Source organism: Beta vulgaris, chromosome 4 (assembly GCF_026745355.1).
Source record: "Beta vulgaris subsp. vulgaris cultivar EL10 chromosome 4, EL10.2, whole genome shotgun sequence".
Lineage (NCBI taxonomy): Eukaryota > Viridiplantae > Streptophyta > Magnoliopsida > Caryophyllales > Amaranthaceae > Beta > Beta vulgaris.
Window position 1 is genome coordinate 19,832,825 of NC_079205.1, and position 72,089 is coordinate 19,904,913.

Below are 72,089 nucleotides of genomic sequence, written 5' to 3' on the forward strand. Positions count from 1 at the left end.
CTACTTCTTTTTAGTCCCTGCACATCATTAACTATGTGAGAACCACAACCGGTATCAAATACCCATAAAGAAGTAGAAGTCAAATTGATTTCTATAACATATATACCTGAAGTAGAAGCCCCAGACTTCTTTATTTCCTCCAAGTATATCGGGCAGTTCCTCTTCCAGTGTCCAATCTTGTGACAGTGGAAGCACTTGCTTTCCGCAGCAACCTTGGGCTTGGCGGTTGGCTTAGGTTTTTCAGCGACAGTGGCAACTTGCTTGCCTTTGTCCTTCTTTCCTGCCCATTTCTTTTTGAAACCCTTTCCCTTTTGAACCAACAGAACCTCTTTCTTTGGTTCAACCTTAGGGATGTTCCTTTCAGCATTGACCAACAATCCATGCAGCTCTTGCAAAGTCTTTTCAGACTCATTCATATTGTAGGTCATTCTGAACTGATTAAAACTTTCAGGTAGTGAGTGGAGAATGATGTCAGTAGCCAACTCGAGCCTATAAGGGAACCCAAGTCTTTCCATGTTTTGAAAAGACCCATCATTTCGAACACATGGGGGCCAACAGCTTGACCCGGCTTCAAGTGACATTCAAGGATCTCCCTGTTAGTCTCATACCGCTCAACTCGGGCCTGAGTTTTAAACATGGCCCGCAGCTCTTGCATGATCGTGTAGGCATCCTTGGTTTCGAACCTCTTTTGGAGGTTCGGCTCCATGGCTGCTACCATCAAACAAGTGATTGGTATAGACTTATCACTAGCCTGTTTTGCACGACGTTTTTCAGCGTCAGTTGATTCATCAGTTATTACAGGAAGCGGGGTATCTAAGACGTCCTCTCGACCCTCAAACCTCAGAACGAGTCTTAAGGTCCTTTCCCAATTAAGGAAATTTTCACCATTCAGTCTGTCCTTTTCCAGAAAAGGACGAATGTTGAAACCGGAGTTGTTGTTGTTATTAGACATGATATCTACAGACAGAAAAATAAGGCAAAGTTCAATTTTATGTTTATAAAGCAACCTAAAACATGTAAAAGGTTTCAGGTTGACCACCTATTCAAAATTAAAGTCCCCTATGAATAAGTGTTTTACAAGATCCTATCAACATGTAACACTAAGCAGACGGAGGCCTTATCTTCGTTACATTATCAAGGTAAGTAAACTCTTTTACTAATTATAACACTTTATAACTCTTGTTTAGATGGATAAACATCGCATGTTTAACTATCTCTTGCTTCAAAATTCAAAACGCTTTTGATAATTTTGTTAAGGACAACCAAACTAAGTTGTAAAATTCGCAATTTTACCTTATATCCCAAAATTAATGATAACACCTACGGAGGCATGACATATTACTATTAATTAAGGGTTTTATAAGTACTATATGTTTGGAAAAGCAAACCTTAATATTTACGGGCCTAAGTTTATTATGTTGTTATGAATTAGTGAACTCTAGCGCATCAATAACCAACATACAATAAACTTATAAGCATTTTAAAGAATAATAAAATGCGAAAATAAAATGATCTAGTATGGCCCTAATCCTAAGAACTAAGCATCAATGGCTCCTTCTTGGACTCTTCATGGATCTCCATCCACTTTTCCATGGGCCTTCTCTTGATGGCTCTTCTTTGGATTACATAAGTATCAAAATAATTTAAATAAATAAATTAAATAAATTACAAAAATACTTAACGATACGCAGATCGTATTTAAAATTACAAGAATACATCACGATACGCAGATCGTATTTTCTATCTTAATTTGGGCCATACTAGTCATACATAGCAAATATATCATAATATAAAAGCCACATAATAATATCACATATTATACTTGCCAATCAATTAAAATATCAAATATTCTTAATTAAAGCAAGAGATAAAATTTTAAGTAATAACTAATCACCTAAAGATTCTATCCCTTAAATACTAGCCTAATTAATTTTAATTAGATTAAAAAATCAGATTATGGATTGAAATTTATGACCAAGTCAACATAATTGAAATTTACTTATCTTTCTCAAAAATCTGTTTTCAAAATAAAATTTCCAAAACAAAAAACTGTTGCTGCCCAGATCTTTTAGGCACGTTTTTAATAAAAAAAAAAATTTTTTTATTTTGAAACTTTTCGAAAAACAGTGGAAACACAGCAGCATGAGGCTGCCTTCCACGCTCGAACTGACCGGACTCAACACAAAACCAGGCGACCTCGCAGGCCACCTTGCCGGCGTACTTGCCGGCCTTTTCTTTCGCGAGCCAACACCGGCGTTCTTCCTGCGGCGGCGAGCAGCACACTGCTTAGCACGTCAAACGTGCGTCGTGTGTGGCTGCTGCCACCACCTCCCTCGCTGACTCCGACTACTCGCCGGCAGTCAAGCTTCACCCTCCCCGGCTTTTCGCCGGCAGACCACCGGAGCCGCCATCGTGGCTGCTCCTCTTCTCCCCTTTATTTTTTTAAATTTTTTTTTGTTTTCTTGAAGGATATTAAAATACAACCTCTTGTAAATTTAATTAGGTGATCTTGATTAAATTAAACATAACTTTTTATGCTTAATACAGAAAATTAAATTTAAAATCTCTATTTTAATTAATTTTCAGATTTATTCATATAATTAATCACTAATTCATATAAAACACCTTTTACATGAATTTATCTTCATACATAAACGATTTTAAGCATGAAAATTTTACAAATAACATGAATTTATTTTCGAAATTTAGAGATCTAAAATCAGAATTTTATAAATTTCGAAAATTAGGGTTTAGGAGGTTACAAAAAAAAATTCGGCTATTAAATATTAAGAAAGAAAGTAATTAAAACTCTTTTTTACAAATTTCAATTAATTATTCAATCCATAATTTAATTCCTCCCCTTAATCAAATTAAAATTAATCATACATAAACTAAACTTTATGACCAAAATTCTATATGCAAGAGGCTAAAACTGATACCACTTTAGGAATCTATAAGTACTATAAAGCGGAATTTCATGAATCAAATTCATAAGCACTTAAATCAGGATCACATGCATATACAATTAAGGATCACATACAAGTTTAGAAATAACCTTTGTAGCGTGATTTCCACAAAGCTTGAATAACCCGGATTGATAATCTCATATGTGATTCTTCTACTTAGTCTACCAACCCAGATCAACACTCCGTCAATGCTAGTTGGAAAGGAAGAAAACTTCTTCTTTGGTTTCTTGGAGTATAACGTGACTTTTGAAGCGAGAGAATAGGAGAGACAAAATAATAAGAGAATAAACTGATCATTTTCTTTTCTGCCTAACCCAAATATATAAAAGTATTTAGGTTAGAATTCTCACCTTTTCTCCTCTCTTGGCCGGCCACCCTAGGGCCCTCTTGGGCTCTAGGTTCCTTTTGTTGATCCAAGTTTGATGTGTGACCTTGTAGGATCCGTTACATTGGGCTTCGGGTTTATTTATTTACTAATCCGAAGGTCTATAGCTTTTTCTAGCAAGACGTATAGACGATCCAATATAACGAACTTATTATCTCTGTAATATGATCCATTATACATTAGTAATTGCATTTAAGTCGAGGACATAAATCCTTCACTATTGTCGTTGAACTTTTTCATTTTGAACATTGTTGCTTTGGTGTTAGAACATTTATTCGTTTGATTTTGAACATTGTTGCTTTGGTGTTAGAACATTTAGCTTTTGGTGTTAGAACATTGTCTGTGTTCATTTGGAACAAATATGGATTTTATGTAGAACATAATACATATATGCAAAAGAACAGTACATATATGAAAAAGAACATTTGTTATTTTCATTTTTTTATTTAGAACACCTACTGATTTCATGTAGAACATCCTGTGATTATTATTTTATTTTTGTCATTTCAGATCAAATTAATCAGTTTGAACTAAAAAATAAAATTATTAATCAGTTTGACATGAACATTTTTCATTTTGAACATTATTGCTTTGGTGTTAGAACATTTATTCGTTTGATTTGGAACATAGTGCAATTTGGAACATATTATCATTTTAATATGATAAAAGTAGAACAACTAGTCCATACAATTAGAACATTTACTCAATAAATTAGAACATATAGTATATACACTTAGAACATAGGAAATAATATACAATAGAACATATATGTCATAAAAGTAGAACATTTAGTATAGAACATCTAGCATATATACTTAGAACATAGAAAATAATATAGTATAATAGAACATATATGATAGAACATTCTGTGCATACAATTAGAACATTTTGCCAATTGAAGTAGAACATGCATAAAGTAATTGTGCTATTGTTGATGAACTTTTTCATTTTGAACATTGTTGCTTTGGTGTTAGAACATTTATATGTTTGATTTTGAACATTGTTGCTTTGGTGTTAGAACATTTAGCTTTTGGTGTTAGAACATTGTCTGTGTTCATTTGGAACAAATATGGATTTTATGTAGAACATAATACATATATGCAGAAGCACAGTACATATATGAAAAAGAACATATGTTATTTTCATTTAGAACACCTACTGATTTCATGTAGAACATCATGTGATTATTATTTTATTTTTGTCATTTTAGGGAACAAGGATTCAGTTTCATAATGACAAGCAGGGCATGCAAGTTTCCCTTTTGTGCTCCAACCAGACAACATAGCATAAGCAGGAAAGTCACTAACGGTAGACATCAATGCTGCATGCATATCAAACCTTTGATTGCTTAAAGAGTCATAAGTTTCCAATCCAACCTCCCACAATTCTTTCAAATCCTTAATTAGTGGTTGCAAATAAACATGAATATCATTTCCGGGGGATAAGGGACCGGGAATAAGCAATGCTAACATCAAAAATTCAGGTTTCGTAATCAACCACGGAGGTAAGTTATAATTGATCAATATCACTGGCCACGTACTATGTACAATGCTCATATTGTGGAATGGGTTAAACCCGTCTGAAGCTAACCCAAGCCTCACATTACGAGCATCTTTGGCAAAGTCTGAATATCTCTTGTCAAATGTCTTCCATGCTTCACCATCCCTTGGATGCTGTAAAAGCTCATCTTCTAAATCATTCGTTTTATGCCATATCATGTACTTTGCAGTTTCCGGACACATAAATAACCTTTGCAACCTTTTCTTAATTGGAAAATACCTCAGAATTTTAGCAGGAATTTTATAATCCTTCCCATTAGTCTTTTCTTTATTAGTTACTTTCCACCTTGAAGTTTTGCAAACACAACAACTTGTTGCATTTGCGTGCTCCTCCCAATACAACATGCAGTCATTAGGGCATGCATCAATCTTCTGACAATCTAGCCCTAAAACTCGTAAAACATTTTTTGCTTCATTAAGAGACTTGGGCAAATTTGCATCGAGTAGTGTATCTCTGAATATTCCTAACAAAGCCGACATTGCTACATTGCTCAACTTATGGTCACACTTGTATATAAATAGATGAATAAGAAAGGACAGTTTGGAAAATTTCTTGCAACATGGATATAATTCTTGTTGACCTTCTTCTATTAATCTATAAAACTTCTTTGCATCTTCATTTGGCCCTTCTCTCATTGTATCATGCAACAACCCTCTATGTCATCATTCATGTCTAATATCGCATCATGTTCTTCTGTCACATCTGGTTCTTTTTCAATATTTATATCTAAGTCTAACAACTTATCAGTTCTGGGAACAAAACCATTAACAATGATATGATCCCTAACAACATTTCTATACTGCCAATAACGATAATGACAAACATTGCAAGGACAACAAATCTGGTTCCCTTGTGCTTTAATAGCAAAAGCCTTACGAATGTACTCCTCAACTCCTTCTTCATATTCATCGCTCCATCTTTGAAGCATCCACCACTTTTTATCTACGTTATCCATTTTGTTCTTTAACCATATGTTGCAAGCCAGAACATTAAGTTAGCATCCAATTTTAAATATTATAAAAATCCTCAAATTTTAAAACAAATTGTTAATATGAATTTGAAAAAAAAGTAGGTTATGTTAAGTATACATATGGTTAGTAACTTACAAGACACTTTTACTTCTGTCTCAATGCTCTAATTAAGGAAAAAATTATTTTAGCTATGAAATAAAGTAGGTTTGTTATTATTTCTCGACAACTAAAGCAAATAATCCATGTGACAACTAGAATAAAATCAGGAAAAAATCATGGTAGTAGACATTTCTCGCAAATAGTTAAAAAGAAGCACATGATTTGGGGAAAAAATAGGAATAATCATGGATTAAGTGCCTAAAAAAAAGAGTGTTAATCCTAAAGCAAATAATAGACAACTCGACTTACAGAGAAACAAAATCAGTAGCAAAAACAAGACAAAGAAAAATTAGTGTAGCAAAGAATATAGAAAATCCTAAATAATCCCTCAAATTGGTTGAAGATTAAAGTTGTTAATCTGAAACAGACCTTGAAAGGAAGATCCGAGGATACAATCTCGTCGTAAAAGTCGAATTTCCCGGCAATCCTTTTTGCTCGTTCTTCTTATCTGTTCCTTAATCAAGGTGAAGTGAAGATGAAAATCAGAGATTTCGTGTAAAAACTCAGTCAATTTTTATGAAAAACTTCACAAAACAGAAAGAAAACTACCTTAACTTTGGAGCTCGACTGGATTTTGTGGCTTTTGAAGGATTTCCCGAATTCCCAAAACAGAAGAAACGCACCTTTGAAGTTCGAAATTTTCGCCTCTTTTGCTTGTTTTTCTTTGAATTTCGCCTATGTGAAGTAGTGTTTGTGAATTTCGCCCCTTCCCTCTTCCTCTTAGTATACAATTGGGTAAAATTCAGTTCGTGATTTCAGTTCATAGGATAGATTTGGGATGGGAGATTGAAATTCGTTGGCAAACATGCAATTGATAGGGTAAAATTCATTTCGTGATTTCAGTTACCTGATCATGAGCAATGGGTTTCCTTGTTTTTAGGGAGATAAAGGCGCTGTTGTTCATGACTTTGAGAAGTTTTAAACTTTGTGAAATAAATCGAGGGATTGTTAGCGCGTAATATTTTGTGCGTGCGTGGCAATGCAACAGTACAATAAGCTAATATATATACCTAATGCAACGACCATCCGAAGTCGTTGCAATAGATAATATATCTAACGCAACGACCATCACTAAGTCGTTGCAATAGATATATCTAATGCAACGGTTACTATAAAGTTGTTGCAATAGCTTAATCTATGAACCTAAATTGAAATGGGCCGTTGCAATAGATGATCCTACTGCAACGGTATAAAAAATAACCGTTGCAATAGCTTATTTTAACCATTGCGTTTGATTAAAAATGTAGTAGTGATGTTGAGTTTGAGGAAGGTTCTGAATCTGAGTTGCTACAGAAGCAAGTGAAAAGTGATGAAGAAGCTTTTGAATTGTACAATGAGTATGCTTTTAAGTTTAGTTTTGGTGTTCGTAAGGGTAAAACAAGGTGCAGGGTCAAAGATGGTAGTATTTGTATGAGACAAATGGTTTGTTGGAGGACTGGTTTCAAGAATGTGAATAATGTAGGACATAAATCGTATTCAAAGGTTGATTATAGAACTGGTTGCAGGGCTTATGTCCAATTTCATGTTGATGAAGATGATGTTTATACTTTGGTTGCACATGTTATGGGACATAATCATGCAATGGTTCCACTTCATAAGCGTCATTATATTAGGTCACATAGATTAGTACGTTCTGAGCAGTTGGCATTTATTTCAAACTTGAAGAGAAGTGGAATTCCTGTAGCAGATGTTATTCGGGTTATGAGGAAAGAAGTTGGGGGTTCTCCTAACCTAGGGTTTATTGCAAGTGATGCCTATAATGCTCTTGCTGGTGAGAAGGTTAAAAGTATTGATTTTTCTGACTCAAATCAGTTGATAAAGTTTTTTACACAAAGGCAAGCAAGTGAGGCTGATTTTTATTATGATGTGATTTTTATTATGATGTGCAGTTGGATAATTGTGGGAATTTGGTTAGTTTTTTTTTTAGAGATGGGAGGATGAAAAGGGATTATTTGATTTTTGGTGATGTTGTGATTCATGATACAACATATCGTACAAATAAGTATGAGTTGATATGTGCATTTTTTGTAGGAATAATCATCACACGAACAATATCATGTTCGGATGTGCTTTCTTGCTCAATGAGAAAACTGATTCATTCGTTTGGCTATTTGATTCATTTGTGAGATCAATGGGTGGAAAAAAACCAATCACTATGATAACTGATCAGTGTGCAGCAATGGGAGCAACATTGAAAGTTGTTTTGCCATCAGTGAACCATCGTCTCTGTACTTGGCATATTGGTAAGAATTCAAAGAAGAACATTCCAGACTTGAGGGCACAAGATGATATTGTTGATGTCTTTAATACTGTTTTGAAGTACAGTGATACAATTGCGGAGTTTGAATTCTATTGGCAAAGGTATAATTTGATTCTTCTGCTATTTTATTTACTCATTTGATGTGTTTATATGTTGAACATATTTCAGTCAGAAAAGGAACATTGCTTTTTTATGTAGAACATTGTGTTTCTCTATTTAGAACAAATGTGTATTAATGTAGAACAATCGTGCGTTTGATGTAGAACATTATACTTTTCTATTTAGAACAACTGTTTATTTTTGTAGAACATAGAACATATTTAATACTAGAAGAATAGAACATTTAGTTCACGAAATAGAACATTCAAGTTATAAGAATAGAACATGCAGTACATAAAATAGAACATAAAACATAGAACATATCTAATTGTTCAGTGAGTTTTTGAAGATAGAACATTCAAGGCAATAAGATAGAACATTCAGCTTTTGAAATAGAACATAAATTATATAACATGTATAGTTGTCTATTCAGTTTTGTAAATGAAAATAGAACATTCAAGTTATAAGAATAGAACATTCAAGTTATAAGAATATATAGAACATCCAGTGCATAAAATAGAACATAAAACATAGAACTTATTTAATTGATAGAACATTATATGTAGAACATAATGAATTTGATGTAGAACAAGCCACAATATAATGTAGAACGTTTCAGAGTTTAGAACAATTTAGAACAATTGTTTGATGTAGAACATTATATTTTTCTATTTAGAACAACTGTTTATTTTTGTAGAACATAGAACACATTTAATACTATAAGAATAAAACATTTAGTTCACTAAATAGAACATTCAAGTTATAAGAATAGAAAATGCAGTACATAAAATAGAACATAAAACATAGAACATATATAATTGTTCAGTGAGTTTTTAAAGATAGAACATATGTAATAGAACATTCAATGCAATAAGATAGAACATTCAGCTTTTGAAATAGAACATAAATCATAGAACTTGTATAGTTGTCCATTCAATTTTTTAAATTAAAATAGAACATTCATGTTATAAGAATAGAACATCCAGTGCATAAAATAGAACATAAAACGTAGAACTTATCTAATTGATAGAACATTATATGTAGAACATAATGAATTTGATGTAGAAAAAGCCACAATATAATCTAGAACATTTCAGAGTTTAGAACAATTTAGTTTTATAAATAGAACATGTTATAGCTTAGCTTTAGAACATTTTACTTTAATAAAAGAACATATGCTGTTATATTAGAACATTATCTCTGATTTGTTATTTTTCATTCTTGGCTGTTCAGACGGCTCTCTTGGTTGTGATGTTTGGGTGGAATCAATTTGCAAAGAAAAGGATGGAGGAGTTAATTCCAAAAGTGATATTTTCTTTCCTTCATATGTGTCAGTAGCTTGTGTTTCAATTTTTTTGAGAAGCTCTCCAATTTCATCACTAGCAAATAATTCCTCATCTTGGCTAAGAATATTTGGGGTCTTCTCTTGGCTACTTTGTGAAAGTTTCACTTTGTGTGCACACTTTTCCCACATCTCACTCAAAACATTTGCTATTATCTCTTCAATTTCATTGGTTTTGAAGATTTGTTGGGAAAGTTGTAATAAGTAGCCAAATCTTGAGAAGATTCCTCCAATACTTTTTACCAATTTGCTGAACTCCTCTATGAAATCCTGTAGAGAATATAATACAAGATTTTGAACAACTGTCCATCTGATTTTGAACATCTTACCATTATATATAGAACATTTTAGTAGTAGATTTTAAACATCATACAACTTGATTAGAACTTATACTTGTTTCATTTTTATTTAGAACAAACTTTCATTTCATTTAGAACATTTTAGGCCTTAATTTAAAACATTTTGCAATTTCAGATAGGACATGCATTTTATGTAGAACATAATCAGTTTAATTCTACATCTCAATTATCATTTAGAACATTATACCATTAAAGATAGGACATTTTAGAATTAAATGTTAGAACATTAAAACAAGTTTGCATATCATTTAGAACAATATATGATTTATGATATAACATTTTAGACGATAACTTTAGAACATTTTACAATTAAAGATAGTACATGTATGAAAAAAATACATTTATCATTTTCATTTAGAACATCTATGCATTTTATGTAGAACACAATCAATTTATTGTTTGAACATTTATACCTTCAAATTTGATGGTGGTTGATGTTGTTGTTCAACATTCTCTTGGTGGGTGCTTGTTGTTGCTTGTTCTGGTTGTGGTAGTGGTGGGAGTTGAAGTTGTTCTATAGGTTGATGAAGATCAGGTTGAATTTGTTGTTGTTTCATAGTTGGTTGTTGTGGTGGTTGTGGTGGCGCTGGTAGTAGAGCAAGTGATTGTTGTTGTTGTCCAATCTTTGCTAGAACAAGACTTTTCCCAAATCCTTGTTGTTCTTCTATTTTCATTGTTTGCTTGATCATATTCCTCTTCCAGCATGATATGATCGGGAATTCTCTTGGGAATGTCTTGTTTTAAACCCTCACACGGTCAAAATAGCAAAGCTTTTGGAAATCAAAGAAGGCATTAGTTGTTATTGTATAAATAGAACAATCAGGGCATAAAAAAGAACATGGTTATAGAAGTAGAACAACTAGTTCATATAATTGAAACCTTTATTCAATAAATTAGAATATATAGTATATATATTTAGAACATAGGAAATAATATACAATAAAACATATCTGTCATAAAAGTAGAACCTTCAATATAGAACATGTAGCATATATACTTAGAACATATAAAATAATATAGTATAATAGAACATATATGATAGAACATTCTGTGCATACAATTAGAACATTTTTAGTTGATTGTTTAAAACATGAGTTTATAGAACATACAGTTATAGAAGTAGAACATTTTTAGTTGATTGTTTAGAACATGAGTTTATAGAACATATACTTATAGAAGTAGAACATTCTGCCCATACAATTAGAACATTTACTCAATAAATTAGAACATATAGTATATATACTTAGAACATAGGAAATAATATACAATAGAACATATATGTCATAAAAGTAGAACATTCAATATAGAACATCTAGCATATATACTTAGAACATAGAAAATAATATAGTATAATATATACAATTAGAACATTTTTAGTTGATTGGTTAGAACATTATAGAACTTGAGCTTATAGAACATATTCTCAAAGGGAAAAGAACATAAAACAGAACATTATCATACATAATGTAAAAATTGTTCAGAGAAAAAGGAATTTACCATCATGAAGCGCACTGGTCCAGTGAAATAACTTTTACCGTCGTTCCTCAGTTCTTTAACTGATGTTATCAAGCTGTCAACAACATATCTGGACCAGTCCAGATGACTTATATCACCAGCAGTTATAACAGATTTAAGGAACTTTGTGTTCACTTTTGGATTTGTTGTTGACTTGATGAGACAGTTGACAGCAAAAACAAGGAAGTCTGTCTGGAAGTGTTCAGTGACAGGTACATTTTCCTTCAAACATGCCTCTAACTGTTGAATTGTTGGAGTACCACCTATAAATGTAGATGAACATTATAATTTGCTTCAAACATGTCTTTAATTTGCAAATATATTATAATTTAGGTAAATCAAATAGAACATTTATCCATCAGATATCGAACATAAAATAGAAATTCAGTTTGTAAGAATAGAGCATCCACTTCATAAAATAGAACATATGTAATAAAATATTCCGCTCAAGAAATAGAACATTAATGTGATAATAATAGAACATCTAACTCATAAAATAGAACATAAAACATAGAACATATCTAATAGTTCATTCAGTTCTTGAAAATAGAACATATGTAATGGAACATTCAATGCAATAAGATAGAACATTCAGTTCATGAAATAGAACATCCAAGTTATAAGAATAGAACATCCAGTTTATGAAAAATAACATAAAACATAGAACATATCTAATAGTTCATTCAATTGTTGAAAATGAAACATATGTAATAGAACATTCAAGGCAATAAGATAAAACATCCAGTTCATGAAATAGAACATCCAAGTTATAAGAATAGAACATATGTAATGGTTGGACTACCACCTCTAATATTCAGATGTCTTCTCCAAAGTGTCATAAACTCCATGTGGTTCAACACCTTTTCTGATTTGACCTCCTTCCCCTCATGACCACCAATTGGTAGTCCATACACAGAATATGCATCTTCTTCATTAATTGTGAGTTCTTCTTATTTTTCAAGCATAACTGAACACCTATTAATGTTGAAGTGGTCAACAAAGTATTGTGTGAATGCTGTACTGTATTGTGGGAAGTCGAGGTTTAAGAGTGGTGCAAAACCCATTTCATGCACTTCTTGCTTTTGTGCATCTGTCAATTGTTTTGCTATTTCCATGAATTTGGAAGCCGTGTGTCTCGCGTTGTAGCCTTTTTTTGTGGTTTTGATGGTGTTGGTGTTTCACTTTTTGTTTGTTCTTCTTTTTGGGTTGTGCTCTTGAACTTTATCTTTTTTGGTTCGTCAATATGTTCTTTTTTGTTTCTTTTCTGCTTTTGAGTGGGCAATGTTGTTGATTCAGTGGGTTGTGTTTGTTCAGTGAGTTGTTGAGTTTGGATTGGTTGTGTAGGTTGAGTTAGTGGCAGAGTTGATGACTGTGATAGTGAGTGAGATTGTGCTGTTAACATGTCTTGATCAGCATTACTGATATAAACAAGTAATACCAAAAGAATAGAACATTTAGTTCACGAAACAGAGAATAGAACATCCAGTACATAAAATAGAAAAACCAAGTAAGACCAACCACACCATTGTGACAAAAAAAAGATGAGTTGGTGGGAGTTTTAGTGGGATGTGAGGTGTAAGAAGGAGGAAAGGAGAGAGAAAAAAAAAACTCCAAGACCAAGTAAGACCAACCCACCCCATTGTAGATGCTCTAACCCTCTTCTCTTCTTCTTATATTGATTTCATTCCATTGAATAGTGAATAATTGTTAATAACTTTTTGATGTGGAATAGTTGTTGTTGGTAGTGTGATATTGAAGGTACTGAATCATCATTGTTGTGAATTAATATATTAATGTTTAATAGTGGTTGTGTGGTCGATATCATAAATATAATACTACTGAATTTTTGTGACTTGTCACTGGTCAATTCATATTGGAGAAGTTTTTCTTACCTATGTGATAACTAAAGTTGGTGTAATGTTGGTTTTATAAATATTTGTGATTCTAAGTTCTAAAATTAGTTTAGTAAAATGTCTTGATTTAGTTTTATTAATGGAAGCATAGTTATAGTTAAATTGAATTGTAAGTTGCCTGATGGATTATCTACTCGATAAGAGGTTGTCATCTAGATTAGTAGGATGATTTACATTAAGAGTAATAAGAAATGATTAATGATATTGCTTGGATTGGTTTATTTGATTAGTTAATTATTGAGAAAGGACAATTGATATTACTTATTATTATTGGAGTGGAATCATGAATTGAGTTAGTTTTATATAAGTAAGTTAGAGGAAAAATACTTGAATTAGTTAACAAGTAAAGAATTGAAAGGGTATGAGTTAGTTAGAGGTGATTTATCTTTCTTGATTCTTATATTCAAAGGAAGAAGTTAAACCTTAAAACGTATTCATGTTATAGAGTAGTGGTTTGGGTTCATTGTTACTTATAAGCAATGAGTATTGCAGTCAATAAGTTAAGTTATATAGGTATATGTTAAATAGTTAAAAACTGTTTATCTAAACTTTAAGAATGGATTGATTATGTCAATTTAGTTGACTAAAGAAAGGAAAAGGATTAATTAAATGTTGATAATACCAAGATTGTTAGAAGTAAACTTTTTTGCGAGATTCATCTTCTAATATACTTGAGTTAATGTGATAAGGATACCCTATAAACGGATTGATATATTAAAGTTGGAACACTTATCTGGAGTTACAGAAAGGATGTAAAATGTCCATTTTCTTTCATAATACTTATCAAGTAAATCTAGTACTTTAATAAACTACTTTGATTTTGAATGAAATGTTCTAAAGTATAGTATTAGCTACTTCTTTGTCAAATGACCAAGAGTGGAGTTAATTAAAGTCAGCTTGTAGATCCAATTTGATTGACTTTTAAATAAAGAATGTGAGTTGGTTGGAGATGGAAATAGTTCTGAAATGATTGACTAGTCATGGTTAAAAATATGAAGAGCATGTGAGTTAGTTTACGTCACTATAAATTAGATTAGTGAAGATGTATTTAATAAAGTATTTTAGTTTGATAACTATAAATGGAATAATATAATAAAGCTGGGCTATTTGACTCGTGTTCGCTAAAATGAGATTTTGGGACTATTCGATTAGCGTTCACTAAAACAAGTTAGTGCAAAGCTCGTGTGAGTATAAGTTCTTAAATTGCGTAAAAGAAGCTCCACTTATATGGTTGCATAACTTCCTAATTAGAGTATTAATTTGAAATATGTATTTATAAGAGTTATATGTCAAATGATTATGGTTATCTACGAGGGAAATCACTTAGTTTTGTTCGTTATTCCAAAATCGTCATTAAGGATTACTAAATTATTGGATGAGTTATATGAATGATCTGATTGAGTTATGAACGATAATCGAAAGGAATCTAAAAGGGGAAAAGTAGCCTCGTCTGAGTCGACGGATGAGGTGACACGAACAGTGCCCCATGGAATGTTAACCTTGGGGGCCCCACACAGAAACCTGTCCATTGCTCTGTGGGGTGAAACATGTGGAAGACTGATGAAATCAGCGCAAAAATGTACTCCGGACTAGTCGCGATTATTGGTCAAAAGTAAAGCGAATGGTTGGGTGACGACCCCCACTGTCGGAGTGTAATATAAGCTTTGTCTCCTCCGCCGCGTTCTCTTTCCCCCTGGTTCAAAGAAAGTTATCTCAATTTCTGAAAGTTATATTGATATTGGATTCCAGGTAAGGAATCATATCAGGTAAGTAATGAATGTTTATTCAGTGTATGAATATGGATATCGATATCGGTTTCTTGATAAGGAGGCATGTCATGGTAAGTGATACTCATGTTAGATTTCCGATAAGGAATCGTATCTTGTTATGTGGATTCCCGATAAGGAATCATTATAGTGAAAGTGGTTATGATATTTATTGCTTGATAAGAGGTTGCTTATAAAATATAAGAAAGTGATTGATAGAGTATGAAAGCATAAGTTTGGATCTCTGATAAGAAAATAATTAAAAGAAAGTAAAGTATATTGCTTATATCAAAGTTGGTAAACCCATATTCCTTATAAGGGATCGTGATATGTTGAAAGGTTAACTAATTAGTTTTTATATGAGATATGTATCTGTTACAAGATTGCTTGAAATCACGTTGTTGGGTTTGCTGTTATGTGAATGATGGTGTAGTAGGAAAAGAACAGTCAGATAATGATATAATAAGTATGTTGGTAACATGAGTTAATGTGATGCATGTTATGACAATGTGACTATGTTGACTGCTGAGTCGTTTTCAAATAAAAGCCACCAAAGTATGTGTTAAGCTTCTTTACGGGTTTAGTACTCAGCTTTGCTGATGTGTGTGTCGTTTTATCATTTCTGTGGCCTGTCATTTGGTGGGTGGCAGTATCTTAAATGTTTCAGGTTGAAGTCGTAAGTTAACCTTTTGCAAGTTGAAGCTAATACAAGCTAGAGCAGTATTATAGTTATTATCGAAGTGAGGACGCTTGACTTTGTAATAGTTAATTATTAATCTTTTGTTTTAGCTCTTTATATTTAAGAGTCATTAGTGCTCCTGATTCTCTGTTGGTTGTTGCTCCACGAAAGCGTTGAGGTTGTTGAGCTTTGGGATCTGAAAATACTTTATAAATGGAAATTGTAACTGGTTCATATTATTTCTCACTTTAGAGTTGTCATATTTCAAAGGAAACTCTGCTGAATTTCCTATAGAAATTTATTGAAACAGAGTCTGAGAATCAGGGCATTGTTATAATAGTTAGTTTGAGTAGAATAGAATTGGGAATTGAGTTCCACACTCTCTGATGTAGTTTGGTGAGTGTATGGTAATAGTTCGGGTTATATCGACTAGAGTCTCTTTCGCTGTACTTAATCCTCTGTAAGCTGGTCGGGAGAATTAGGGCTATTACACCTAACCTCAAATAGGTTGTAAAAAAAGAGATCATAAAACTGCATCACACGGGAATCATCTACGCTATCTCATATAGCAAGTGGGTGAGCCTATTCACGTGGTTCCGAAAAAAGGAAGCACGACTATAGTTGAGAATGAGAAAGGAGAAATAATTTCCACCAAAACTATCACCGGGTGGAGAGTTTGTATTGATTATAGGAAAGTGAACAAATCCACCCGCAAGGACCATTTCCCCCTTCCCTTCATTGACCAAATGTTGGAGAGGCTTGCTCGTCTTTCACACTTTTGCTTTCTTGATGGTTATTTATTAGTAGAATAAATGCTATTTGCTGCGGTGATATGGCTGCGGTTTTACCTATACACAGCAATGTAGCACGCAAAAACAAAAGAAAAATGTTTGAAAAAAAGTTGACATTTGACCAGACATATTGTTGCGGTTTATGACAAGAATCGCAGCAATATATTAAAAACTTAATATTTTAATATATTGTTGCGGTTCCTGTCAAAAACCGCAACAATATACTCACCAAAAAAATAAAACCTGAAATTTAAGTTAAGTGGGGCGCCCCTCTCTCTTTCAAATCTCCCTCCCATATATCCCCCTCTCTTGTAAGCCCTAAAAAATACTCCCAGCCTCTCTCTCTTCCTTCTCCCAGCCGCTTTCTCTCTTCCCTCTCTCTCTCGAAATTCCGGTCTCCCTCTTTCTCTTCCCTCTCTCTCTTGTAAACCCGAAAATCTCCCTCTCTCTCTTCCTTTTCGTTCGTCTAGTAGCTTCCCTCCTCAAAAACCTACCGACAGTTCAGTTTGTTCATGGATGAACGTTCAGTTCGTTCGTCGGTCGTTCGTCCCTCCTCACCCACCGGCAGGTTTTCTTTTCTCCTAAAACTCAAAGCCCTTAATCCCTCACTCTCCAGATCTCCGGCGCTTTCTCCCTCCTCACTCACCGGCAGGTTTTCTCACTCCTCTCAACGTTCGTCGTTCGTTTTTCAAGCAATGGGTTTCGACTATTCTTCTTATCTAGAAAAGGTGCAGGATGTACCATGTTTAGATCGATCCATTTGTTATTTTTTTCAGATCAGTTTTTTATTTTTTTGTAACATATTTCAGTTTTTATTATATCTTTTGTAATTAGTCATTTAGTTATAAGGTTATTTTTTTATTTTTGTAATTAGTCATTTAGTTGTAAGGTTTTTTTTTTATGATTGTAATTAGTCATTAGGGTAAGGTAATTAATCTTATGTTATTTCATCTTCAGGTTGTGTGAATTTGGTGGATAGTGAATGGGTAAGTTGTATGGTTTTAATATTTCAAATTTAATTGCAAATTGAAAAAAAAAAATTTTGCTAGTGCTGGGACCTATTGCTGCGGTTTCTGGCCCAGAAACCGCAGCAATATTTCGTGTTAACTAGATAATAAATAAAAATATTGCTGCAGTTTGTCCTAAAAACCGCAACAATATTTGTAGATATTGCTGCGGTTTAAAACCGCAACAATATAATTAATACCTATTGCTGCCCCCTTAATTGATGCGCGCCCAAAACCGCAGCAATATGCCACTTTTTGACCGTAGCAAATAGCATTTATTCTACTAGTGATTCCGGATTCTTTCAAATCCCCATTCATTCGGATGACCAAGAGAAAACCACCTTTACTTGTCCGTATGGGACATTCGCATATCGAAAGATGTCCTTTGGTTTGTGTAATGCCCCATCCACTTTTCAAAGGTGTATGACAGTAATCTTCTCTGACATGTTAGAGGATTCTATCAAGGTGTTCACGGATGATTTTAGCGTGTGGTTCGTCTTTTGACACATATTTGGTTAATCTTGAATGTGTCAAGAGACGAACCTCGTCCTAAATTTGGAGAAGTGCCATTTTATGGTCGAGGAAGCCATTATCCTTGGGCACAAAGTGTCAAATAAGGGCATTGAAGTGGATCCGACAAAGGTTTCGGTTATTGAGAAGCTTCCGCCACCGAACTTGGTGATGGGAGTTCGTGCTTTCCTTGGACATGCGAGGTTTTACCGGTGTTCCATCAAGGATTTTTTCAGAATAGCGAAACCATTGACTAATCTACTCGAAAAACATGTAGATTTTGAGTTTGATGAGTCTTGTATTAAGGCTTTTGAATCTTTGAAAAAACCCTTACATCTTCCCTCATTGTGCAAGCTTCGGATTGGAGCTTGGCTTTCGAACTAATGTGCGATGCTAGTGACTTTGCAGTGGGTCTTGTTCTAGGGCAACGAAAAGAAGGAAGGCTACATGTCATAGCCTATGCAAGTAGGATCTTGGAGGACGCTCAAAGGAATTATGCAACTCTGGAGAAGGAGATGTTGGCCGTAGTCTTTGCATTTGACAAATTTCGATCTTACTTGACCTGTAATTGTGGTATCCGATTTTTGACTGTTTTAATTAACAATCTGAATCCCACGAAAGTCTCTCATTGGACTTTGAGTTTTACAACACTTGGAAGTCGTCACCCTATTAACATCTGAATAGGGACAAATTAATTTAATAAATCATTTTAAAATCAATTTTAAGAAAAATCATTTAAAACGATGATGACTTCATATGGATAAGGCTTTTTTTAAGATTGGTCTTTCATACCCTGAGATAGGGTTCGGGGTTTAGGTTAAGAGGTGCAAATGTCAGGAACTCGTCTCCTCTTCCGTTCTAAAGAGTGGGCTCTTACTAAATGCGTTATTTTCCATTTTTAAGTAATCATGGCTATTAAAAAGAAAGAAAATCACATAATTTGCACATATACACATTAACCATCTTTATTTAGGACCAATATATCATTTGTACATGGTAGGTTTGAGCACTGAAGTTGCACTATGTACCAATCATTGCGGGATTGGAATCCACCCATGGATCAAAACCGTCGTAGTTCGAGCATATATATATATCACCCTAAATGGCCAATTCCACTGGGGGAAGAAGAGAGGGGAATAGATTATGAATAACTCAGTTTTAGAATTAAAAAAATCTATTTAAAATGAGGTAATCACTCCAATTAGTGATTGAAATTAAATTAAGATAATCACCTTAATTTGTGATCAAATATGAAGGATGAAAATAATCACCTTAATTAGTGATTAATAAGGAAGAAAATAAGTAATCACCCTAATTAGTGATTAAAATGAAAAAATAATCACCTTGATTAGTGATTAAGAATGAAGGTTAGGAAATAATCACACTAATTGATAATTATTAAGGTTTAAGATAATCACTCTAATTAGTGATCAAATATGATGAAAGGCTAAGCTAATCACCCTAATTAGTGGTTAACCAAGGTTTAAGATAATTACTCTAATTAGTGCTTAAATGAGAAAATAATCTTCCTAATTAACGATTATTAGGGTTTGAAGTAATCACTCTAATTAGATATTAAATGAGATTAAAGATAATCACCCTAAATAATGATTAAAGGAAGCTTGAGTTAACCGCTCTAATTAGCGATTAATCGAGGATTGAAATAATCACCTTAATAGTGATTACGTTTATGATTTCCGAAAGGTCTTAGAAGGTTTGCTTCCTAATTGAAGGCTTTTGAGAAATAATCTTAATTGAAGATTATTAAGTCATTCGGAGAGAAATGATCAATTTGAGAATGAATTTGGAGATTTGTGTTTGGCTAATTGAAATTTGGCAACTCAAAGTGAGACACGTAAAACGGCCTAAAATCAATTCGGAGATCATAATTACCAATCTAATTATGTCAAATTATATGATTAATCCATTTGAATATGGAGAACACATTTTTAAAATGTAAGATGGATCATCATACAATTTAACTTAGTTAGATTTGCAATTTTTCCTCTTAATTGAGATTGGGTCATTTGATTCATATACTATGATGATGTATTGGCCCAACATGCAATATTTGTAATATTGATTGCCCATTTTATTAAAAGAGTTGTGGAATTATTCATGATAATTATGCATAAACATCTCCATGTTTTTTTTATTAATTGAGTGATGCAATAACTATTTACAAAGAAATTATTATTACAACAACATGTACAAAAACTATGAACTATACAAATCTTCAATCTTGATCTTCGCCTTGATGCTCCTTGATCTTCACCTCCTTGAATAGGATTTGGAATTCATGTTTGTTTATATACTTGGAAAAATTAAAGCTTAATTAACCTCTTTGATTTTGATTTTTTATGACAATTATTGTTGATTTTTATTTACATGATAAAATGAGTCATTTTAAGATAAACTTAAGGAATTCATGATTTTTTATTCACATTTTCGTATGAAAAGAAAACATTTTTTATGAAAGTTGAGTTAATCACTTTATTTCATTTTCCAGATTGCCTTTTTATTCTTGTACTGACTTACAAAAACCATAACTTTGTGTAAAAAGTGTTAAAATGAATATATGATACATCTATGGATATATCAGTGAGTTCTTTATGTTGTATCAGAATTTCACAAATTTTTAGTGACCACTTGAATTATAGTGAATTTTATACTCAAATTGGTCAAAACAGGATCTTTATTCTGATAATACAGATAAAAAATGGAATGAAGTACGAAATTAAAATTGATTATAGTTACAGCATCACATTTTCAATTTTTATGGAGATGTTTATGCACAACAATCTTGAATTTTTTTATAAAATCATTTTTTGTGATGAATAAAAACTTGATTAAGAAAAATCACATAATCACATTGTTTCTTAAGAGTCACCCCATTAGAGATGACTATTATAGGTGGGGTGATTTAAGGTTGGGAACCTATTAGGATTTCCACATATCCAAATCACTCCAAAGATTAGAAAATGATAAGAAGAAAATAAGGAAAGAGTTAGTAGATGATTAAGAAAATAATTAAAATAACAAGAACTTCAACTTTACCTTGCTAGCTCAATGATGCACTTCCCTTTTTGCAAATTTGTCTTTTTTTTTTTTGTGATTTTCTTAATTTCTAAGTGAGTTTCTAAATCGTCTCAATTGCTAACTTAAACTCTTTTTGTGTTTTTTCCTTTTGATGAACTTCTTTTACATACTAATTAAGACTTTTACTTAGATGGAAAGATTAGGGAGGAGAAGATGAGAGAATTAGTGACTTTAAGTTGAACTCTTTTCAACTTGGTCTTTCCTTCGCCTATCGTATGTATCGGCTTGGCTTCGTCCCGAAGCAAGTTGTACTTGCAAGCGTGTGCGAGTAGTGGTTTTGAAGTGAATTTTGTAGGTTATTTATAGAGAAATGAAGGAGGTGAACTAGGGTTTCAAAGAGGGAGAAAATCAGATTTTTCATCCAAAAAATCTGATTTTTTTCATCCTTAATCACTTTAATGACATCATTCTAATGACCTCACCCTAATGACATCATCAAATGTCTTTGGAAACACAAATATTCTTATTCTCACATCTTTTCATGATTCTTATTCTCTAACTAATAGATAAATGATGTGTTTAGTGGATAAAGAATATATTCTTATTCTTTATCTAATGAACAATGACTTGACCATCAAGAAAAATGATAAATGCCAATTTTGGGATACGACTAAAATTCCGACACCAAATCGCGACTCTTTTTTTTTTCATTGTTCTGAATGGCTAACTTAAGACAATTAACAAAAACTCGTTAAATTAATAAAGACGAGCATAATTATATTATGAATCATTTTATTAAAACGGGGGGTTGTAGTTATTGACTATGACTCACGAAAATTATACTTCTAAGCCGAAACGGTATGATGAATACGCAAAAAAAAAAATGAAAAAAATCGTGCGATGGATTGAAACTCGCGCTCCGGGGCACACGCTCCACGATGCATGATGACTTTGTTATTTTTATTTTTCAAAACCTTTATTTATCCAAAAAAAGGGTTTTATCCGAAGAAGGGGTTCAAAATTTGGTGTCGACAGTAACAAGGCTGTTATGTATGCGGACCATTTTGCGGTTCGTTATTTGATGAGTAAGAAAGATGCAAAGCCTCGACCCATTATGTGGGTGCTGCTTCTTCAAGAGTTTGATTTTGATATGAAGGAGGAGAAGCGGACGAAAAATATGGTTGCTGACCATCTTTCTCGCCTCCCTCTTGATGAGAAGCTCTTGTACCCTTACGAGGTCCCTATTGAATAAGATTTGAGAGAAGAAGCATTATTCGCCATTCTGAATAATGAGATTCCGCGGTTCGCGGACAATGCGAACAATTTGGCTTGTGGGATTGGACCTCATAATTTTAACTCCCAAAGAAAGAAACAATTTTTCAAAGAAGCTTCGAGGTTCTATTGGGATGACCCACTCTTGTTTAAGAAATGCGCTGATGGACTCTTTAGGAGGTGTATGCCCAATCATGAGATGACCTCGGTGTTGAACCATTGCCATACCTTGACATGTGGAGGGCACGATGGAGCAAGCTCTGTTGCTATGGTGCTCCAATGTGGTATGTTTTGGCCATCATTGCAAAAGGATGCTCGACAAGTAGTTTTGAGTTGTGATAGATGTCAAAGGAGTGGTGGCATCAAAAAAGACATGAGATGTCTCAACAAAACATTCTGAAGATTGAACCATTTGATGTTTGGGGAGTCGTTTCATGGGTCCATTTGTTCCTTCTTTGGGCAATATGTACATTCTTATTGCGGTTGACTACGTAACTAAATGGGTTGAAGCCACTTCCTCCCCCACCAATGACCACAAGGTTCTGACCAAGCTCCTTAAGAAGATCATCTTCCCTCGTTTGGAGTGCCCCGAGTATTGATAAGTGATGGCGGTTCACACTTCGCCAAGAACCAACTAGAAGCACTTTTGAAGAAGTACGGGGTAAATCACAAAGTCGATCTTCCTTATCACCCCCAAACCCAAGGCCAAGTTGAAGTCTCAAATCGAGAAGTGAAGAACGTCCTTGAGAGAGTGGTCAATAAGATAAGAAAGGATTGGTCGTTGAAGCTTGATGATGCTCTTTGCACGCTCTTTGCACGACTTTCAAGATACCTATAAGGACCACTCCCTATCGCCTTGTGTATGTTATAGTATGCAATTTACCGATTTAACTAGCGCACAAAGCTTGATGGGCAATTAAAGAGCTCACATTTATCTTCACTTGGCGGGAGATGCTCGAAAGGAAAGGTTAGTTGAGCTTGAGGAGCTCCGATTTGAAGCATATGAGAGCTCGACATTGTACAAGGAGCAAACAAAGAAATGGCATGATCACCAGATTCAACAAAGAGGATTCTGGGTTGGAGACAAGGTCTTGTTGTTCAAATCAAGACTAAAACTCTTCCCAGGAAAGTTAAAGTCCAAGTGGTCGGGGCATTTCCAAGTGTCGAAGACTACCCCTTATGGAGCTTATGAGATTTTGGGGGAGAACCGTCCATTTTGGGTGAACGGTCAGAGATTGAAGCTTTATCATGATAATCACGCCATTGGTTCCGTTAGTTGTTTGATCCTTCGCTCACCCGAGCACATCTCTTGAAGAACGTATCCTTTTTAATCCAGCTAATGACTTGAAACAAGCGCTACACGGGAGGCAACCCGTTTCCTTTCTACCCTTTCTTTTACTTTATTTTATTTTCTTTTGGTTGTTAGTTTGATTTTTGCTTTATCAGCTAGCCATAAGAGCTACATTAGGAGATATGATTCTTATGAAAAGTTGAGTTAAAAGGAGTTGGTAAAAAAAGGGCTGAGAAAAACAGACAAGTTTGGTGAACCCGCCACTAGTAGAATCAATGCTTATTGCTGCGGTGATATTACTGCGCTTTTACCCGTACGCAACAATATATCATGTAAAATGAAAAGGAAAAATATAAAATAACCATATTGTTGTTGTTTCGGCCAAAAACTGAAACAATATGATTTCAATGGAATTTTTTTGACTATTTGACCAAACATATAGCTGCGAATTCTGACAAGAACCGCAACAATATATTAAAATAATATAAAAAAATATTATTTGAACCTATTGCTACGGTTCTTATAAAAAACCACATCAATAGGCTTTTCAAATTAATAATAAAAAGTCCATCTAGGGTTTCACACGCCTCTCTCCTCTTTTCTTCATCTTATCACACACCTCTCTTCTCTTCTTTCTTCCTATAACCTTCGCATCCTCTCGTATTCTCTCTTAACCCTTTCATCAGTTTCATGTTGTTCGAGAAAATGGCGCGCTGAATTCGTCGTTCTCGGCCCTGTTCTATGCTTTTTTTCTCTCTCTTTTCTCTCTTTCGTCGTTCTCGACGCTGAATTCGTGGTGGTGGTGTTTTTCGTCTCTAGTAGCCTCCAATGGGTATGTAATTTGTTGAAAATGATTACGATTATGAGAAATTGATTGATTAGGTTTTTAGTTTTGCATTGATTGTGTTTTTTGCTTTTGTGTGTTGTTGATTACGATTTGTTGTGTTTTATCTTCAGATCTAAATACGTTGATTACGATTTGTCGAGTGACGAAAACTCGACCCTTGGAAGACTCGCTCGTCGGCCGCGCTCGTCGTTCCACTCGAAGTCTTCGTCGTCCCTCAAAAGTCTCCAGATTTTGTTTTTTTTTTTTTGTTTTTTTTCTGCATTTGTATTTTTTTAAGATTCAATATGATGCTACGTTCTGATTTTTGGTTATTTTTTTTTAATATTTTTCTTTTGAATCTCTTTTCTTATATGTGTTGGATTTTGTGTATCTTTTATGTTTTTGAATTTTGTGTATCTTTTCTGTTTTTTTGAATATTTTTCTTTTGAATCTCTTTCTTTTGTTAGTTTTCTTATGATGTTAGTTTCGAAACTTGTATCTGAATTATTTGAGAAATTTGAATTTGCTGTGTTTTATTTTTTTTCAGTATTTTTATTTTTCAAATTTGATGACAAAATGCAAAAAAATAAATATTTCTTTTGCCTGTACTAGTACACATTGATGCGGTTTTCACTAGGAACAGCAACAATATTTCTTTTTTATTATTAACTACAACATATTGATGCGGTTTTCCACTAGAAACCGCAACAATAGCTTTGCAAATCTGGTATAAATTAAATATATTGCTGCGATTTTACCCAGAAACCGCAACAATATATTAATTACCTATTGTGCCCCCTTGATTGCCGCGCGGCCATAACCGCCACAATCGGCCACTTGATGACAACAACAATAAGAAAATATTTTCGGAAAATTAGAACGGTGCGCCAGCACTAAGTTGGGAAAAAACATAAACCTTTGGTGCGCCCGCACCACTCAGAGGTGTGCCCCAACCAATTTTAATTTTTTTTTCGAGAAAAACAGAAACCTTTGGTGCGCCCGCACCATTCTAATTTTTTTTTTGAAAAATTGGAACGGTGCGCCCGCACCAATTTTTCTAAAATTTTTCGAAAAAACATAATAGTTTGGTGCGCCCGCACAAACTTGCCCAGAATTTTGTTTCTGACAGAAGAGTTTGGTGCACCCGTACCACTTGCGAGGTGCGCCGCACCAAAACGCGAAAATCCTTTTTTTTTTCGGTCCTCACTTCATACTTCCTCTAATAATTTCGAAAACAACTCACCCTCACTCACTTTTTGTCTCTTCAAGAACTCTAGATCCGGCCACCCTCTCAAGTTTTTCGGTGACCTTCGACCACCTTCTCACTGAAATTTTCATCACCTTCATCTCTACATCACTCAAGAGCACACATTTTGGGGGTTTAACAAGCTTTGGATTTCTAGGGTTTGAAATTTGGGAATTTTCATCTCCATGTTGGTAAATTTCCTTCTAATCCTTGTTTTTCATCTATAATCTTGTTCTTTGGAATTCTAGTTTGTTTTCTTTTAGATTGCATGCTTGTTTTTCCTCTAACTTGTGATTATTCATGAAATTTGCCTAATTTTGTGCTTGATATTGTGATGAACTAGTGAGATTTTATGTTCTTTGTGAAAATTTTATAATTTGTAAAATTAATATGAAGTACATTGCATTATTTACTAAGTGTTGTTGAGAATTATTACACAACTTGTGGTTGTATTGTTGATTCATGTTTTGAGAAACTTTGTGAGTGTTTGAAAATCTTGGAGTAGATCTAGTTCTTGGTTGTTAGCAACTTTGTTGCTATTGATTGTGGGATTGTTAGCTGGTAGTTTCTAGGTTTAGTTTTTCTCTTTATTTTCATTTTCATTTGTTTGGGGAGTTAGTTTTGCTTTGTGCTATTGAATAGGACCGTCACTTATCCTTTCCCGTTTGAAAACAAAACAAATCTTTTTTTTTTTACAAAACACCACCATGGGAAGGAAAAGTGGCGAGGGATCATCCTCTCGGTCCAAGAGAGCTAAAACAGGGTCCTCCTCACAAGGACCCTCTTCTAGCTCTAATCCCCCACCCAACTATCCTGTAAAATTCCCCAATGTGGTTCACCGTCAAATCTTTACCAGACTTGCTGAGTGCACCCTTCGTCCCACGAAGTTCTACGACTATATTACCTGCACTCACCTTAACATCGACTCGATGATTGTTATGGCTGAGTTTTCGCAGGACGACACTGACTTGAAGACATGATGGCGCGATGACATGGTGACGTTTGACATAATGACGTAGCAACTATGGTGTGAAGACGTGACAGAGAACATAAGGTTGAAGCTGGCAATTATGTAGTAACAGTTTTGCTAAATAAGAAAGGAGCATAATAAGGCATAAAATCAGCCGTTGAGGAGCGCGGATTGTGACGTTGAAGCATAAATGGGAAAGATCTCCCATGATCAAAGGACCGAAATTAATGTAATAATTGTAGAATTTATTAGATATTCGTTGGAAAAAGCCAAAGAGAAAAGGAGGCATACAAAAGAGAAGTAAGGATCATTAGTCAAGGACTACGCAACATTATTAGAATTAAGCTAAGGAGAAAGATATTACTGTAACGATTGTCACTTGCTAAGAAGGACAGTAAACCATAGTAGATTGGTGGATCTCCATCCACCCGCGGTTTTTACCCATCTTCTTTGGGGTTTTCCGCATCACCATTTCTGTGTGTTCATCCCCTTTGATCCCCATTGCATTCATTCATTACATTATTACATTATCTTACGCATAATCTGGTTGAATCGTCCTAAACTTTAATTTCATCGCAAGAGATAAATTTTAGCTTAAATAATTTGGCAACCACCGTGGGGCATAACCAGATCAACTACTGTTCAAAATCCATCAAATGGGGGAAAGACCTAATCTCGAGGAAATGCAGAGACAATATGAGCAAATGAGAGCAGAAATGCTCGAAATGAAGCAAGCTAATGAGCGGCTAGCTACCGACTTCACGACATCGCAGGAAAGAATCCAGAAATTGCAAGAGGAGTAAGCATCATCCAGAGCTTCGAAGGTCCGACGTCGCGCTAATTCGAACGACATCCCCTACATGAGGGACCTCTCTGAGTCAGACGAAGAAGAGCCTGAAAATTACAAAGAGCCATTGAATAATGAAGAGAACGATCAAGGCGAAGGAGAAGCAAATCTTATGGCAAAGCGCATGATCCACTGTCACCTTATTGAGTACTTTGAACATAAGTCGGGAGCCGAACACGGGGGTTTTGACTATCCAATGTCACCTTTTTCAATCAAGTCAGAACACTCTTATTTGACGAATTTTGTGACGCCTTTAGGATGGATTCCAGTGCCCCTTGTGATACCCCTTTAGGCACCATTTGGCAGGGGTACAATGAACAGGAATGGTGGGCTAAGATTACCAATGGCACCACTCCGTTTCGGACGAACGCGTCCAAAGCCTCAGAGATAATCCATCTCGCTCTCCGTTACTTCCATAGGATGTTGGTTTATACCATCTTTCCTAAACAAGAAGTCGGGCAATGGCGAAGGAAAAGCTCTTTGTTCTTTGGTTGGCTACTGATGGGGCCACCTTGGAGCCCGAATTAATTTCGCCACTCTCTTCCTTAACCGATTGCAAGATATTCGGGAGGAGGGGGTACTACGGTATCCGGGGAGGTCGTTTGTGGTGGAATGATCACCCGGATAGCGTCTTACCTCATGTTGGACGAGGACCTGACTCGCTTGGAAGACAGCAGATGAAATTTCTGCGTCATTACAAGGCACCAAACTGCATTTCGATTGTGGGGGGGGGGGGGAGACCATATTGTTACATGAACACCGAGTTAATTTGGAACCCCCCGCTGACTGTGAAAACCGTTGGCGGGTTCCCCCTCCTATCGACCCTCAGGACCGCTCTGATAGGACCTTCATTTAGTCCACCACTGTGGAGGGGGTACCACGGGCTTTGAGAGTTCCGAGGTCCGACCACCGCATTCCTGTGAGTGAGGTGGCCGAACCTTCCTCCTCCTAGTCTTTCGATGTGGCTACGTAATGGTGGCCATCGCCTAGATACAGGCCTCTCAGAAGGCCAATCACCGTGCAGTCACTGCTACCCGTGTCGGTATCTGCATTGACCTTGACCATGTGTCTAGGGTGGCTTGGCGAACTCACCTCGCCAATGTCCACTCCGGACATGAACCTCCTTTCCTTAACCATCTCGACTACCCTCCTACCTTCGACCCTCGTGAAGGGACATTTGTGGAGCCTCCTTACTGCCCCTACCCCCACTACCCGTCTTACTTCCCCGACGGGTACATAGGTGGGTATTTCCCTCCTAATCCCTCTCCCGATGGGGGTGATGGTGAGAACTATTAGGTACTATTCATGAACCCCTCCTCCCTCTCCCTCCTTTTGCAACTCCGAGCGCAGAGTTTCGCTTAAGCTTGGGGGGCTTGCATGTATGCTTATGTTTTTGGGAGTTTGGAGTCATATGTGGTTAGTAGTGTAGGGTACTATAGGTTTTAGGTGTAATTCGATGATTGGTCATATCTTCTTGGTCTTGTTTCCCCCCACCCCCGTTTCTTGTTTTTCACCTTTGTACAACGTGTTTTTGGTAGTCTTGCTTTGCATAAAAAAAAATTCATTAAACAAAAGAAAAAAAATCATTTTCTTTTATTCTTTTTCTTTTATTTTTATTTTTATTTTTATTTTTATGCATTTGGGATAGCTTGGTTGCATGCATGATTTGTGGTTAAGAGTGTTCATAACTTGATTGGAAGATCTTCCCTACATTATACTTGATAATTTTGGATGCCATATTGTGACTTTAAGTGATTCCTTAGCACGATAACTTTTGGTAGAATCTTTTTGAAATTCGGCGAGTTGGTTTGGATTGCCTTGTCCCTTGTCCGACGAACCCCGAAGGAGGGCCAAGAACCTCGTAAGACTCATTCACAACCCTCACCATTGATCGCTTAACTTGTGAATTGTATTTTAGCTCCCCAAGATTGCATAAGACCGAGCCTTTAGAAGAATGATTTTTGGGCGTTTCTTTTTTCCCAGAAATAGGAGCTCCAAAGCCAAAAGCTTTAATACCGACATAATTATCTGCTTCTCAACCCATCTGAGCTTTTCTATCCTATTTTTTTCTTAACCCTCATAATAAGTCATGGCCAAACTTTCCTCAAAGTGGAGTGCATGTCTAGTTTGTGTTGAGTTGAGTTGAGTTGTTTTGATATTGAGTCTTGTTTAAAAGTGAATTAATGTGCATTATGATTGCAAAAGTTAAAGAAAAATTATGAGAGGAAAGGCAAAAAAAAAAAAAGAAAGAAAGAGAGCTCTTAGTGTTCATTTGGATTTATATTGAAAGAAAAGAAAGAAAGAGCAATCTGATGAGAAAAATGAAAAAAAGTTCAAAAAGTGAAAAAGTCAAAGTTAAAATCAAGGTTATGTTAGGGATTTTGAATTGAAATTGGTGTTAGGAATACCTTGGAGGAGTTTTTCCCCTAGTTTTACTCGCTTACCCTTTTTGCACCACATTCCTAAATTATCATCCACACCTTAACCTAGCCCGTTACAACCTTAACAAAGTCCCTTTTGACTTCTAGATTGGATTGGTCGATTTAGTAGTGGCGGGTGAGATTTTGTGCAAGTCATGATGAGGGTCATCAAAATGTGGTAGAGGCGAGCTATTATGGTTGAGCATCCCTAGGGAGGAGTCAAACTCGGGACTTGGAAGTGGAGAAGAGTGAGAAATCATTCTTGGAAAGCCTTTTTTCAAGAAGACTCGGTTGATCCGTGGATTGAGTCCTTAGAGTCACTCTTTTGCTTCCTAATCATCTACCCTCTTGTGTTTGGTTAGTCTCCTAAATCTTGTTATGAACTTATCTAGCTTGCATGTCATGTTTGTAACTTTGCGTTTAGAGCATGTAGGTTAGTTTGTTGCATGAGTTTTCTTTTCTCTCTTTCTCCTCTTCTTCTCCTTCCTTCTCACTCTTGGTTTACTTGAGAACAAGCAAAATGCTAAGCTTGGGGGAGTTTGATAAGTGCGTTTATAACGCACTTTATGACCTCCTTTTGGTTTAGTTTGGTCCTCTTTATTCTCTTTTCTCCCCTCTTTTCTCCTCATTTACCTTTCTATTTCTTTATTTGATCATTGATTGATCATAGTGACATTTTGCTAGATTTTCGATCAATTTTGATCGAATTTGTAGTACATATGCTTTCACCATGTTTTCTCGTATTTTCATTGCAGGTATCACCCTTTTCAGGCCGAGAATTGCAAGATATGTCTTAAGGGATGAGCTAGAGAGACCGAGGGAGCTTAACGTGCGCTCGCAATGAGCTTGAGGCGCCCGCACACATTGTTGCGCCCGCACCATCAGGAGATTTAGAAGATGAAAAGACAACAGGGTATGGTGTGCCCACACCACATTGGTGTGCCCGCACCCTCACCATTTGACGAGAGGTTTTTGTTGAGGGCAGAAGGGTGAGCTACGCTCGCACCTCCTTGTGGTGGGCCCGCTTGCGGAAAAGAAAAATTCGAGACTTTGTTAAAAATGATAGTTTTGCTTTAGTTTTAGTTTATGCTTTATTATTCTAGTTTAGAGAGTAATTGTAGGGTTCATATTAGAGAGAAAAACTTTAAGCTTGTGGCTAGATTTGAGATTCATTTATCATAGTTTGTGATTCCTACCACATTATAGTTACTTTTCATTCAATTTAATTTCAAGTTTCAGTTTTCGTTTCATCTTTTCGTGGTTGTTCTTGTTCTTCCCTATTATTAGTTCTCCATTCTTATAGTCTCATAATTGTTATTTCTAGTAGATTAATTATCTGTTAATCAAGTTTAGCCTGAGATTAGTCATAGATTTCATGTTTAATTGCTTAGAATCCATGATTAGTTAGTAGTTTCTTATCTAGGGTTAGGATGAAAGTATGGATTAGGGTTTGAATATTTTGTTGATGTGATTGTGATGTTTTAAAGAAGCTTATGCATTGATCTTGGTGTTGAGACCTTAGGATAGATATTGATCACATTTATGCTTTGGTATTTTGGATTCAAATGTTCTTAAATTGAATTTTGAACTCTTTTATTATCCCTAGAATCAACTTAATGTCTAGGCCAAGTATTGGGTATAAATTAAGGACATCCTTCATTAGGAATTTTCCAAATTTATTGAATATCTTAATCAATTAACTAGAGATCATTCGAGAGAGGATTTAGTTGATTCACCAAGTGCTTATTCTTAAGGACTTTTCGAGAGAGGACTCGAGTATTTTAGAGGAAAACTAAACCTTGCATATTCGTTTCCTTTGCTTCACAATCGCATTAACGATCATTATCGATTCTTATTCATACTAGTAACCTTAACTCTAGTGTCTTCCTATCTGATATTTTAATTCGTGTTATTTGCTAGTTCCTGTTATTAGCTGGTCACAATTGTTACCGATTCTTTTCAAACCCCCTAAAAACCCTTTATTTAAGCAATTAAGACTTGATAGACTCTAATTATTCTCATTTTCCCTGTTGATCGATCCTTTTCTTGCCTTTGCTACATGCTTAGTAATTGCTTGTTACATTTTATAAATATTGTTTGAAAAGTGATTTTTGGTGTCTTAACGACACATTAAAAACCTCTTATCAGTATAGTAGGAATTTATATTATGTTGAAGGTGATTTGTTTGAGGTTGTTCCTCCTGCCCAAGTCACCTTACTCAAGGTCAAATTACTAATTCTATATATAGGATATGTTGATTCCCCTTTATGTTTCCTGAATCTTAGTTATTTGTAATTTCAACCCCCTCAATTTATTTTTTTTAAAAAACTTCCCTTCTTTTGACCAATTTCTTGTCACAAAAGGATTCTAAATAAGAACAATAAGAGCAAATGGGGGAAGTATACATAATTTTTTTGACAGAGAACTAATTTTTTTAAAGTATTATTATTGTTCTTGCAGTTATCATCTCCCTTTTTGTGGTTGTTCAACTCAATTGACTTTGGATGTTGTTTGTGGTACTTATAGAATGAAAAAGCCACTCTATGAAAGATTGAGACTGAAACATTATGCAGTAAGAGCATTGATTATTAGAAATTTATTATTTTGAACATTGTCAATAAAAGTAAGTTTCACTTAGATTTGTAAAAAATGTTGTAGTAAGTACTACATGATTGGAGTGACGATCATTTCATAAAGATACTTCGACGGTGCAAAGAGTCAATACCTGGCAAAGATGAAGGGGGCAAGGTGGGGAAATCAACAAAGAGAGTGTCAACAACTATGCTAATTCCCAACTTTTGTTTGACATGATGTTGATGAATATTACCATTGGTGGGGAAAGAGAGAACCAAAGAGTAATGGAAATGGCTCTTCAAAAGTGTTGGTTTTGTTGAATATAAGATTTTTACTATGCTAGGACCAAGAACTATCATTGAAGTTTATCTTTCAAAAATTTAAGATGATAGAACATAAGTATATATTCTTATCATCCAAGATCATTGTTAAATTTGCTTGCGTTTCTACTAGTTTTATGTCTTGTATTGTACTTAAATAACGACATGATCAGCTAGTTTCTTGTTCCCAACTCATGTTGTTTTCTAAATTCTGGAATTCTATAATTTAATTATTCTATATAAAAGCATAACTAATTAAAGTAGTGAGAAAGGTGAAAGATTTTCCACATATAATTGTCACTATCCTGCAATATAAGTCTCTCATAACCCTATAGCGGGAATTTCGTCCTTTCACTTACTATGTGATTCATCCATTTTCTATCTCTAATTCCAATCAAGTTTACTAGTATATGGTAATAAGTTCACGGGGTTCATAAAAATAATAAAAATCAATGCAATTTTTAAAATTCAATTTGTAAACGTTATGTCATTTTTAAAACCACACTTAAAGTGGGTGAAATTATACGTGTCTATTATAATGATTCAACTAAAATGATAATTAACCAATCTATTTTATGTTATTTTATAACTAAACTAGTTTTTAGACTCGTGCATAATGCACGAGAGTATTTATTGCTTTATTACATATTTAAAGGAAATCACACAATAACATTTATTTAACTTCCCATGTACACAAAATCATAGAACATAAAGTATGAGTGGTGATGAACAAAAATTGCAACTGAAATTTCCAAATCAATTTATATGTTTGCAAACACTTATTTGTAAACTACATTTGTTATATTTGCATGCAAACAATGTCCTTTATCAAACGGGAGGATCCTGAGACCTTTTTTGCTCGTAACTCTGGAAATGACAACATAAAATTGTCCATGACTGAAAACAAATATCATGAGATATAGGCCTACATGAGACAAAGATTATTGTCCTCGACTTGTATTTATAGTCATAGCAAAATAATACATTAAGGAAATTATCGTCTCTGAAATCTGATAGGAAATTTAGTGGAGTCACATGGGGTAATTGTAATTTTTGGATAAATACTTTTTATGTGACATTGCTTCCAGAAATGACAGTAACTTCACTAGTAAAAAGGGAGAAAAATTAGGGGCTTAACCCATTTTTCTATCAAGTAGATGATATAAAAGTTAGGAATATAAAAAATAAATATGTACATAAATGTAAATTTTACTTCTAGAGTGAAACTTTTTATGAAGTTTGAAATTCATGCATTGATTATTGATTTACATTTTGTTGTGGAAGGTGGTGACTCGTCAGCCGCAAAATTCTTGATATGCCACTAAATGTGTTATATGATTTTGACTTAGGACTTATTTCGAATTATTAGTATAATACTCTCTCTATATTATTTTGTTGTTTCTGTATTCCACGTTGGGAACTTTTAATATGGTCTTCGTATTCTAAATCATTCTTAAGCTGCAACAAATTGGTTCACATTAATGATCAATATTTAATCTTTTACCTCTCAAACTTTTGTGTTATAATTCGTTGCCTAGTAGATTAACTCAAAGGCTTATAATCTTTATTTTAGTTCATTTTATTTTATTTAAAATAATGGAATCTTTCCCATTTTTAAAGTTGTATTGGTTTTTTCGATTCCAAAATAGGAACAAAAAAAGAAAAAAGAGGGAGTAATAATTTCACCAAAATGATTTCTAGAGTTTGTTACTACTTTGTTGAAACATTATATTGATTAGAATATATTGTTATCTCCAGTGTAGGTTGCACGCAAATTTTAATATTCCAATATGCTTGAGTATTAGTATTACATTTATTATCTTTTTGTACATGGCGTTATATTGTATAAAGTAGTAGATATTCTTATATCACAATCTAAATTATTCTACTAAAAGTCACACTAGAAAAATCGGATGTATTGTCACTTTCCACTATATTATGACAAGAAATTACACTATATATACATTCAATAGGTTTATCCACTATATTGAAGCAATTTAACAACAACTATATAAGATATATAAATTAACATAACAAAGTTATAGATCTGACATTACGATTAAAAAGAACCATCCTCAAAATTTTCTGATTGATTGGCATGTATTTCTTGAACGTTAAATACCATTATGGAATTTCCTTTTCAAGATTCCCATCGTTATTATTATGCCTAACAACCTAATAGTATTATCCACAACTGATGATTGCGTCTTTTATTTATTACGTACTTTGCTCAATGTATCTCCTACAAAATTGATTTCTGATTTCAACTTGTGCATTCAATTCTCTCTTATTGTCTTGCACCACCGAGTCCACCGTTGTACTGCACCGCTGGAAATTTTGACAGGTGTAATCTATATAGAAAATTTTCGCAATAACTACAAATAAGAGAGTGATTGCACATATATAAGAATCTTTAATAACCTGTGATAAATGTCTTGTTATATTATTTTGGTTATATATAATTGTTTTGTAGTCTTGAAGCATTGTGCTTTACATTGAAAATTAATGTAAACTAATTTTTGATACTCACTTTGCTTTGGAGTAATTTTAGTACTTTTCATTTTCTTTTGTCTCATTATACTATTTAAACTTTATGGTGTGAAAGATCTTTCTACTTAAAGCAACTTTTGAATTTGCACCATGTTTTTACTCATCATGCATTACGCGATTTTTCATTTTATATTTATTATGTTCTGCAGTTATAGATTTCAATTCTAATTTCTTTATTTTTCATTATTTATATTTGTTATATACTTTCAAAAATGTTGCTTATTTCACATAAATCGATATATTATAACTATATGCTAATGTTCAACCATGTCAGTTTACATATACAAAATTATCACTGAAAAATTTAATAAAATGACACTAGTTATGACCATATACATTATTAATGTATTAAGTTTTTCTTCTTTTCTTTTATTTGTTACCACTTTTTTGTTTATATAATTGATTTGTGTCTTGCATGTTTCACTTGAAATTTAAAGTAGATTGATTATAATACTCTCTATGTTCTGTAGTAATCCTTGCAATTTTCTTTTTCTTTATTTCGTTGTAACTATTTACACTTTTATTGTGCGAAAGATCATTCTAACTAAAGCAACTTATTACAACTACTAAATTTAAGGTATCATCGACTTTCTCATTCTAATACTTCCTCCGTTTTTTTTAGATGTTACACTTTCTATTTTGGGAAGTTTTAAATTAGATGTTACACTTTTATTTTTGGTAATAACTTCTCTCTATCTCTCTCCTATCACATGTTCACATTAGACCCATTTGTTTTTCATTCTCTGTATCTCTCTCCTCTCCAAAAATTACTTAGGAGTCCATGATTTGAAAAGTGTACCATATAAAAAAACGGAGGAAGTATATATATATATATATATATATATATATATATATATGTATATGTACATATATATATATGTATATGTACATATATATATATATGTATATGTACATATATATATGTATATGTACATATATATATATGTATATGTACATATATATATATGTATATGTACATATATATATACTCCTGTGCGCCACCACCGCACCTCCACACCGCCACCTTCTTTCTCTCGCGCGCCCTTCTTCTTCTTCTCTCTCTCGCGCCCCATATCTCTCTGTCTCTCATGTTTCCATCTCTATCCTCGTGCACCGACGAACCCAAGCTCAGCACCGCCGCAATTCCGTGCCGACGAGCCACACCCAGTACTGCCGGAGCTCTAGTCCACCGCCCCAGCTTTCTTCGTCCCATGTTCTTTGTCTGCTCAATTGAGCAGAGGTATTAAAATACCTCTCTTAAGTTAGTTTTCATTTAAACCTTTTATTTAAATGAGTTAAGCCCAAACTTAGCCATGTTACTCACTCAACTTAATGGGCCAACAAGCTGATTTTTTTTTTTTTTGTTTTCAATTAAAACTAATCGACAAAATTCATCAGCCTATTAAGCTTAGCAGACTAATTAATTAGGTTATATTTTTGGAAAAATTGCAAAAAATAAGCCAACCTTTGGCCGGTCTTCCACAATTAAGCCAACCTTTTGAAAATCCAGAAATAAGCCAACCTTACCATCATCTTAGCCAAATTTAGGTAGGATGACTTGCAACTCGTTCTAAAGGTTAATGTATTATAATTATATATATATATCTTATGTTATATGCGTTAATTATTTAAATTAGATTATATCCTATCATTTACCTTTAGGACAGAAGGGGTATTGTAGATATTATTTAATCCCGTTAAAAATATCATGATCTCGATATTATATTTAAAGAAATTAACACATCAAGTTTGGATCTCAAAATCACATGAGTTAATCAATTATAGATGTGTTAATTAATGAATTTTCTAAATTTTATTATTAAGCTATTAAGAGTATTAATATGTTAAATTTAATGTTAATCTCCATACTCTCAGAAGTATATGGAAGTTTGCTAAGGGTGTATGTTATGATCAAGAAATCCATGTATGTTAATCCTATTTTGTTGTAAATTGAGATACTTTACAAAGAATCACATGAGTTAATTATGATTGCACAATTATTGCAGCGGCTTTAGTCATGCCAGATAAGCTAAGAATATAAGAGATAAACCCATAGAAGTTTGAGAAGGAAAATTTAAACCATGATTTATTTATAAAGAACATTCATGGATGTATAAATTTCCTAAAGCATAAGTGGTTGTCTAAATAGAAGCCATGGTTAAATGATTTAAAATATTATGATATTGTATTGAGAAATTTTTTAAGCTGACTTACGACTCGTACATTGCACAATTATGACTTGTTCCTTATCTATAATAATTAGTATTATCGCTATTATTTTTCTAGATTCGACACTAATCTAATAACATGTATAATTAGTGAAACTGAAATTTTGGTTATAATCAATCGCTCATTTGTTTAGCCTACTAAGATTGAAAAGAATACTGTTAATGGAACATAGCGTGTAATCCCCCGTATTTTTAGGTTATTTAATTTTATCGTCTTAATCATTTTTCAATTATTAAAGCTATTTAATTTTAGTATTTAAGAACAAAAGGGTATTTTGGTCATTTTACCAAAAGAGTATTTGAGTATTTTCACGAAGAAGTATTTTAGACTTTTCAAGAAAGTATTTTAGTAATATTAGTGAGAAGATTATTTTGGCAATTTTATTATCAAATGTATTTTGGTAATTCTATAAGTAAGGGTATTATAGTCTTTTAACCAAAAGACCATCACTATGAAAAGGGGAAACCCTAGTTTTCCTATCATACTAGTAACCACCATTTCTCACAAAGGAGTAAGATGGATTTTCTCTCTCAAACTCTAGTTTTCTTCAATCAAGTTCTTCAACGATTCAAGCTTTTAATCTAGTTTTTTTTTATTATTATTATTGTAGGAGGATCTTTCAAATATCAAAGGGAAGCAAAAAGGTTAATCTTTTTGTGATTTTTAATTTTCTTCCTTCATTTTTTCCTCTTTACTTTTCGGTCTCTCTCCCTCCCCCTGCGATTTTCGACCACTACGGTGGTGGGGCTTCGATGGGCTTCAACGAACGACGCCTGGGCCAATGCCGTGCCGTCAGTGGTGCTAGCGGCTAGGCACAATGAGTGGTGCAGGTGATGCTCGTGGTGGCGTCGGTTGTGTAAATTTCAGATATGTGGTTTTCGAACCACATGTTAAAATAAAAATTTGGTCATTATTTATTAATTAAATTACATCAGTATTTAAGTTAATAAATAATTAATTTTTAGGAAGTTTTAAGTATTAGTTTATAGTGGGTTTTGCCTACTAGTAAAGGTTTTCAAGTTATGACCCAAAAATCGTTTTTAAAGCCTTTTTCAGGAAAAATCAGATTTATTATTATTTTTAAAGTGCTGATTTTATTTATTAGTAGCCTTGAATTGTTATTGGTAAGTACTAATTGATAGTACTTTGCTCTTGGTAGGTTTCAAGCATAGTAGAAGCAATTGAAGCTTTTAATTGTTGACTTTTGTGTGTCATCAAGGTACATATACACTTTGACTTTAGTGGTTTGTAAGGATTATTTATTGAGCATGAGAACTAAGGACAGGTTTATGCCTTAGAATTGTTTGAATACAAGTTGAGAACTTAAAAACGAGATAGGGAATGGAACTTTTGAGTTATTCCTATATTTGGAAAGCATGTGATTGATGATAATTGCTTTTGAGCACGATTAAAGTTATTTAAAGTTATTCTTGAAGCTAGGGCTTGCATGAGAATATTTTATTGAGCAAGGTCTCACTAGAAGTTATATTTTATTGAGTAAGGTCTTACTAGAAGTTATATATTTTATTGAGCAAGGTCTCACTAGAAGTTATATTTTATTAAGTAAGGTCTCATTAGAAGTTATATATTTTGTTGAGCAAGGTCTCACCAGAAGTTATATTTGATTGAGCAAGGTCTCACCAGAAGTTATAGTTTATTGAGCAAGGTCTCACCAGAAGATATATTTTATTGAGCAAGGTCTCATTAGTAGTTATATATTTTATTGAGCAAAGTCTCATTAGAAGTTATATATTTTGTTGAGCAAGGTCTCACAAGTTTTAAAGTTATTGAGCAAGGACTCAATTGATTGGATCATGGATCCTTAAGAAAGTAAGAAAGGACTCAAGGAGTCATTAAATCACTAAGAGGAGCAAGGCCTAAAAGGATTTAGAATTGAGTTATTTATGGTGTATGTTGCATTCACTTGTTAAAGAAAGATAAAAAAAAATTCATTTGCTAGATGTATTATTATTGTGATTGTGCCTCACGTAATGGGCTTTGGCAATAAAATACTTGGGATGGATCCCCCATGAGTATTGAACATAAGGGGGAAGTTAGTGAGGAATTACACTCCTGGATATAGTTTAGTATGACGATGCTAATGCTTTAAGTTTATCGAGCAAGTTTATGGAATTCCAATTTTCAAGATCTTTGAGTGGACTAGGTGTCACTCGTATTCTCTATCTGTGAGATGTTGAGTCTAGAGGCTCACTCTCACCCTCTTTCATTACTAACAAACATAAAATTCTCAGTCAAGTTATTTAAAGTTCATGAACTTTATTAAGGGGTGTGGAATCTCTTACAGTAGAGGTGTGGAATCTCTTACACAAGGATTAGTAGCCCGTATGATTCCAAGAGGATGACGGTGCCTGTTCATTCCCAAATAATATTAAAAGAAAGTATTTAGTAAGTTCAGTTATGTGGTTGTCACATGTAGTGTCACAAGAAGAGCAAGCCGAAGTTGTTGAGGATTGCATGCATTATTATTTGCATTAGTTTAATAGTTTTATGTACTCAGCGTTGCTGATGTATGTGTTTTTTTGTTTTTTTTTTGGTTGTTGTCTTTCCTCAACGACCCTGTAATGACCCATTTGGCAAGCAGAGTTTAGAGAAGAAGTTTCAGGTACAAGTTTTTGATGTGCATGGGAATCATAAGCATCCGGAGAGGAGTTCTAGTACACGAGTACTTTCTTAATAAAGTTATTTTGGTTTATAAGTTTGACGTTACTGGACCGTTGGGTCAAGGTTTGACTTGTTTTGAATATGGAACTATTATGGGATAGTTTCCGAGTTTCTAACTCATTTACATACTTTCTTATTTCGGTTTTATTAAAGTATTTCCAATTTAATTTAAAATACTTATGTTGTATTCTCTGATTAGCCTTACGTATTATCATGTGCATGTGGCATAACACTCTAGTAATTTCTCCTACTTTATATAAGGAGGGTTTATGGGGGTGTTACAAAGCGGTATCAGAGCTCTAAGGTTTATATTACCTTTATTTACAAAAGTTTTTGAACTTAAAATAATTTCAAAGTCGAATTGCGAAGGGAAGGGAGTTGCATATGCATATGTACTTTGCATCGCATTAGTCACAAAGTCTTTATGTGCCTTAGATTAGTAAGTGTTATAACGTCTATTAGTATTTTGATGTGATTTATGTAACTAAGTGTTCAATTGCAACGTGATTGGCATTTTCTACTTTCATGGATTCCAGTTTGGACTGAAAGGTGTAGTATGACTACAAAGTAGTGCTAGTTTTGCTTTGATCTACTACTATAGCAAGGGAGTTACTATAAAAGTTCCTTAGAGAGGAAATTGCGAAGTAAATGTCAACGTGGAATTTGCTTAGAAGTTTTGACCTATATTGATGGTCAATAAGCGATTTTTAAGCCGAATTTTTTTTCTTGGGTAGATCAATGGCCAATAGAAATGCTAGAGTTGATACTTAGCTAAGGAATTTGGTCTGAGTGACTACGAATTTGGCTAGAAGAGTTCCTTCGAAGAAGAAGTCTGTTGATTGGTTTAATTAGTGATAGTAAACCGCCTTCTTATTATGGGAAATGTGATCTTCTTAAGCTTGAGAACTGGTTTAGGGATTTTGAGAAGCTATTCGATGCTATCCAATGTCCATATAATAGGAAGGTAGCTATAGCTGCGTATTACCTTAAGGAGGAAGCCGACTTTCGGTGGTCACAACATAAGGAGACGTTAATGACAAGGTATGACTTTGATTGGAAGGCTTTCGGAGGAGATATGAAGAAGAAATTTTATCCAAATTTCTTGAGGAGGCAAAAGGCCACTGAGTTTGATGAGTTGAAGCAAGGTGACATGACTGTGGATCAGTACTATAAGAATTTGTAGGATTGATGAAGTTTGCTCCAAAATTAGTACCTACTGAGGAAAGAAAGGCTATTAGGTTCGAGACTAGACTTAGTCTTGAGGTAAAGCTTGGGCTAGGAGGTTCAACTTCCAAGACCTTAGAGGAAGTGTATGATGGAGCTGCTCATTTAGGTTCCTATTTGAAACAAGCTGGAGTTGAGAGCTCAAACAACAAGAGAAAGGAGAATCCTAGTCAGAATTTTCAGAGGAACGACAAGAAGTTCAAGCCTCAACATAACTTTCACCAAGGAGGACAATCCAATGGCCAAAGGAATGGGGGCCAGTACCAACAACAAAAGGGTGGAAATGGTCCTAATAAGGGAAAGAAAGGAGACGGACGCGTGTATTTTTGCAAGAAGTTCCCCTACAATCATCCTAGAAAGGATTGTGAAGGAAAGCTAGTGGAGTGTAACTACCGCCACAAATTGGGTCACCGAGAGTATGAGTGCTTCTCCAAGAACCCTGAGTTGAGGACTGACAAGGGCAAGAGCAGAAACCAGTTTGGTCAGGACAATCGAAACCACTCAAGAGGCAACAACTATGATAGTGAGAACAAGCAAAATGGGAACAACAAGACCGGTTCGAGTGGATCTGGCCTTAGTGTTCCTGCAGTGGCTAGATTGAATGTCGTAAGTGCTAGAGAAGCTGAGATGTCTAAGGACGTAGTTGCGGGTAATGTTTTTATTAACAACACTTTTGCTAAAGCTTTATTTGATTTAGGATCTGAACGTTCATTTTTTTCAAAGATAGTTGTTTCAAAATATGGCTTAGAAAACCCTAGGGATGTTGAAATTCTTATTATGTTACCATTTGGGGAAGTAGTAACTTGCTCAAGAGTATATGAAAATGTCCTTGTGAGAATTGGGGATGTAGACTTTGAAACCAACCTCATAGAGTTTCCATTGGAATAATTGGAGATCATTTTAGGAATGGATTGTCTTAAAGAGTATAAGGCCGAGATTCTTTGTGGAGAACAAAAAGTTACAGTGAGGAATAAGAATGGGAAAAAGGTAACTTTCAAGACTAAACCACAAGAAGGTAGAATTAAGATCATTTCAGCCTTAAGTTTGCTAAAGCAAGTGAGTAAAGGAGCTCCGTTATTCTTGTGTAGTGTGCGGAGGTCGGAGGAAGAGAAGCTTATAATAGATTATGTGAGGGTGGTGAATGAATTTCCAGATGTATTTTCGGAAGATGTACCGAGAATGCCACCTCAAAGGGAGTTAGAATTCACCATAGACTTAGTTCATGAAACTGCCGCTTTATCAAAAGCACCCTACAGAATGGCTCCAGTAAAGATGAAGGAGCTCAACAAGCAACTAGAGGAATTACTCGAAAAAGGGTACATTAGACCTAGCTATTCCCCATGGGGAGCGCCTGTTTTGTTCTTGAAGAAGAAGGATGGGAGCTTGAGGCTATATATCGATTATAGAGATCTCAACAAGGTGACTATTAAGAATAAGTATCCATTACCAAGGATCGACAACCTATTCGATCAATTAAGAGCAGCTGGAATACTTTCGATGATAGACTTGAGATCAGGGTATCACCAATTGCAGATTGGGGAGGACCTACCAAAATCTTCCTTTAGGACGAGGTATGGTCACTATGAGTTTACTGTGATGCCATTTGGTTTAATCAATGCACCAGTGATGTTTGTGGACCTCATGAATAGAGTATTTCGAGAGTATTTGGACAATTTTGTAGTCGTATTCATCGATGATATCCTTATCTACTCGAAGAACAAGGAGGAGCATGAAGAACATTGAGATTGGTATTATCTACACTTAGGGAGCATCAGCTTTACACAAAGTTCTCGAAGTGTGAATTTTGGATGGAAGAAGTGGCGTTTCTTGGCCACTTTGTGTCAAAGAAGGGAATTTTCGTAGATCCGTCAAAGATAACCCAATGAGCGAATGGCATACGCCTTGGAATATCACTGATATAAGGAGTTTCTTGGGTCTAGTTGGCTACTAATGACGTTTTGTGAAGGATTTTTTGAGGGTAGCTAAACCAATGACTAGTCTTATGAAGAAGAATACGAAGTTCATATGGACCGAGGAGTGTGAGAAAACCTTTAAGAAGCTTAAGGAGTTGTTGACTACAACTCAAATTTTGACGTTGCCATAGGAGAATGCTGAGTTTGAGGTACATAGTGACACTTCAAAAAATTGTTTAGGGTGTGTGTCGATGCAAAATTGGAAGATTATAGCCTACGCTTCTAGGCAATTGAAGCCGTAAGAAATAAACTACCCAACCCATGATCTAGAGATAGCCGCAATAGTGTTTGCTTTGAAGATTTGGCGACACTACTTGTATGGAGTGAAGGTAAAGTTTTATACATATCACAAGAGTCTGAGGTATAGTATTTGTATATTTAAAAAGATTTGAATATGAGACAGAGCGGATGGTTGGAGTTCGTGAATGACTACGACATTGAGATCTTATACCATGAAGGAATGCCAAACGTCATTGTCGACGCGCTAAGTCGCAGGTCTAGCCATAGTTTAGTACTTTAGTACTTCCAGATAAGTTGTGTGACGAGTTTAGGAAGCTCAACATTGAAGTTGTTAGGAGTAGTGGAGTGGAAGCATGCTTAAATGCCATTTCAATCCAGTCAACATTCAATGAATAAATTTTAAAGGCCCAAGACGATGGAAGTGTTTAGCATCCATGACGATGGAAGTGTCTGATTCAATGGAAGGTGGTGCATACTGTCGAGTTGCACCGACTTGAAAGAGAATCTGATGAAAGAAGGGCACAACACTACTTATTCTATCCATCCTGGAGGGGATAAGTTGTATAAGGACTTCAAGCTAATGTTCTGGTGGAACAATATGAAGAGAGAAGTGGCTGAATTTGTTGTTAAGTGTTTGACTTGCCAGAAAGAGAAGAGCGAACACAAGATACCTCAAGGGACGATTCAACCGTTACCAGTGCCTGAGTGGAAGTGGGATGACATAGGAATGTATTTCATTGTAAGTATTCCCAAGACACCGAAAGGATTCACTAAAGTGTGGGTGATCGTAGATAGACTAACTAAGGTAGCAAAATTTGTTCCGAGGAAGGACAATTGTCGATGGAATAGTGTGGTAAAGTATATGTGGACCATGTGGTGAGGCATCATGGAGTTCTTTCCACTATTGTGTCTGATAGGGATTCAAGATTCTTATCTTTTTTTTTGGAAGCATTACAGAATGCTATTGGGACCGATGTGCTTAAGAGTACAAATTTTCATCCAGCAATTGATGGCTAATCGGAGAGAACCATTCAGACTCTCGAGGACATGTTGAAAGCGTGTGCATTAGATTATCCTAAGACTTGGGATGAGATGTTGGCTTTAATAAAATTCTCATACAAAAATAGCTACCATTCTAGTATTAAGATGGCTCCTTTCGAAGCTCTATATAGGCGAAAATGTCGGAGTCCATTGTGCTGGAATGATATTAGCTAGTGAGACAGTTACTTTGGGACCGCAAATGATTGAAGATACCATGAATCTAGTGAGATACATCCGTGAGAAGATGAGGGCGGCCAAGGATCGTCAAAAGGCCTGTGTAGATCTGAATAGAAGAGACAATAAGTATCAAGTAGGCGATAAAGTCTTACTGAAGGTGTCACCTATGAAAGCGGTGATGCGTTTTGGGCAAAAAGGAAAGCTTAGCCCGAAGTTTATAGGTCCCTATGACATTATAGATTGAATTGGAAGATTAGCTTATCGTTTGGATTTGCCAAATAACTTGGGAAAGGTGCATAATGTGTTCCATGTATCCCGACTAAAGAGATATGTGCCTGATAAGTCTCACGTATTCGATCCCGAGATTATAGAAGTGGATGAGATACTTTCATTTGAAGAGAGACCAGTGAAGATCTTGGACTCGATGGTGAGGAATACAAGAAATAAAGATATAAAGATACTCAAGATTTTGTGGTCTAACTAGCGTACCGAAGACGCTACCTAGAAGACTGAAGATGACATGAAAAAGAAGTATCCTAAGCTCTTCGACTAGGTGAGTTGAGTTCCGGAACGTAACTCCTTTAAGGGGGTAGAGTGCGTGCGTGCATTTTGCTAGAAATTAGTAAGAATTGTTGCATTTGTGCACGATTTTAGGGTTTCCAAGGAAAACTTTTCAAGCGGAGTAAGCATTTCATAGTTTAAACATTCAAGGCAAAAGTTTTATTTAGTAGTGTATTATTTGCCTACTTGTTTTATTTAATAGTGTATTATTTGGCTACTTGTTTTACTCAGTATCGTATTATTTAGCTACTTGGTTTACTCAGTAGCGTATTATTTGGCTACTTGTTTTACTTAGTAGCGTATTATTTGGCTACTTCTTAAGAAAGAACTATATTAGGGCGTAATGCTCATAAGTTTTCAAAGTTGAAAGTTTACATTAGAGAGGAGTAGACTGTAATCCCCCATATTTTTAAGTTATTTAATTAAATAGTCTTAATCATTTTTAAATTATTAAAGATATTTAATTTTAGTATTTAAGAGCAAAAGAGTATTTTGGTCATTTTACCAAAAGAGTATTTGAGTATTTTCACGAAGAAGTATTTTAGTCTTTTCAAGAAAGTATTTTAGTAATATTAGTGTGAAGATTGTTTTGGCAATTTCATTATCAAATGTATTTTGATAATTCTATGTGTAAGGGTATTATAGTCTTTTAACCAAAAAGACCATCACTATAAAAAGGGGAAACCCTAGTTTCCCCATCATATTAGTAGCCACCATTTCTGAAAAAGGAGAAGATGGGTTTTCTCTCTCAAACCCTAGTTTTCTTCAAGCAAGTTCTTCAATGATTCAAGCTTTTAATCTAGTTTATTTTTTAATAATTGTAGGAGGATCTTTCAAATATCAAAGGGAAGCAAAAAGGTTAATCTTTTTCTGATTTTTAATTATCTTCATTTATTTTTTCCTCTTTACTTTTCGGTCTCCCCCCCCCCCTTGATTTCCGGCCACCACAGTGGTGGTGCTCGTGGTGGCGCCGGTTGTGTAAATTTCAGATCTGTGGTTTTGGAACCACGTGTTAAAAAAAATTGGTTATTACTTAAGTTAATAAATAATTAATTTTTAGGAGGTTTTAAGTATTGGTTTATAGTGGATTTTGATTACTGATAAAGGTTTTCAAGTTATAACCCAAAAATAGCTTTTAAACCCTTTTTAAGGAAAAATCAGCTTTTTTATTATTTTAAAAGTGCTGGTTATATTTATTAGTAGCCTTGAATTGTTTTTGGTAAGTACTAATTGATAGTACTTTGTTCTTGGTAGGTTTCAAGCATAGTGGAAGCAATTGAAGCTTTTAATTGTTGATTTTTGTGTGTCATCAAGGTACATACACTTTGACCTTTGACTTTAATGGTTTGTAAGGTTTATTTATCGAGCATGAGAAGTAAGGAGAGGTTTATGCCTTATAATTGTTTGAATACAAGTTGAGAACTTAGAAAGGAGATTAGGAATGGAACTTTTGAGTTATTCTTGTATTTGGAAAGCATGTGATTGATGATAATTGCTTTTACGCATGATCAAAGTTATTTAATGGCCTGTTTGGATTCTGGAATTTCATTTGAAATTCTGGAATTGGGCCAAATCACTTGTTTGGATCATCTAAGAATTTGGAATTGTATTTGGCCCAAATCCAAGACTCATAAGAAGTAAGGCATAATTGGAGAATTTGAAATCCAACCAAAACATATGTCATTTCAAATCCAAAATAAGTGTCAGCTTATTTCTATCTCCTCTCTCATCACTCTCCCCCTTATTCTCTCTCCCAGCATTAACAATACCATTACAAACATGTTCAAATTATGTATTTGAAATTCCTAATTTTTCCCAAACAAATCATTTGGATTTGAATGTGGGGATTCACAATTCTATAATTGAAATTCTATAATTGAAATGAAATCCATGTTCCCAAACACAACCTAAAGGTATTCCTGAAGCTAGGGCTTGCATGAGAATATTTTATTGAGCAATGTCTCACTAGAAGTTATATTTTATTGAGCAAGGTCTCATTAGAAGTTATATATTATGGGATAGTTTTCGAGTTTGTAACTCATTTACATACTTTCTTATTTCAGTTTTATTAAAGTATTTCCAGCTTAATTTAAAAGACTTCCGCTGTATTCTCTTATTAGTCTTACGTATTATCATGTGTGGCATAACACTCTCGTACTTTCTCCTAGTTTATATAAGGATGGGTTATAGGGGTGTTACAAGAAGAGTTAGGGGGTGTTACATAGCGCTTATACGATGCATAATCAAACATCATCGTGAATGATATTACTTTAATCTATAATAGAACCAAACTAATCTATGAAAATACATAAATCTGATTTTATTTTCTCTTAATTATATTTTAAGAATATTTGCATAATAATAATATTTTCCCTTTCTCTAAATTCTTTGCTTTTTCATTTGTCATAAGCCTTTGATATACTTTCTCCGTAAAAGAAATTGTTTAGAAGCAAAACAATGAGAAAACATTTTCTTGATTTTTATAAATTAGAAGCGAATTTACCAACCAATGTACGTACTTACTTTTTTAATTAATAGACCAAAAGTAGATTTTCAGTCTTATCTAATCTTCAATTGAAAAATCACTACAATACCCAATTACATTTACCTATTTTAAGATTTATAATTATCTTATTGATTAATAATCACATAAAATTTCCCTTCCTTTTCCTTCCTAACTACAAATACTGATTCTCGAACTCCAATTCTAAGCTAATTGTGACAAATGATTAATAGTTATTTTGTTTATTCAAGCAACTGCCTTTTAGATATGAAAAAACACTTAGAGCATTCAGGAGGTGAGGGAAAAATAAAGAGTGTTAATATTATATCATATTATTACAATATTTCTACCATATATTGTTAATTGTGTACATGTATACCTAATTTTTGGGACTAACTGATTGTAATTTACCCACTTCTTTGAGCATTAAGTCTTAGGAGAATTAGTCATATATGAAAAGATAAGTATTAGGGTTATTGCAAATTGTATTGAAGTTAATTTTATGGCCGCCGAAGAGAAGTACAATGAGTATAACATAATTGCTCTACAGTCTAGATGAATGTGTACATTTGATCATTAGTTTTTTTTTTTTGTGTAATTATACCTAACAAATGGATCCAAACAAATTGTACTTAATGTTTTACCACATAGAGAGTTTTAAGACGAGCTAAGATTATTTCAAATATTTCAAATTTTGACTTTCAAGAAAATAAGTGAATGTAAACTTATAGAAGGAAAAAAGCTTTTCTTATATAACTATCAATGTCGTATTGCCTGTCTTCAACGCTTGCAAAATTTGAGAGTTTCATTTGAACAACTCTAGATAATTTTAAATATTTTTTACATGTAAGATGTAACTATCAATGTCGCAAATCCTATCGTCAATGCTTGCAAAATTTGTGAATTTCATTTGAACAAGTCTTGATAATTTTAAAACTATTAGCTTATGTATCAAATAAAGTTTGCTCCCTCCGTTCTTCTAATATCTTTATATTGACAAATTTGACACTATTCATAAGTAAGGATAATCTTATAAATAAATTCTGTAAAATATATAAGAAAAAATATACTCATATGATGTCTTATTTGAATCTTTTAAATGTGCACATTAAGTATATCAATTTTTGCAATTTTTATTAATATATACTTCTTTCGTTCCATAAAAAGTGAAACACTTACTATTTTAGAAAGTTTCAAAAGAAGAGAAACATACCTTAAATGGAAAAAACAAAGCGACAAAATCACAAGAGTACCCATCACAAACTTGTGTTGTTTGCTTGTCTATCTCCTCCTTTTGACAATGTAAAGGGTGTTTATGACTTTTGGATTTTGAAAGTGATGTTTAATAAATCTTTTGCCCAGTTCCTATATTTCACTTATTATGAAATGTCGGAAGTAATTAAAGATAAGGATCTTCAAAAAATGTGCACCGGCAAACATAAAATATGCAATTTGAAAGATCTTTGTGACACAAAGCGTGTATAATATAGTATTAAAAACATAATTTGGAATTGGTTTATGACCCATGCATTATTGCACCTTTTTTTGACTTATGACGACTTATATGTAAGACGCTCACTTGACTAATTAAAAAATATAAGCAGTCATATATACTCTACACTATTACTTTAGATGTGCATAAAAGTTGAATCACGATTTTCATCATAAGGAGTACTAATACGTGGAGGATTTTTATCACTTATTAATACACTAACTAGTTATTAGGCCCGGGTAAGAAAAAATTTCATTTATCAATATAATACTTTATGATAATAAAACTAAATACAACTTAGCCTAGTGGTTAAAACTTTAATATAGCTACTTGAGGTCTCGAGATCAAACCCTACTCTGCAATTTCTTAATTTTTTTTATTGTACATGGATTACATAACTAAAATCCCTAGGGAGAGCGCCACGTGGCACCGTTTCTTGTTTTCGCACGCCTTTTAATATATTTGTATAGATTGATGTAGTTGACACCTTACTATATCATTCATTTATAGAAGAAATAATTAATGTATAGAAAAATAATAAGCTGCTACATAATTACATTCATTTGATCACATATCTATTATTCTTAATTTTTTTTATAAAAGTAAAAAAAATTAGAGTTTTTTTTTTTTTTAAAGATAAGAGAAGAAAACCTAGGACGAGCCCCTTGGATAGGACCATCCTACAGCATCCTTACGGATGATGGAAGAGAAAACAATGTTAGAAGAGGAAAAACTATACACAAGCGAAGAAACCTCATGCCCACGATGAGCCATAAAATCCGCCGCTTGATTAGCTTCCCTAAAACAATGATTAATAGAGACGGCAAGAAACTTGTGGATCTCCGCAGCCGAATCCTGAATCAAGGAAGAAATTTCCCATGGAATCTTCCAACATTGCCGGATAGAATTAATAACAACCAAATTATCACCTTCAATAGCTAACGAAGAGATACCAAGAAAGATAGCAGCCCGGAGACCTTCCCGAAGCCCCCAGGCTTCAGCAGCAAGAATAGAGCAGTCAGCCGAGAGAGTCATAGAACACGAAAGCTGCACATCACCGGCATGATTTCGAATAACAAATCCACACGAAGTCCACCCATCAGACAACTTTGACCCATCAAAGTTAAGCTTAAACCAACCCTCCGGAGGGGCATACCACGCAACCTCCTTAACAACCCCCCCACCTTCAAAAAACGCGGAACCTTGGACCCAATCTGCTCATCAGTCGAAAGAGAAGAGACCCAATCCCGAAAAAACACAGAAATGGCATGCACCGCAGAAACAGGGGAGGAAGGACCATCCTGAAAAATAATTTCATTACGAGCAAACCAGATAAACCACCAGGAAATACAACACTTCTCCACATCTTCCATGCTGGAATTATGGAAAACATAAGAGATATTAATGAAGACATTATTTGATAACGGACCAACAGGGAGACAACTCCACCCCATTTTCTCCTGAAGAAGGCTAAAAACATCTTGAGCAAAAGGACAGAAGAAAAACAAGTGGTTAGCATCTTCGGAAGGATTATTACAAAAGCAACATTCTTGCGGAGTAAACACATGGCTTCGTTGGAGCCGATATTTAGTATGGAGACCATCCTGACAAATTTTCCACAGGAAGTTTTTAATCTTAGGAGGAACCCGCAGCTTCCAGACCCAAGCAAAGGGAGAAGGCATAGGGGGGTGCAGAGCAATCCCCCGAACAAGGAGAGCCCCTGACTTAACAGAATATTCCCCATCCGGAGAAAGGCCCCAAACCAGCGAATCCGGGCCCTCTAGAGAAGGCAGAAAAATGCTTAAAATAGATTGAACAATATCAGCAGACACCAGAGTCAAAAGGCGCTGTTTATCCCACTGGCGATGGTCATCTATGACATCATTAACTTTTAAATTCTCAAATTCCAATGGAGGATCACAAACAGCAGATATTGATTTTATATGTCTCCAAGCTGATTTTTTTAATATGATCATTAAACTTTTGGAGAGAAGGAAAGTTATTCCTCCTAACTTTATGATTATTTTAAAATATCGCGGGCAACATTTTCATGTGAAATATTATATAAAATAGATTTTAGTTAATATATAATGTTAAACACATTTTATTCTACTATCTATCTATATATATAAAGCTAAAAGTACTTCACTGAATTAAAGTAAGTATCCTGAATTAATTAACAACAATTATATAAGGCTAAAAATTAGGCTAAGATAGGACGTCAAAAAATCTGGCTAAAAATACTTCACGGAATCGAAATTTTATATAGTACTAGTGGTTTGGCCGCGCGCTACGCGCGCGCATGGCTAGTAGTAACCAAATTGACGTAAATGTTGGTCAAATGGCCTATAATTTCTTGTTATTATAAGAATTATCCATTTTTGTCACGAGAAGCACATTATTTTTCCTTGTGGTAACTTCATTTTTGATCTAATACTCCCCCGAAATATCGTAATGGTAAGGGTTAAATGAAGTTTATGTATATAGTAGAGAGCAAATATTCTAATACTAAAGTATAACTTAGTAATTAAATGAGAGGTATATTTAATAGAATTATACTATCTTCTACATCATGATCGAGCAATAATTTTTGGTTCATAATCATGCAAGTCATTTTAAATTGACTTAGTAAATTAATAGGTAAACTTTATCTTCTTATGATATTACATACATCTCAAAAAACAAAATGAAATTTCAACACCCAGAGCTTCTAAAATAACCAAACACGAGACCAATGATACGGCAATATGTGTGGTATTTCAAATTAGTGAATCTAGTACGGTGTTACTACAAATTATTCGACGTCATGATGAGGTAATAATTTACGTTACGTAAGAAATTTTTGTAACAACAATTTTCATGATTTGTTTGCATTGGACATGAGTACTAGAGATTTTAATAGACTTTTATGAGCAATTTAAAATCAATCTTTAAGAAACCATAATTTTCCTGAAATCATATATACTTGTGTTAGACAACATAAGAAACTAACGACAAGATACCATTTATCAACCCAAAAAAAGCATAGTACAAAATAATCGGTCAACATGTATTTGAGACAATTATACTGTACTAATCGCAAAAACAAAGTAACAAAGCTGACAAACACACTGCCCATTATTGCCGGTTTTGAGCAAGTAGTGGGCGCTCCAATGATATTGACAGCCTCAAGAGACCTTGAGTGGATGCTTCGCCTCAACAGGAGCAAACACTAAATAGTGTACTCCTTCACACTATGTCCTCCACCAAGTGGTACTCTTAGCCTGAATTCTGCAGATATCAACAAGGACGAACAACTTGAAACCGATGCTCAGGGACAAAATTAAGAGCATGTTAGTGATTAAATCTATTAACAGAAATATAGACAAGAAAAAGGAAGTCGGCATCCTGGAGAGCATTTATTTGGTCAAAGACTCAAAGCCTATAATTGATGACCAAAGCCTTGTTAACTTTTATGATAAGTAAATATCCGCTTTCATTAACAAAGATCAATTTTCATCAGCAAAATCACTTTAACAGTAAGATTCAGTTCTAATCAGTAAATTATTATAAGAGACAGACAAAGAGGATCTTGTGTCACCACGTGGAAGGGAAAAGGCCAAGTTATTTTTATCTCAAGGCAAGGCTTGTGGGAAGTTTAGTTTTGACACAATGTCCGCAATCATTTGAGCTTGACAAATCTAGATACATTACAAAGGATACAAGATAGAGGTCTGACTTAAACCACCAGGTACAACATCACATTCGACACCTCAGGAAGGTACATGCCAACTATGAAGTATATCAGCGGAGGTGTGTCGAATGTACATGCTCTAATCCAAAAGTTAAAAGAAATTGAAAGCTATAAGAACTAACAGCATTCAAACATGGGAAGATGCTTGCTCTCACATGTTAAATTAAAAAGCTTCTGCATAGCATTTTCAGAATTATTTTATATATGTATATAGGAACATTAGCTAGGGCCTGATTAAGCAACCAAGTTATTCTGAAGTCCACTAACACAATTTCAGCAATGCGTGTTCCATAACAAATAGGAACCCATTATGATCTAGACAAGTTAACATCGAATTGTAGAGAAGAAGGCAAAAATACACTTACCTACGACTTTCCAATTCTTTTTGTCATCATCAACTTCAGCAAAGTGGAAGCTTGGTAGCAGATGCACATGAGTAAGACCAGCAGCAAATAACTTTTTTCAAATGAAGCTAAAGATCTTTCTGTATGCTTCCAAATTTTCAGTACCTCTTCCTGTCTACTTAGATGTAGACTATCCATCAAAAAAAGTACTTAGATATAGCCTATCTCAGCTCAACTTGAAATTTTAGTATGACGCTTTGACTTATCGCCACTCAGAGTTTGTTAGACACCTAAACAAACCAGAATTTGAGATATTGCAAATAAAGCTTCTTCCTCAAATCTCTCTGGAATACCTCCTCTCAACTCTTTCCAAGTCAGCCAATCCTAAGACTCAGGTCACTCATATCCCCTGTCAATCCTACACTAAATTACAATAAACTTAACATCTACAAGAAAAGTTAAGTACATCTCAAATTGCAGAACATCAAATATATTACCACCCTGACATATATGGGTTGGTCAACTTCTGCTTAATGCTGCTTCTTAACCCAAATATATATATATATGCTATAGATATAAGTATAAACTTTGATATATCTTACAAGCTAAGATAGGTTTGTTTATAAATACCGTGACATAGATCATGTTTTATGCATATGAACACTGTTTTCTACTAATTATTAATGGACATTTGCTTTTCTCTATTAGTGGCTTTCTCTTTTAGACCTTGACGGCAAGTGGTTTTTCTTTATCTCGATTTTCTTTACTTATTTTCAGCGTAGTGACTATCTAGCTCAAAAGCAGTAATTTTAGGAGAAAATTCAACAGACTGCAATTCATTACAGGTTCCACACGTAAAAATGTGGATTTGTATTGAGGTAGACTATAGAAGAAACCATCCATGCAGGTTCAAAAATAAACTTTAAGAGCATATAAGCAAAAATTGAAGGAAACTACCTGTGATGTGCAAGTAAGATATCCACCTCGGAGGCCAGGTTGCACGGTAAGACCATTAACACTGTAACAGAACACAATCATTAAGGCCTTAATATCTTGAAGAGAGAATACATCACATGTAAAAGCAAAACATAAAGTTTTTTTTTACTGAACCTTCTTTTTTACAAAATTATTGGCCCTGCATTCCACCTATCTAATAATGATCCTATTCGTCAAAAACTATGTCCAATATAGTTCCTTTCATCTGACCATCCCTTACGCCTCCCATTAATCATACAAAATTATTAGGTGATTATTTTTCCCTGGTCTCCACCAATTATTACCATATGACAATTAAGTTATGTAATACCTCAATCCTTAACTTCTTCTAATTCTGGACCTCCAACTTCTTCATTCTCTTTCCTTCTACCATATCCTCCCTCCATACCTATTTTTTTCTCTAATTAGTTTTAGACATTTTACGAAGGCCAAACTAATTCTATTTTGTCATGTTTCCCCCTTCCTTCCTAGCTCACTTTTCCTAATTTTATCCTAACTTCTCTAATTTAGATATGAGTTTCTATCACGTCTTAATTTAGATACGAGCAAACATTAATTAAAGTAGATAATCAAGAGATACATTCAAGGAGAGATGGGTAACTTACCCGGAATTGAAATTGTTTCGTCTGCAATCGTATATTTCTAAGGAGCTGCACTGATGAGGATTGTAGAGAAAGTGGGAGGGGTGGTTTTGTGGTATTTCGTAATTCAGAAATATTGTAATGGTAATTTAAGGTTTTGCATAACCATGTATAATATGGATATCACATCCTAAATCAAGAGATATCCATTAGGGCATTAACGGAGCTTCATGTGAACATGGCATGTAAAATTAAGATGTACGCCCTCTGTTTTTTTTTTTTTTTTTTTGTTTTTTTTTTTTATCTTTCTCACTTAGATCTTGGCACTATTCATACTTAAAGAGAATCTTCTAATTGTTTCACAATTTACAAGAAAAAAACATAGTCATGTAGGGTCTTGTTTGATTCGTCTCAATTAGTACATTATTAATATTCAATCGTTATAATTTTCACTAATATATAATAAAAGATATTTAAGCTCAAAGAGGTGCATTGGAAGACGCGCATAGGAGGGTGAGAATGATAAAAAAAATAGAGGGAGTAAAAATTAGGCTTTTGATTGGAAATCAATTAGGATGTTTGCAGGGAAATAGCTTCACATTGGATTCAAAGTGAAGCTCATGCACAAATGTTTTAAGGGATCTTAACTAAAAATTAGACTTCTGTTTGAAAATCAATTAAATCCAGAGTATGGAAATCAATTAGGATGTACCCTACAAAATTAGGCTTCACAAATCAGGCTATAATCAGCATATTTTGTTCACATGAAAGCCTAAATATATATGGAGTTTCAGGTTCACGTAGAGGAGGGTGTCTACAGGGGGCAGGGTTGTATGTGCACGGGGTGGGCAGGGTTGTGTTTTCACTATGCAGTGTGTGTGCACTGTTGTGGTGTGAGCAGGGGTGTGGGCACTCATCTCACTCCCTTAGTGATCTAAAGGGGCTGCCTCACTGCCCACTCATGTGCCATGTTTATGTCCTTGATTTTCTAGCCGCAAGCACATATGTACAATAAAGCATCCATAATGTGATTGTGTATTTGCTTAATTTTATATATTGTTCTAGTAGACTTGCTAATCCTCTAATAAGTGATAGCTGGTTAGATTCAGTTTGTGTGTTACTCTAATAATTATAAGCACTTTCAGCCAGGTTTTTTTTTTTCAAAAATTGCAATTTTTTTGTGTTACAACCATATTCTAGAAGCACTAATATGTTTAGTTATGGATTTTTTAATAATAGAAAGAGGGAAGTACAATATACAATCCTTGCATTAATTTCTTAAGTGGTATGTTTTTAAATCTATCATTCATATGCATCAACCTTTGTAGTTTAGGAATGGATGAGGTAATTGTCATTGTTCGGATGTCATGCTATGTTCTACCATAAATTATTTCCTTTATTCTTCAAGGCTAAAGATAACCAGTCTTGAAGGCATAGATATACCAATCATACTACGATTACTATCCATCCTTTTCATATCCAATAAAAGCTTTCTAAGTGAAGCTTGAATTTCATAGTTTACAATAATAGCAAAAATCAAAGAACCGAACAAAATGCAAACTAAAAATAACATATTAAAAAATGAAATACATCCAAAACCGACCTCTTGGTGAGCACATCTGCGAAGTCTGTCAGTCTGTCGAGCAAGTCGAATCTACTTCATGACATACCTAAATAGAACATCACCATTAGCACAAGAACCACATATGTATATAAGATGTCATGATTCCCAAAATTAGTCAAAAAATGCTTCACCATCAGCCTTCCATTGCTACTACTACTAAACAAATCATTCATATATCTTGCACCAAACTTTTCCAATAACAATCCAAGAAAACACACAAGTGAATGATCAATCAAGTATACGGACTACAGAAACTAAAAACAGAAATGTAGAATGCCACGAGTTAGGGAACTACAACTCAAGGTAACTAAGCACAATTCAGGAATGCCAATGGTTTCTTTATTTACATGAGAATTGAGAGTCTAAGATATGGCTCCTCAGTGAGTCAGCACCTAAGCTATAGACATAGCTCAAAAACATTACAAAGGTTCGAACGTGCGATGTAAGTGAAAGAGACTAATCTATTATCATGGACCTAAGATTATTTAGTAAGCATGATATTATATTATAAATAAGAAATGTAGGTACTACCCAAGCCTCATCAAACACTTATAAGCTTATTCAACATCTTCATGCTCGTTTTCCTTAAACGTATTTCTTCATGACCAGAAATGTCCTCTTGCCACGCATATATTGGAATCTACTCCTCTTTCTTCAAGAATGTGTTCTCTGCCTTCCGTAATAATTACACAACGCTTGGTATTATCATAACATTAGCCACAGTAAGTCAGTAAGCACCTTAATATGAACTACTTCACCATCCTCAATCACCTAAACCTTTTTTGTGTGTTCAACAAGAGCATTATCATCACTTGAGAGAAAAAGTTCTTTTGGCTGCCCATTCTTCAAAATTTTGAAGTGGAGAAGTGATCCTCTAGCACTCACATCTTCTGTTAATTCCTGAAAAAGTATAGTTCCTGAATCAGTTAGTGGTAACATCAAGAAGAAAGATCAAACAAAAGCCACAGACCTAAGAACTCAAGGCAAACATGCATTCACTGATTCTACTTACTAAAAGGTAGAATGAACAACCTCAGCAGGATTAGAACTTATCAAGATAAACAAAACATTTGAGTGTTCTACATATGACGATGACCCCTGCACCGAATTGATACATGAGAGAGTTATTGTAAGACCAACAATAAAAGCCATATAAGTAGCCAAAGATATTGAAAAGAATGAGCGTGAAGTATCATTCAAACAAGCAAGTCCAAAAACCTTCATTGAAGCTTAACAACTAAGGTCCTTAAAAAAAATAGAGCTAATCAACATTTATCGATAGTACATGGTGTTTCGCTCACCCATGTCAAACTATCATCTAGGAACTCTTGGATACGGCAGACGAAAACTTTTGTCTTATGTATAATAGATAACAGGACAAACAAAGACATGAGGTCTAGATCCCAGTCTCCCTTCAAGCACCAATTATCTGTGTGAAAGTATGAACATCCCAGAAATACCTACCTAATATAGAAGTCAACCCTTCAACGGTTCTACCCATCTGTTACGTTTTGATAATATATCTAGCTCCATTTGAAAATAACATCAAAATATACGGTAAAATTCAAAATTCTACTTTCAGTACCTTACACTACAATTAACAAATATTATAGAGTTGCTGAATCCTAAAACTTGCAGTATCTAGAAGAAGGGAGCCAAGCCATGATGAAGTTTGCACAATCATAAATCCGATAGCACATTCGAACTTTGCTTTTTTAATATCCATTGCTTTAATTAAAATCTGAAGTCCAATGTATTTTATGTGACAACAAAAAGGCAGAAAGCAAGAGACAATTAATCAAACATATTGAGTATTAACTGTAACATTTCATAACATACACTATTCGACAGAACATAGATGTGTAGCACGGCAATGTCTTGTATCGAATGCAAACCTCTTAATAGAGAGGATTTCAAGGAGAGATAATACAAGCTTCTCACAAAGATGAAAGAGAGAAATAAGTATTCAACCATATCAAAACCAAACAATTTTACACTACAATTAACAAATATTACCTCAAAAAAAAAAAAATTAAATTTAAACATAGGGCTTAGGAAATAAAACAGTTTACATGGTCCGTTTGGCTGCGACCGTGGCTGGGGTTCCAGCGGGTTCGTGGCTCAGGGTTCCGGGGGCGACCCTGGCTGGCATTCCTTCGTTTCTCACTTTCTCTATCTTCGTTTTGTTTGGTTAGATTTATTGTGTTTCCTTCATGCGTGCTGCAGCTCCAGCTCCACTACTTCTTCATCACTTCCAGAATAAGCCTGCACATCTTTCTCAAAGGTTCATAAACGGAAAAATATTATGACAATTCACAACAATCATAAGCTTGTAGATAACATACAAATACAGAAACCCAAAAAATAAAGCAAACTTTTATAGAAAATTATCAATAAATTTTGATAAAATAAAAAGCAAGTTCCTCAAACACACTATTCCAAACCCTAATTTCAAACTACTCACAGCTTACTATAAATCAATTGACAAAGCGAACAAATAGATAATTTGCGCACTTCAAAGTTGTCATCTTTCATTTTCTCCGATTGTAATTCTAATGGGGTGAACTAAAAGAAAATTTTATTAGAAGAAAAAAATAAGAAGGAATAGCAATAAAGAAAGGAGAGAGGATAGAGGAGAGAGAAGATAAAGACCACGAGAGGACAGAGAACAGACGGGAAGAAGAGGAGATAAAGCAAAAGATTGTGCGGCTAAGATGGAAGAACAAATGAAGGGCTCAGATTTGTCAACCTTAGGAACAGTAAATTTCATGCTTTTATCACCCAAAACACTATTTATTGCTACAGTAGCAAATTTTGCCACTTTTAAAAGGTTATGGATTATGGATTATGGATTATGGATTATGGATTATGGATAAAGAGTAGGTCTGAGAAGAAAGTGATGACAGATAAAGCTTGCAAGTTTTCAGAGGCAAGGTATCAATGACCTCCTAATACACAAGGACACCTACTGAGATAGCGGCAAAATTAAAGAAAGAACACCTTAACAGGTGATAGCATCAGTAAACCTTTGGCTAACTCAGCTACTATACTTGATGTCAACGTGCAACCAATTGCATGAATATTATGGGTATTAATGTGTGTTGAATTCAACTCATACAAACTTTCTCATGTACATAATTTAAAAAAGGAAAAAAGGCAAAGTTATACAACCTGTCTGAAAACACGGAAACAGGAAAGAAACAATGCAAAATGGTGCTTAATAAACAGAACCAAAGAGCGCCTCAATTTCTAGAAACCAAAGGGCACATAAGATTGTTTTCACATATACAAAACAATTACTGTAGATCACCTGATATGTTTTCCATCTTTAGTAGTATACAGAAGAAAATCTCTGGACACATTTTTTTCTTTCAAAAAACCTGATTATCACGTTAAACAAGAACAAACAAAAGCAACCAAAACAAAATCATCTTAAAATCGCCAACAAAAAGCTAATCTTACCCAAATTTATGAGTATCCATGAGAATTCATGTAATTTCTTCAAAAGAAAACTATACATTCCAGTTGAGAAATGCTTCCTTTACCCGCCAGAACAATCCCTATGAAATCGCAAATAAATATAACACAAATTAAAATTTATCAACGAAAACTGAAATTCATCTAAATTGTGGTTTCATATCTGAAAATACCGAAGAAATTAAAGATTAAAATAGAGAAAACTACCACGCTTTGAGAAAAACGTTGGATTTGTGTGCCGTCTGTGAGTAGAGGTTTGAAAGCTGTAGCAAAATCGAACACGGGATTTTTTTTTCTTAATCTACAGGGGAGTTCGGAAGAGAAGAGTGGATTAGAAAATCTAATTAGCTTTTTTCCCAAATTTATAGATTTATTGATATAGATTCAACATCAACACCAAACCCTGAAAAAAAAATCGAATTCAATGAAATATATTACTTACAATTCAAAATACACTCTAAAACTTGTTATCTTCCTCATTATCTCCTCCGCCTTGACCGCGAACAATTGAGAGGAGCTATTAACTGACTAACGAATTCGAAATTGGAATTGGAAGATGATTCTCATTGGTGATTTTTCTGGGCGATCTTCTCAAGCGTTGATATGGCCTTCGATTTCTGCGTGCTCAACCATAGCCAAAACCCTAAATTTTCTAGATCTAGAAAATCGCGAAACACAACAAAATATGATAAATTCAAGGAGAGAGAAATCGTGTTCACGGATTCTGACCTCACGAATTCAGAATCAAAAGTAGAAGAAGAAGAGTCGCATTGATGATCTTCTCTGGCGTTGATTCATCCTTGGGTTCTCCGTGTTTTGCCATAGCTAAAACCCTGATTTTTCTAAATCTGGAGGAAAATATGAGGGAGAAGACAGAGAGATATGAGAAATAAGGGAGAAGGAAGAAAAACTAATCGTGCGGTTTAGATGTTGCAACGATGGAAGGCTCAGATTTTCCCATTCTTATGAACAGTGAATTGCAGCTGTTTGTGACACAGATCACTGTAGAAATGAACAGTGTGAATCTTCCAACTTTTAAAAGGTCTAAGATAAACTTTGACTATATTATCACCAAGTTTCGGTCATCTAGAATGTCTTTTAGTCTATTAGTGATTTCGACGATAACATTTACCAAATAAGTATTTAAATTTCTTTTTGCCTAATACTAGATCCTTCCCAATCTAGAAAATTCGAGAAACCAACTCAGATTAATTTATGCTATCTATATATTCGAGAAGTAGGGTTATCCCTTTGTATATTTGTCCTTTTGTACCCATGGATTTCCAGTCTATTGATTAATGAATTATATTATCTTTTGCCCTAAAAAAAGGGCTAAATTCTTGCCGAAAAACATAAGGTTCAAGAAATTGGAATTGAAAAATAATATTGATTTTCTCAATCTAAAATTTTCATTTCTTACATAAAAAATTTATCAACAAAAATCATGGCCTTGCTTTAAAGTGTATCATGAGTAACATATATTTTAAGCAAGGGACACCATATTGTATTTGTATATATGAAACATTTATTGACAAATTACAATCTCAATTACATCTTAATTCACTTAAATTTCATATTTAATTTGAGTTTAGGATGTGAACTAGATTTATAAACAACTCATATATATTGAAAGTACAATTCAATTTAAGTTAGTGTAATTTCCAAAAACATAGATAAATACTTTAATAATCAACAAAACAAAATCTGGCATAATCAAACCTTATTTCACCCGATACAATAAGAACACTAAATCAACCGAAATATCCAAATTTATAAAAGAGTTAATCTTGTTGCCATCGTCAATAGATTGCAAATCTAAGGAACATATTATCTCATGGATACTCGCTCATCACTCCTAATTTCTTGAGACTTACAATTTTGATCCACCAAGTAGATACATAATATAAAATGTATTCCTGAGTATAATGATCTCATTTTATCAACTATACAAAATCTATCACGTATTCATCATTATTATGTTTTACCAAGGAGCTTTGGGTCCAACGGTATGGCTTCCTATCTCTTATATGGGAGATCAAGGTTCAAATCTTGGTGGAAGCAAAATTTCAATATTATTGGGAGTTGGAGGGAGGGGGTTTTGGGCCTTGTTGGCCTTTGGGTGAGTAGCCTTGCACGAGGGAAGCCCATAAGATATTCATCTTACCACGGGTTCCAGAAAGGGGGCCCCAATAAAATGTTTGACCAAAAAAGCTCGCCTCCCATTTGATGTAGATATGTAATGTGGATTGAATTTTCTAACAACACAAATTCATCGAAGAATTATGTATGTTTCTGTTTAGAAATTGAGGATTGTTGGAGTGTGCTGAGTAGGAGTGAGCCCCTAGAGCGTTCGTCTGAATTAATCGTTTGTATGTCGGAAACCTGAAAGACAAGGATAGACTTCTCCCGGGGTTGTTCCAAGATTTCCCCTCTGACGCTCAAGTCAGTTTAGGTAGAGAGAGAAAGTCTATAAAGAGATGCTCTAGTTTGTTAGGTGAGAATTCAATATTCTTTGATTGATGAGACAACCGCTATTTATAGAGGATGAGACCTCTAATAAATGAGGGTATTTTAGTCAGCTCCAACTGGTTGAATATTATATTCCCAAGAGGTAGTTGTCTTTTAATAATTTAACTGTAGATGGGACGCTCCAAGAAATTGGCCCAAACAATTAGCCCCATGGCAAGTAACCGGAGTGAAAACCCAATTTCAGTGTGATTGATTGACGTAATAAAATAATCACATTTTGCCGAGGTTGAATGGGACCCACATATTCTAATACGGGAGTTCGATGCTGAATTGTAATGGAGAAAATCTCCTAGGCCAGGGGGGATAACCTTGTGTACTAGCCGAATGGGTATAACGTAGTTTGGCATTGGAGTGATGACGTCGTTCGAATGGGTAATTTGGGATAGTTAGCCCAAATTTGGCTAACTAACAAAGCGACTCGGCAAAAGGGGAAGGAACCCCATGATGGTCGAGTGGGTAGGAGGTCGTTCGACCAAGGGATGATGATGACGTCGTGCAAATGGGTGCCAAGAGATACTTAGCCCATATTTGGCTATGTATAAGAGAGACTCGACAAAAGGGGAAGGAACCCCATGTCGGTCGAGTGGGTAGGACGTCGTTCGGCCAAGGGTTGTTGACACCATAGGAACGTGTGCCTTTGAATACTTAGCAAAATTTTGGATAAGTAAAAAAGTGGCTCAACAAAAAGGGAAGGAGCCCCATGCTGGCCGAATGGGTAGGACGTCGTTCGGTCAAGGGATGATGATGTCGTACGAACGGGTGTCGTGAGATACATAGCCTAAATTTAGCTAAGTATAAAATCGACTCGGCAAACAGGGAAGGACCCCATGCTGGCATAATGGGTAGGGTGTCGCTCGGCCAAGTGCTGATGACACCGCCCTAACGGATGCCTTGGGATACATAGCCTAAATTTGGCTAAGTATAAAAGTGACTCGAAAAATGGGGAAGGAGCCCCATGCTGGCCGAGGGTGTAGAACCCCGTTCGGCCAAGGGCTGATGATGTCATTCAAATGGGTGCCTTGGAATACTTAGCCTAAATTTGCTGAGTATATAATTGACTTAGAAAAGAGAGATGAACCCCATGCTGGCTGAGTGGGTAGGACACCATTCGGCCAAGGGTTGACGATGTCGTCCAAGCATGTGCCTTGGGATACTTAGCCTAAATTTGGCTAAGTATAAAAACGACTCGGCTAAGAGGGAAGAAGCCCTATGCTGGCCGAGTGGGTAGGACGTCATTCGGGTCAGGGCGGAGGACGCTGTCCAGACATGTGCCTTGAGATACTGCTAATTATAAGAGCGACTTGGCAAAGAGGGAAGGACCCCATGATGACAAAGTGGGTGCCAACGAGATACTTAGCTTGAATTTGGCTAAGTATTAGAAGCGATTCGGCTAAGGACTAAGAAGTCTCATGTTGCTCGAGTGGGTAGAATGTCGTTCGGTCGAGCGCTAATGAGCCCATGTTGATTGAGTGGGTGCTAATGAGGGAATTAGCTTTAGTTTGGCTAATTATTTGAGTGACGCTCCTCAAAATGTTGAGGGAGGTCATGTGACGCTACCTGAGGTACCGAGGGAGGTCATGGGACGTTCCTCGGCACGTTGGGGGCTTTTGAGCCTCAAGCGGCCGAGGGAGGTCCTTAGCCTTATATTAGCTAAATATTTGAGTGACGCACCTCAAAATGCTGAGTGAGGTCATGTGACGCTTCTCGAGATACTGAGGGAGGTCATGGGATGCTCCTCGACACGCTTGGGGCTTATGAGCCTCTAGTGGTCGAGTGAGGTCCTTGGGCTTATTTTGGCTAAGCATGTGAGTGACGCTCCTTAAAATCTCGAGGAAGGTCATTTGACACTCCTTGAGATACCAAGGGAGATCATGGGACGCTCCTCGGCACGTTGGGGGCTTATGAGCCTCAAGTGGCCGAGGATGGTTCTTAACCTTATTTTGGCTAAGTTAGTGGGATGCTCCTCTTATGACTAATGAGGTGCTAAAGAATATTTTTCTCGACTCGGGGGAGCTAATGAGCTCTATGTTTCCGCGAAGATCTCAGGACGCTACTTGGATGCCGAGTAGATACCATGAGTACTTAGCCGTATTTGACTAAGTATGAAGTGGCTCGATCGAGTAAGAGAATTTTATGGTAACCTAGGGAGTAGGACGCCGCTGGATGATGACTAATAAGCCCCATGTTACCCGAGTGGCTACCATGAGGTACTTAGTCAAAATGACTTAGTATTGTAGTTGGTTGTGGTCTCCTTTCAGTTCGAGCGAATGAAGGTACCGATGAATACGTTTCTTGACTCGGGAGGCTTACGAGCCTGGTACTCCCTTTTTGAGCGAATGAGGGGTTCCAAGTAATTAGCCCCATGCTGGATGAACGGGTAGGGTAGCATCATTCTTTCTCAAGGCGGTCGTCTAGCAGAGTCCGATAGAGACCCATGTTTTGGGGTACCCTGCCAATCCCGAGAGGGGGCCCTCTTATCTCTTCCTTCTCCGAGATCGACGCGAGTCATGCCAAATAAAGCGGAAGCAAGAATGTTGGCTTGAGTAACGCAAACAATGGGAGAATCCAATGCCACGTAGGGACTCGGGATTATGCCTCACTTCAAGTTAGTTACCTTGATGTGTGGTTCATTTTGTTTGTCTGAGTTGGTTCTTTAGACCAAGGGGGTTAAGTATGAGCTGAAGGGTTCGGATATGGCACAGAGGGATCTGTATGAGCCGAGGGGTTCGGATATGGCAGAGAGGGTTAGTACGAGCCGAGGGATTCAGATATGGCAAAGAGGGGTTACTTTGAGCGTCGCCACTTTGATTTCATGAATGTGTCAATAAATAGTACTTAGCCATTTTCGACTATGTTAGTGGGACACACCTCTCATGACCGAGAAGGTGTTAATGGAGAAATTCTCGACTCAAGGGACTAATGAGCCCCATGCTTCTCGAGGAGCTGTCAACGAAGTTCTTGATTCGGGAGGCTAATGAGGGTCAAGCTTTCCGAGGAGGTCTTTTGTTGAAACGAAACTACTCGAATGTCGAGTAGGTCCTAATAAGCGGTACTTAGCCATTTTGGGCTATGTTGGTCGGTGAACTCTTCTTACCACCCGAGAGGTGCCATTGGAGAAGTTCTCGACCCTTGAGTTTCCTTTTGCACTTTTGTTGATCCAAGAGTCTCTAAGGTATCTACTTAGTTTTCCTTGACCAATCTGGGCGACGTAACACTCTTTGAGGCTGAAACAAATTTCTCCTTGTATGAGTGGCACCTAAGGCTAAGTACATGCCTTAGGTGAGTGAGCACCCAAGGATGAGTGGGACCTTGAATGAGTAGGTACCGATGACGAATAGGTGCCTTTGATGAGTAAGCACCTATCGCCGAGTATATGCCCTTAGCTCTGGCCAAGTGGGCACCTAAGGATGAGTGGGTACCTTTAATAAGTAGGTACCGTTGATGAGTAAGTGCCTTCAATGAGTATACAACAATGGACAAGTATATTCCTTCGGCCGAGTCGGCACCCAAGGATGAGTGTGTACCTTAAATGAGTAGGTACCGTTAATGAGTGGGAGCCTTGCATGAGTAGTTTTGGTTGAACCGGACCATAAACTCAAGGGGTGCCACTGTTTCTTCTAGGGTTTTCAGTTCCGAGTCACCACACCCCTGCTTCCGAAAGGGTATTCATGAGTTGTGTTCTTCGAGACAAATTCTTTCGATTGATAACATGTCTCACATCACAGCATCTGTCAGGCGCTTTAATTTATCATTTGATGGGCATCTCAGGATTGCTAAGAGATATTACTTCTGGAGAACCTTGAAGAGGCGTGAGTAGCTTGCTTCTCCCTGGTTGAGTTTCCCCTTGAAGGCTGACGCGGTCCTTCCCTCTATTTAGGTCCCAGTAGAATAGCTGAGCATCGTGGGAGGGATGAATGATCTCTTCGTGACAAGAGTGGCAACCATATCCATCCGACTTTGCTGGAGAGTTTGTTGAATCTGAGCTGCAATTAAGATGATGTTTGTTGCAATTATGGGTGGAGGGTCCCACGGGATGATCGACTTCGTGATGCTGATGGGTTTTTGTAACACCCCAGGAGAAGTATTACAATTTTACTATCGGGGTGGAATCAGGATCATTGGCATAGGGGGATAACATTGCTAATGTATGATGATGGGATACTTGAGCTCTCCCAGAACGATTGCTTGAGAGCGTGTCTTCTTGGTTGATGCCATTGCTGAGTGGTAATGAGGTAAAATTGTTGAGTGGTAATGAAGCAACTTTGTTTGTAACTTCCCCACAGACGGCGCCAAACTGTTTCTGTCTAGAAATTGAGGATTACTTAAGTGTGCTGAGTTAGGAGTGAGCTAGCTCAAAGAGCGTTTGCCTGAATAATCGTCTGTACACCGGAAAACTGAAAGACAAGGTTACACTACCCCGAGAGTTGTTCTAGGATCACCCCTCCGACGCTCAAGTCAGTTGAAGTAGAGAGAGAAAGTGTACAGAGAGATGCTCTAGTTTTGTTGGTGAGAATTCAATACCCTTTGATTGATAAGACAACCGATATTTATAGTGGATGGGACCTCTATTAAATGAGGGTATTTTAGTTAGCTCCAACTGGTGAAGGATTGTGTTTCATAATGGTAAGGGTATTTTATTAATTTCACTGCAGATGGACCACTCTAAGAAATAGGTCAAAACAAATACTATTATATCTTCCCTTTTTTTATATATAATTTTGAAGTTTTATTATTTAGCACATAACTGCTGCAGAAGTCACCATACAAATTTGTGGAAGTTGTAAAACACATCCACTGAGTTTACGAAAGCATAACAAACCCCATTCTAAACAAAGCCATTAATAGTAGAGCCTATAACCAAGTAATAAATTCATCATTCCTCACGAATAATTGCCAATATATACATGCCAGGTGACACCTATGTTACTCCACTAGAATTGTCTAATATGTACACAAGTGACAAGTCATGTCAATTAACAAAAGTAAAACTAGCTTGCAACAAGATTTGAACCTGTGACCTCTTGTAATTATATATGGCACAATTACCATCTCAACCAACTTTTAATCAAGTTTTAAGTATTCACATTATTATATTTGTACCTCTTAAATGTTGAGTTTTCCTTAATATATTTTAATGGGAATGGAAAAAAATGTATATCAAATTTGTAAAACAGTACCAACTCGGAGCAACGCCCGGGCCCAAATACTAGTTATAAATATAAATCACGGCACTACCATAATCTTGACTTATTTTATCATAATTTTTTAAATAATAATTTGTATTGCCATGTGGACACCCTATTGGAGAGTTATTTATTTTCAGTGTTCTACATTTGTTTGGTGATTGTGAGCTTGTCAAATATAATTTATCATTTCGCTTTAGATAATAGTATTGATAACAACATTAAATAAATAATGTTAAGCATGCAAAACGTACATATAAGACTAGTGGTAATAAGTGCACGAGTTTTTATTATTGGCTTTTGACCTTTTCATATTGAGATAGAATTTTACTATGGGAATTGAGTCCTCTCTAATAGCTCGCTCTAAAACCACACATGTACTGATGTACATTTCCTATCCAAAGTTTTCATCGTTGTTACCTTTTTATGTGGTATAAAAATTTCGAAAGCTTATGTGGAGTAGGAGGAATATCTAGAGCTTTTACCTATTAACTAGTATTTTTCGTCCGGACGATGTCCCAGGTTGATTTCATAATTCTTTTTTTTTTTTGTGTATTTTTTTGTTCATGAGAAATTGAAACCTTGGCGTAATAACGTGATAAGTAAAAATAACCTTACAAGTTTGAGTTCAAAAATAATAGATTAAAAGAAATTGCGGTAAGATAAAATGTCATCAATATTGTCTTGTTAGTATTGAAATAATTGTGTTAGAAATGTAATTACTCGTTTAACTCTTTTTAGTTAAGTATAATTAGTATAAGACTTTATCATATCTTATTTGAAATATTACACAACAGAGTTATAGTTCATTAATGGTTAAACTACTCTCACTTTTTATTAGAAAGGTCACGTGTTCGATACCTTGTGATTACACAATATTTATATATTTAAAATTGACGAGTTCCCATGAATATAAAGCATTTGCAATATAATTCGAGGAAAGTGACACGTGGCATGTAGACGTCCTTAGGAACACCTTTTATATATTTGTATAGATGGGTACTTAGGTAGTACAATTTTTAACATTCGGAAGAGATATAGATAACAAACTAGTTCTTGTTCCGAGCCATACACCCCGGATTATTTACCGACATCCATTTGAAATATTCGAAAAAATAAATAATTGTCTTTAAATGAGTTTTCCCCAATTAATAAAGATCAACATGAGCATTGTAGTGTAGTTGGTCAATGCATTAGCATATCAAATGAGAGGTTATGGGTTCGACACTTGAAACACGGGATCATTTACTGATATGCATTTGAAGTCTTTAAAAATAGAAATATTTGTCTTTAAATGATTTTTTCCCATAAAGATCAACATGAGCATGGTAGTGTAGTTGGTTAGTTCATTAACATATCAAATGAGACGTAATGAGTTCAAGTCTTGAAACATATATTTTTATTGTAGGAAAAATTGATTTAATCAGTCCCAATTGTGGGCGTCCTGACAAAAACAGTCCCAACTATCGTTTTTATTGTTCAGTCCCAACTTTGAAGGGTGTTTTACAATAGTAGTCCCAGCAGGTAGAAAACCTGCTGTAGGAGGTAATTTGCCATTTTTTAAATTTTTTTCTTCAATCTTCTTTCTCCCTCCTTCCTTCACTACTCCTTCCTCCTCTCCTCTGCCACCAGCCACCCCTCGCCAACCAGCCCCCCTGCTACCCCTCCCCAGCCACGCATCCCCAGCCACCCTACCCCGTAACCTCTCCCCTTCCCCTCCATTACCCTCCTCTTTCACATGCCCCGGTCAGCCCTCCCCTGCCACCCATCCCCCTGCTCCCGAACCCTTCCCCCACCTCCTATTTCCCCTCCCCTACCCTAAAACATTCCCCTGCCCCCGCCATATATCCCCCAGCCTTCGAAACCCCTCCCCTTCCCTCACCTCCCCTGCACCCGAAAGACTTCCCCCTACCCCCGAAGCAGCAGCTAAAGGATAGAGAGAGAGCGAGAGAGAGAGAGAGAGAGAGAGAGAGAGAGAGAGAGAGAGAGAGAGAAAGAGAGACGCGAGCAAGGTTTGTGTGACCCATCACCGGCAACCGACAGTAACCGTGCCGGTAGCACGAGCTTCACGGGCTTCAGGTTTCGGGTGTGAGAGAGAGGTTGTCATTTGGGTGGAAGGGAGAGGGAAGAGGAGGGGTGGTAGGGGAAGGGGAGGAAGGACAGCGGAGAGAGAAAGAGTGAAGGAAGAGGTGGAAGAAACAGGTCAAAAAAAGAGGAAAAAGGAAAATAAGATTTTTTTACCGATTTAGCAAGTCATCAGTCGACTTGGACCACCAGCGTCGGAGGGGGGGGGGGGGGTTTAAAGTTGGGACTGAACAATAAAAAACGATAGTTGGGACTGTTTTTGTCAGGACATCCATAGTTGGAACTGTTTAAATCAATTTTTTCCTTTATTGTTTAATGTCTCATTTGATTGTATGGAGAAGGGGAAAGTACATGTGGCAGCATGACATTTATTTGTATTGGCTTTTAGATATATACTAGTTTTAGGACCTGTGCATAATGCACCGGTGTATTCATTGCTTTATAACATAATTAAAGAATAATCAAATAATAACAATGATGAAAATAACGCAAAATCATAAAATCATTATATATGAGTGGTAAAAAACGTTAATTACAAATATAACATTTTAAATCAATCTATATGTTTGCAAACACTTTCTTGTAAACTACATGTATTATAAATGCACGCACACCGTGTTCTTTATCAAAAGGAAGCAGGTCCGGTCTTGATCTTTTTCAGACCCTTAAAAAATGCATTTTATAATAGAATAAATTAAAAACATATGACAGTAGTTTTATTAAAATTTGCATTCTGGTGGTCTAAATTATCATGAATTACATTTCTAACAACAAATCTGAGAATAGCACCTTATTGTGACTTTAGTAACTCTTCGACAAGTTTTTCTCTTTTTCCCTTTTTCACTTCTAGATAAATGTTTTTTAGGCAACATATTTGAACATAAGAAGATAATCAAACACTCAAATCATATTACAAACAAAATCGAGAATAAAATGATAGCACATTGACCATTGTGTAAGAAATCCGGCATGCAGAGGCATTAGGTAGCAGGGAACCGTCGGCAAGTCGGAACGGGACCGAACCACCGTGGTAAGGCAGAGAAACCAGAACGCGAACTCGACAAATCGGCAATATTCAATCGAGAGTCAGCCAATATTCCCCAAAAAAGTTCTTAATTTCAAAATTTCTTAATAATTTCAATTGATTGAGAGTAAAAGTTATGAGTAATGCATTATACAAATGCAATTTTCCCGAAAAAAAATTCTTGTTATTAAAATTAAGAGGAGGCTGATCAAGAATGGGTTCGCAACAAAGATTAAGGAATCAAAGAAAGAAAGAACACGGCCCAGAAGATTCGAGGTGTTAAGAAGGCCAAGGCTGCTGATGCTAGAAAGAAGAAATGAGGAATTGGTGATATTGAAAATGCTATATACATGGGTGGAATTTCTTTTTTGGTGCTTCTTCCGTTGCAATCGTTCTTGTTTTTTTTTTTTTTTTTGTTACTCGTTTACTCTAATTAGTGATAGTGCCTAGTGAAAGATTGCGTGACTGTTGCAGTGAGAATTTTCTAAAACTTCTATCAAAAAAAACTAAGAGGAGGTTAACTATATTTTGGGAATTATGATAATTTTTTCCATGATTTTAATGGTGCTTAGAGAAAATTATGGAGATTAAAAAGGGATTAAATTTGAGTCTTAGCTTGAAAGGAGAGAGAAAAAAACTGAAGAGTGAAGTCGAAGATGATGAAGCGTTAATTTGGGACTTGGGTTTGACTTTGAGTGTTTGAGAGCACAACACTTTCTCTTTCTTCCCTATTTAGTTCACACCCATTTCCTAT

General features: G+C 35.2%; 2 protein-coding genes across 2 annotated transcripts; both read left to right on the forward strand.

Moving 5' to 3' along the window:
• Window positions 1-6,901: 6,901 nt before the first annotated feature.
• LOC125496530 (protein FAR1-RELATED SEQUENCE 5-like) lies at window positions 6,902-41,731 on the forward strand. Its single transcript, XM_057393981.1, has 5 exons — window positions 6,902-6,996; window positions 7,289-7,876; window positions 7,931-7,951; window positions 8,073-8,402; window positions 41,464-41,731. Exons 1-5 carry the CDS (start codon window positions 6,902-6,904, stop codon window positions 41,729-41,731), a joined length of 1,302 nt encoding a protein of 433 aa, XP_057249964.1.
• A 2,762-nt stretch (window positions 41,732-44,493) lies between these two features.
• On the forward strand, window positions 44,494-45,447 carry LOC125496531 (uncharacterized). The gene is made up of 2 exons (XM_048642017.1): window positions 44,494-44,838; window positions 45,148-45,447. Exons 1-2 carry the CDS (start codon window positions 44,494-44,496, stop codon window positions 45,445-45,447), a joined length of 645 nt encoding a protein of 214 aa, XP_048497974.1.
• The last annotated feature ends 26,642 nt before the right edge of the window (window positions 45,448-72,089 follow it).

What these genes read in the sequence shown, in the direction of transcription:
- LOC125496530 (XM_057393981.1), top strand. Translation starts at nt 6,902, where the DNA reads ATGGGTTTCCTTGTTTTTAGGGAGATAAAGGCGCTGTTGTTCATGACT. An exon ending in AATCGAGGGATTGTTAGCGC is followed by an intron (nt 6,997 to 7,288) that starts GTAATATTTTGT and finishes TTAAAAATGTAG; the next exon opens with TAGTGATGTTGAGTTTGAGG. An exon ending in TGGATAATTGTGGGAATTTG is followed by an intron (nt 7,952 to 8,072) that starts GTTAGTTTTTTT and finishes CATTTTTTGTAG; the next exon opens with GAATAATCATCACACGAACA.
- LOC125496531 (XM_048642017.1), top strand. Translation starts at nt 44,494, where the DNA reads ATGAAAGAAGGGCACAACACTACTTATTCTATCCATCCTGGAGGGGAT. An exon ending in ATTGTCGATGGAATAGTGTG is followed by an intron (nt 44,839 to 45,147) that starts GTAAAGTATATG and finishes CTCCTTTCGAAG; the next exon opens with CTCTATATAGGCGAAAATGT.